This window comes from Solanum verrucosum, unplaced genomic scaffold (assembly GCF_900185275.1).
Source record: "Solanum verrucosum unplaced genomic scaffold, falcon-dt-bn FXZP01000056.1, whole genome shotgun sequence".
In the NCBI taxonomy this organism is placed as follows: domain Eukaryota; kingdom Viridiplantae; phylum Streptophyta; class Magnoliopsida; order Solanales; family Solanaceae; genus Solanum; species Solanum verrucosum.
In genome coordinates this window covers 1,269,308-1,341,396 of record NW_026020072.1, presented here as the reverse complement: position 1 = coordinate 1,341,396, position 72,089 = coordinate 1,269,308, and positions in this window count along the sequence as shown.

Sequence of the window (72,089 nt, the reverse complement as noted above, 5' to 3'; positions counted from 1 at the left end):
AATTGTGGTCATTTCTACCTTCCAGGTTGAACCACTAAGACCTGTTAGATTTTCATAAGCTTCTAGTTTATTTCTCAAAGTTTTAGCAATTTTCTAGGGTATGACCTGCAATTTCATCATTCTTAGTTAAGATTCACGTTTTATGTACAACAAGAAGACTAGATAAGATCACAAACATTTAAATAAAAATCGGTTATGTGTGTTATTCCCAATTTTAACTTGCGTCAAATAGTGTACAACATATTGGTGATTCCTAAATTATTTAACTTACGGAGTCGTCACTTAATTATTTTTAAGGTAAATTAGAATACCTAAATTATTAACTAAGTAATCCTAAAAAATTAACTTTAATTAATGGTCTACTTAACTTTTGTGATTCTATGTAAGGGTTCTAATTATCCTAAAGGGAAGGGATTAAGCATTCTTTAAGATTCGTAAAAATCATTACCGGTCAAACTTAGGTTAATTAAAGAGAAATATAAAATATACTATTGAAAAGCTCAAGAGAAAATTAATACTTATTAAAACTTCATATGATTAGTCTTGAGAAAGATAAAGTTAAAGTATAAAATTTTAAAAAATACCAACTTTACATATAAAGACCCAAATAGTGAAATCAAACCCCTATTACAACTTGGAAAGTATTAAATTAGTTTAAATTCGATTTTTTCTGAGTCAAAGAGCTTGAGGAAATGTGTATAAATATTTGAGTGTTGCTTTTGAAATACGTCTTTTTAAGGAAAATCTTTTCATAAAATTAGCTTAACAAAGAAATTTTAAAGCACAAGATGTCAAATTTTCAGCAGTATATATAATATGCATTTTTTCCCAAAAGAAGTGTTTGATCAACTTAAAAGCTATATTTAAATTTTAAATCTGCATGTTCAAAGTTTCCAAAAAGAGTTGCGTCTTAAACTTTAAACATATATTCATTTCATACTAGAATTTGCACTTAAAAGTACTCAAGTAAAGATGTGTTTTGCCCTCAAAATCTCCCCTTTCTTAATACTTTAAATGCTTCGCTTGAAAGTTCAAAAAATTATATTTTTTAACCCTAAAAAAAAGTCTGCTCTCATAAGTTAAAAAAAATATTGTATTTTAAAACTCTCAATTTATCAAAACAAGTTGAAAAATCGATACATGTTTATTAAAACAGCTTTCCTTCTTCGCAAAATTATACTTTGATAGTAAAAAAAGGAAAGCGAGTTAAGCAACAATTAGTAGAACTTAATTAAAAGGGGGAATCGTTCTAAGCCAAATAAATATACCAGACCCAATATCTAAACAATGGGAATGTGAGTGACTGTCTTACTAACATTCTTAGTTGATTTGCACAAATTTAAACATAAATTAAAACAAGCATAAATATAGGTGCAAAATAATGTGTAAAACGTTAGTAAAAAATAACAACATATATGTATGCATTTAGAACAATGTAAAGCTTTGACATAAGGAGGAAGTGCTGGATTTTCTTTTGGGATGAGTGGATCTCTAGACATGAGCAAAAAGAATGCATATAGTAATTGCTTCTTTGATTTGGACAGAGATGGAGTCATATCGCAGCTCCAAACGTGCTCTCAAGTGAAAATGTATAATTGAGAAAGAAAAGGATATTGGTACAGACATTTAACTTTAAATTATATTGAATAAGAATACATACAAACAAAGTCACCCCATGAAAACAAGGAACTTGAATACAAGGAACTTTAAAGCATGAATTTGTTAACATTGAATATGTATTAAGCAAAAGTACAATGAATACCAAACATAAAGAGCTGAATATTTATCATCACATCAAAATACCAAATGATACCAACTTGAAACTAAAACAGATTTTAGTATAAATCTAACTAAATAACTCGTTGTTAATAAAACCCATATGAATATAATAGCCTATTCTAAAAAATGAATCATTCTTTAATTCAAGAGGGCTAAAATGTGAAAGAAACATAAATTCATATTTCTGCGAACCTCAAACTAAGCCGAAATACATTACTTCATTAAAGCTAAACTACACAAGAATTACTCTTGACAAAAAAATAATCTCAGAACACACATTAGTATCATAAAAACAGTGGAAAAGAAAGGAAAAGGAAACGAGTATCACCTGTTGTGGGGCAGCGAACCGGAGTCCTCTTGATCACCGATCTAGACTCAAACTCGTACTACTTAAAACTCAACCATGCACAAGAATCCAAACACAACGAAGAGATGAAAAAGGTAGATATTTCAGAGAGTAAGAAAGGTTTTTTGGTCAATTCTTGGTTATGTATTGATAGGTAAAAATGGATTCCCCGAAAAACATGTCCTTTAGTGAATACCAAAGGCTGAAATTTATAGAAAATAAACAAAGGTTCAATAGATTTCTTTTGGGTGGGATTTCGGTTTCCAAATCGAGTCACAATACTCCTTTGAACTTCAGACAACATCCCATGGCAGAAAGCTTTACGAAAGAAATTGACTCTAATCACCAAAATAGCGAGTCTCGATTGAAGCGCAAGGATTTGATATATTTTTTAAATATGAAAGTAGAAGATCTTCTGCTACATGCCATGGGGAGATGGAATTTGCTCGAAAACGGTCGAACCAAATCTGAACTGTGAGGAGCAAGGGTCAAAGCTTTGTCAAAAATGGAGATAAAGCCAAAATGACTCTTCTTGCTGTGAGAGAGAGAGAGAGAGAGAGAGAGAGAGAGGGGGAGGGGGAGGGGGAGGGGGAGGGGGAGGGGGAGAGGGAGAGGGAGAGGGAGAGGGAGAGAGGCATCCGATGACACCAAAAAGGAAGTAAATAAATTATTTTGGGATCCTAGGGTTTATAATTTTAATTGACCAACCAATAAAGAGAGAGAAGTTGCAGGGTTTGTTGGGTTTTAAAAGGTGTGAATGAAAAATGAAGAGTTGCGACTTTTATGAAGAGTTGTGACTTTGATGAAAAGTTGCGACTTTTATGAAGAGTTGTGACTTTTATGAAAAGTTGCGACTTTTATGAAAAAGTTGTGCCTTTTATGAAAAGTTGTGACTTTTATGAAAGGTGGTGACCACCACCTTTCCGAAAGATTGTGACTTTTCCAAAGGTTTGTGACCATTCTAGTAAGGCACAATAAGAATCTTTCCACACTACCCTTTGTTTTCTATAAATTGAGGAATTTCCTCTCATTTTAAAAATAGAATTTTTCTGGACTTCTTCTACTGCTAAATAAATCTAGTATTCTAAGTGTACTTTACTGTCGTTGAGTGGCTCGCTGACACCAGCGTTTTAGGTATCAATACACTGGTGATTGAGATCATTCTATCCTGGGAGGACATATTCCAAATCAAACCTCGGATACTAGAGGGGAATAATATCCTTAAGGGGACACTGTGCATTCAGTGGGCTTGATCTTCTTTCTGTTTTTCCAGATTCTGGTATGTGTTACTGATTTTAGATTTGTGAATTAATTTATGTTCTTCTGTTCTTCACTGGTTCATTAAACTTTGGTAACTTCATGTTTCTGCAAAGTTTGTTGGAATCAGTAAGATTCTTTGAACACAGATTGACAACAATTCTTCTTTAAGAAAAAATATTTCGTATATTTTTTCTAATCTGTTTCTGATTCTAGTTTCTCTACTAGTTTTAATTTTCTAGTTGTTAAAATGTTCTTAAACTTTATTTTGTCTTACCCAGTTCTTCAAAGTTTTGTTCTAAGTATCTTATTATACAAGATGAATAACAATCTTACGGAAATTATTATACTGTTGGTATTTCTTGTATTCTACTGATTGAGAGAAACAGATCATGGAAGTAGAAGTTTAAGGCATTACTTCTCCATAATTTGGTGCTTTGTTTAGCAAGGTCGAAGTGAGAATGTACAAAAAAAATTGGTGCTATTCCGGTTAAAGATTACATCAGGTAACCTTCTTGTTATTTATCTAAGGAGGAAAATAGTTTCTAAGACTTAACAATTTTGATTTTTTATCATGTGTATCTTTGGAAAAAGATCTGCAAACCATTTGTTGTGGAATGAATTTTTCTTGGCAAATAGTATTGCCTTTAAAATTCTTTAGTTTGCAAAATGAGAGATGCACATTTTTGTTTGATAAAATAGTATGTCAAAATGTTATAGTTGGAAGACTATTTGGAAAGAAAAACATTTCTATGTGATAAAGAATATGTTTAATTCTGTTTGGAGACTGGATTTTTTTTTTTGTCGTTTTGTACTCCATGTGAAATTTGATTGTGTCTGATTTTTGTAGGCTAAAAACTTTTGTAGTTTATTACTCTGGATAAATCAGACTATGCAATTGGTTTGAAAAATTATGAAAACTTCAGATAATAAGTCAATGTTGTACTTTTGACTTTCTATAAACTTACTGTTATATATAAACAAATTGTACAAATTTTTTTGTCTTTATTGTTAGTATTCTAAATACTAAGTGGTATGTCTATTTGTGACAGATGGAAAAATACCAGTGACTTAGAGTTTGTGATTTTGTGCCTCTATGAATGAACTTTGACACTATGTAAATATTGTCAAAGAGAATTGAAGCAATATAATTCTTTTGTAGAATAATATTTCCAAAAGAGGTTTCATAGTGCCAATGACATTTTGATAGTCTGGGAAAATATGTGGAAAAACTATTTTCAAATACTTGAAAAATATTTTTGAGATCATAGTTAAAATGTGGAGGTTCTTTGCTTATGATAAAGATAAAATTAGACTTGATGTCTAATTTAATTTTGGAGCAAAAGATATGAAATTCAATGATACTTTTGTATTATGTTAGACCCACAAAATTCTTGGAGTATATTCGATATTGTGGTTGTTGAGTTTCTCTATTACTAGTATATGATGTGACTAGTATGAAACTACCAAATTATATATATACTTATTCAAAATAATTGTGTTCTTTTATGAAAAAGTCACTTAAAATGTTGTGATTTTTCATGAAAATATATGTCTATTATAATAAAAGTATTTGCATAGACATGAATATTGGTGAATAGTTATTCGTTATGTTTTGTAAAAGAAACATTTGGATTATATTGCCTTTATTGGACCTGATGAAACTTTGTTCACGGGTAGTTTTATAACAATCAAATTGAAAGTTATGGAAAGGTCCTGCTGAAAAGGACATTTGACAAGGTGATGACTTTAAACAATGTTTGTGTCATACAAAATTGTAAGAAATAGAAACAAATATCTGTGAGAAAAAGCTACCTCGCGGAGAGCTTTTCAAACTCAATATTGTTATGTGTTCTTACTTGCTTGAGTCAAACTGTTTGTGACATGAACACTTGGGATATGTCAATTACAAAACCTTGTAAGGAAAATTGATCAACTTAGAAGTTTTGTCTAACTTTGAGTGCAATAAATAAAAAAATGTCAAGTTTGTGTGAAATCTAAGTATGTTGAGCATTCTTATAAATCTGTTGAAAGGAATTCTAATCCCTTAGAATTGATTTACACTGACATTTGTGATATGAAGTTAACACCATCTCATGGTGGAAAAAAGTATTTCGTAACTTTCATTGACAATTGCATTAGAAATGACTATGTCTATTTACTGAATGGTAAGAATGAAGCAATAGAAACGTCTTGACAATATAATATTGAAGTTGTAAATCAGTTGGGAAAAAGATAAGAAGTAATAGGGATGGAGAGTATAAATCTCATTTTGCAGAAATATGTTTGAAAAGTGGAATTATCCATCAAACTGTTGTCCTATTCACGTCAATCTAATGGAAAAAAAAAACTGAACTTTGAAGGAAATGATCAATGCATTACTTATAAGTTTTGGTTTACCACAAAACTTGTGTGGAGGAACTATCCTTACTGCAAAAGGGAACAACAAAAAGTTTTGCCTTTTCATAAAGAAAGCACTTGAAAATATTTTTTCAGGACTGGGTGTCTAGCCAAAGTCCAAGTTTCTATTCCTAAAAGGATTAAAATAAGACCTAAGACAGTGGACTGTAATATTAGACTTGAGTAGTCTAGTGAAAGGTCTAAACGACCTTGGAAAGAATGAAAGGAAAATGTACTTAATAAAGATATTTTGAGGTGTAGTAAATGTCAAAGGACATCTACTTTCTTCGGATATGATTTTGTAACATTTTTTGTGTCTTTTGTAGACTCATCCTTTTGGATAGATGGTGTTAATAGTGAGATTGGTTCAATCTTGAGCAATCCTATTGGAAGTTGGTTCATATTCCCCCAGGAAATAAACTTTTGGGTTCAAAGTGAATCCTCAAAAGGAAAATGAAAGTCGATGGAACTGTTGACAGATATAAAGCAAGACAAAAACAAGGTCTTGATCTTTTCGACACATACTCGCCAATAACTAGAATTACATTCTTTTGGATGTTAGTTGTATTAGTTGTGGTATATGACCTCCAAATTCATCAAATGAATGTGAAAACAACTCTCTTAAATGGAGAATTGGAGGAAGAAACTTACATGGAACAACCGAGGGTTTTGTGGTTCCTGGTAAAGAAAAGAAAGTGTGCGAACTTGTTAAGTCACTTTATGGACTAAAACAAGCGCCCAAACAATGACATAAGATATTTGACCAAACTATGTTGGCAAATGGATTTAAGAATGATGGAAGTGAAAAATGTGTTTACATTAAAATCACTAGGTCATTGTTTGTTTGTATAATTGGTGATATGTTGATCATCAATAGAGACACTAAATGCTACTAAATGTATGCTAGAAAGCAAGTTTGGAATGAAAAATTTTGGAGTTGCTGATGCGATCTTAGGTATAAGAATCCTTAGAACTCCATAATATTTAGCATATTCGCGGTCTCATTGCATTGAAACAGTACTTGACTAGTTCAAATATTTGGATTTCAATATTGTCAAGTCTCCAATAAATGTGAGCTTTGCATTTCAAAAGAGTGAAGGCAAAAGTGACTCACAATTAATGGATTGTGCTAAAGTATTGAGAAGTATGATGTATATCACGAAGTGTGCACGATCAGATATAACATTTGCTATTAATAAACTAAGTCGGTTCACGAGTGATCCCAATCGAACTCATTATATGACAATGAAAAGAGTTTTGTAGTATTTAAGAAATAATTAAAACTATGTCCTGCATTTTAACAATATCCAACATTATTGAAAGGATATAGTAATGCGAATTGGATCACCGGACAAATGAAGTGAAATCCACGAGTGGATATGTATTTACTCTTGGTAGAGGAGCAGTCTCTTGGAAATATTTAAAAAGGAAAAAAAGAAAAAAAAAGAGACATGTATCTCTAGCTCTACAATGATCTCTGAGCTAGGTGCTCTAGATAAGGTCGGTGAATAAGTTGAAAGACTCCAGAATTTCTCGATAGATATTCTTTTTGGCCCAAACCTTTGGCATCAGTATGCATACACTTTGATAGTCAAGGTGCAATAGGTAGGGAATGGAGAATGATGTAACAGAAAGTCTAGTCACATAGGACATAGACAAGATACCATTAGAAAACTACTCTCTAGTGGAATTATCAGAATTGACTATGTAAAGTCAAAAGATAATGTGTCGGATCCACTTGCAAAAAGGCCTAACTAGAGAGAAAGTTTAAAGATCATCTAAGGGAATGGGTTTACGGCTTAGGACAAGTCATCATGGCGGTAACTCTATCTAGCAGACTGGAGATCCCAAGAGCTAGATTCAAGGAGAAAAACAAAGTTGTGATTGACGGTTCGACATTGTCAACAAACTTAATCCATTCTCATGATGAAGACAATGCTTAGGAACAAGGATACAACATTAAGGCTTGTTAATGAGTTACTAAAGCTTAATGTTTTTAATGATTTGCTAAGTTTGGCAGATTTGACCAAATAGTGTATCTACGCGATAACACGGTTAGAAATCACCTATGTGGGTGTGAAGTGTAAGCCGCTTCAAAGAGAATTATTGTCAAAAGCCTATTCTCTATACACTCATGAAACCAGGAGGTGTTCATGGTTGAAACGAACACAACCGTAAGAACCATAAACAGTAAAGGGTTTATTGTGTGACATATGGTTGTCTAGGTATACACCAAAGCTCGACGGTTCAAAGATAGCGCATCTACCGATTGACCGAGTATATCCGACATATGTTCACTACGGAAAGTCCAAGGGGAAACCTACTTATCCAGATGCAATTAATTCTTGCTTATAAAGTACACATATTTGTCCGTTTCTTTGTCTTGGAGTCATTCCCCATTCATGCGGGGGATTGTTGGATTTTAAAAGGTGTGAATGAAATATGAAGAGTTGTGACTTTTATGAAGAGTTGTGACTTTATGAAAAGTTTCGACTTTTATGAAAAAGTTGTGACTTTTATGAAAGGTGGTGACCTTTCCGAAAGATTGTGACTTTCCAAAGGTTTGTGACATTTCCGGTAAGGCACAATAAGAACCTTTTCACACTACCCTTTGTTTTCTATAAATTGAGGAATTTCCTCTCATTTTAAAAATAGAATTGTTCTGGACTTCTTCTACTACTAAATCTAGTATTCTAAGTGTACGTTACTGCCGTTGAGTGGCTCGCTGACACCAGCGTTTTGGGTATCAATACACTGGTGATTGAGATCATTCTATCCTGGGAGGACATATTCCAAATCAAACCTCGGATACTATAGGGGAATAATTTCCTTAAGGGGACACTATGCATTCAGTGGGCTTGATTTTCTTTTTGTTTTTCCAGATTCTGGTATGTGTTATTGATTTTAGATTTGTGAATTAATTTATGTTCTTCTGTTCTTCACTGGTTCATTAAACTTTGGTAACTTCGTGTTTCTGCAAAGTTTGTTGGAATCAGTAAGATTCTTTAAACACAGATTGACAACAATTCTTCTTTAAGAAAAAATATTTCGTATATTTTTCTAATCTGTTTCTGATTATAGTTTCTCTACTAGTTTTAATTTTCTAGTTGTGAAAATGTTCTTAAACTTTATTGTGTCTTGCCAAGTTCTTCAAAGTTTTGTTCTAAGTATCTTATTATACAAGACGAATAACAGGGTGTGCGTTGGTCATGGAAGACATGTGAGGAGAATGTGGTAGGTGTGTGCTTTGGAACATTGGCACCTTATGTGGCGCCAATGTGATTGCTTGTGTGGCGCTTATGTGGAGGAGGGAGTGTAAGAATGGCTTGATGAAATGGGCTTCTTCTTGGGCCATTGTTGGGTGAATTTTAAATTTGGCCGAAGATTTGTCATGTTTGAGCTGAATTTGTTTTGGTCTTTCCTTTTGTAAAAATGGCACAACACAACAACTTATTGATTTACTTGGCAATAAATATCCCAACTTTATTTGTTTGACATTAAATAGCCATATTTATTTTTCTTAAAATATATTTTTTTTTCTAATTTTCTCTCTCTATTTCTAGACATGTTAGTTTTTTTCACTCTCCTTGTTATTTGTATCATCAAATTCAAAACAGCTGAATAAAAATAGGAAACAATATTTTATATATAGAAAACATGTAGTTCCACCTCATTTTCTCTTTATTCCCTTTTTTTCTCCATCTTTCAAGATTTAGAATTTCTGTCTTCTTCTCTAAAATGTCTCTATTACAGAATCACTTAATACAATAACTCTTTACTACCTAACTCAAATAACACCAAATCTTTTTTGATATCTCTAGTACAGATCAGTTACAACAATAACTCTTTACTACCTAACTCAAATAACACCAAATCTTTTTTGATATTGATTGTCTGCGTATTTTTAGAAAAATAAATAAGGTTTTTACATTATTTATCTTCTAGTTGGATGCAAGATTTTTTTATGAACTTTTTGTGTTTTATATTATATTTTAATTAGTAAGAGTTGTTTGTTCTCAAAAGATAAATGTAGAAAGTGATGAAGATATGTAGAGAGTGATGACGATTTCGATGATAGTGTGAAATCCTTGGAGGAAATGGGTGAACTGAAAATGGAAGATGATTTTTGAAATCGTCAATTGTAGGTACTAATGCATAATAATTTCCATTTAAAAAAATTTCTACTCATAACATTGATTTCAACACATGCAAACTCACCTTGATATTCAAAGCGAAGAAGAATTTGATTCTTATTTAATGTGAAATACGAATTCATATACACTGAGGCAGAATTCTATAACTGTCTAATGTATACGTCTTCAAACTAAATGTTTACATAGTTGATATCATGTGTATGCAAATGAAATAATGTATACAAACCTAATTTTATTTATTGAAATATTTTATGAAAGGTAATATATCTATACATATCAATATCTACAAATTATACTTATGTATACTAATAATGTATACAATCAAAATGTAAGTAATGTATACATTATAGTGTGAATGTATACTAATTAAATATAAACTTAATCACATGTATTCAATTGAATACATACTTATTGTTAGTAGATTTCAATGTACAGTATTTAAAATATGAAAATAAATTATGTATATATTATAGTGCAAACATATATTTGATCAAATATATTTAACCGAATACACGAACAAATCTATAGTTATTTATACACTAAAAAGATGTATCTTATAGTTTATATATTTAATATAAATATAGCATGAGTTTCTTACTGTAATTTCTAGCAAAAAATTGAGAAAAATAATTTATTGATAGTAGTGACTCGTAAGAGCATCCTTTTAAATAAGAAGAATCAAAATTAAATACTTTCGCTAATTTTGGGAGATTTATACTTCAAAAAATAAACCTTTTATCATTTTTAAGAATAAATGGTTGGAAGTTAGAGGAGAGAGATGATAACAAATATTTTAAATATTTTTAATTAAAATAATTTATGGTTGGAAGTTAGAAGAGAGAGATGGGGTAGAAAATATTTTTAATATTTTTAATAAAAATAATTTGAAAAGGAAGATGAGTGTGAATAGAAATTTCTTTCCTATTTTTATGCAAAATAGACGTATGTGCTATTATATGCCAATTTTTTAAGGCTTTTATTTGCTAAATATTTATTTGGCTAAAACATGTCAATTTAATCTAAGAGTTGTATATATGTGTCAATTCCTAATACAATCTATTTATATATAATAGGAGAAGAAAAAATGCCTACGTGTTAGCACTACAAAATTAGTAGAAATATTAAATAATAAATAACAATTTAAAAAACAAAAATTTTAAAAAAAACATAAATTAGAAATCAATTTTAAAAATGTTTACGTTAAAACTGTTGTATTGATTTCTTTTTTTTAAATAAATTAAAAATGTTTGTTCCTAATAAAATGCTAACTGTCTAATTTTTTTAAAAATAAATTTTATAACAGTAGAAGTTATAGTTTATGAATTGTCAAAATTAATTAATTTAAAATTTAAAATTTAAAAATCTATAATAGGAGATGAAAAAACGCCTACGTGTCAGCACCATAAAAATCAAATTTTAAAATAATTAAATATAAATCATTTAAAAATAGTTTTGAAAATTAGTCCCATGTAACTGGAAAACTGTTTTTAATTTATTTTTAAAAAAAAATTATTACTTAAATACGTTAAAAAAATTTCCCACAAAGTTTGATGATATTTTAACTGTACATTTATTTTAATGAATATATATTAAATACGGTAAAAAAACTCCCACCAAGTTTGATGATCTTCTTTAATAAACGTTTAGTATATATATATATATAAATTGGAAATATAATAAAGTTGAAAATAAAAATATTGCAAAAATAGAATGAAAAACACGGTAAAAACATAAAAATAAAATTATAATAATTAAATAAAAATCTTATAAATATATATATTAAAAAATCAGAACATAGAAAAATTTTAAAATAAAATTACAAAAACAAAATGGAAAACACGGATAAAAAAAATGGAAAACACGGATAAAAAAAATGGAAAACACAGAAAAATTCAAATTAACCTACGTAGAAAAAAAAAGGGATAACATGACAAAGTGGTTATTTTTTTTATTTGAATTTGAAAGTGGTTACCTAAAACTACTCAACTGCTCATGTACACTTTATCTTTAAATGTTCATAAATAAATAAATCCAATTAAAAAGTTTTTTCAAAAAACTGGCATCTACATTCTACATACTAATCAAACTCACAATAAACTGCAAAATTGCAATGGTAAGGCAACACAAAGAAGTCACCAACATTCTTGCCCAGAGTAAGCAGTGTTTTGGGCATGCATATATGTGTCGCTCTACTCGTGTGAAGAGATCGTTTTTGATAAGTATGATTTAGTTACGGTCTCAATTGAGGACAATTCAGTTATGATCAGAAATTTTGTTAATTTTTTGTTAGATTTTAGATATATTGTATGAATATTTGAGGTCATTCTGTATGCAATATATATTGAAAATATACTGAGGATGGAGACTTGCTTAAATCACAATGCACTAGACGGCATAAAAATTTATCCAATAATGATAAAACACAAAACTTTAAACTTATAACTAAGTTTTCAGTGTTAAAGTTTATCATTTTCATCATTATCATAATACAATTACTTTCAAAATATAATAAATTGTGTTCTTCAATGTTAAATTTTTTTGAATATTTTTTGCATGATACAGTAGATATTCAGAATCAAGGATGAATTATTTTATGAGGAAAAGTAACTTAACAATTATGATTTTATGGTAATCTATCTAATACAAGTTTTTTTTTTTCTTTTTTTTTACTTCTTCATCTTTTAACTTTCTCTTTAAATCTCATATGAAGATGATAAAACACATCGATTGAGGAAATATTCACAAATATATTGAAGTTGTGATATTAAAAATAAAAATTAGAAATAAACTACTTACTTTCTCTCTCAAATATAATTCAATTTGTACTCTGGTATGAATTGTTTATTTATTACATCTTATTATCTATTTTTGTCTCATAATCATTTAAATATCTACTTTATTTGTTTATCTATATTTATATCTTATTTATAATGTATTTTATGTATAAGAAAATTAGATCAGAAAAAATTTACAAAATATGAGTGAAGATACTAAATTTTGAAGTTTGTTGCATTTTAGAGTATGGAGTTTAAAAAAAAAAAATTGACAACATTTGATGCTCCTTGGTGTAATTCAAAAAAGCTTCAAAAATATGATATTTATATATTGCACATTTTATTTTATTTTAATTCCAGAAATACTATAGAAATAGGTGAAAATACTTGCATAAAAAAAACAACAAAATTTATTATTTACACATATTTAAAGTGTCACTCTATTATTGAATAAAAATAATAACTATAAAAATACTTTTAAAGAGTAAAACTTTTATTTTGATCATCGATTTTCATTTTGAAATCCAATAAATAATATATATATATATATAGTCACGTGTTCCCGCTACAATTGTTCTTGAATTTTTAGTTTGAAAATCGTTTAATTAAATATTTAAAATGGATGAAAATTGTATGATTTTTTATTTTTATCTCTTATGATTATAAATTAATTAATTTATCTCCATTTGTTACTGCAATTGATTTTAAAGATTATTAAGGTAAATTTTAAATATGTGGGCAATCTCTTCTACTAAATCATAGGAGCACAATGATTCATTTATATTCGTTCCAAATAACAAACAATAGAAACTAATATTCTTTATTTAGTCTTAAATAAAATTATAAAAATGAAGATGGATATTCCTGTAAACTACATACTAAAGATAATGGAAAATGGAAAATAAATTAATTAATTAAAAGATTAAAAAAATCAAAAAAATCCTAATATAATCCACTAGAAAAATCACGAAAATATACAATAGGATTTAGTTTTGGTTCTTTATACTTATTTTTTAAAATATTAATACGATTTACAATAGTATTAAGTATTTTATTTAACATCATATTTTTAAATATAGTTACCACAATTAATTTAACTTTTTTTCATTTTTTAAAATCTAAATGATTATACATGTGGCTAACGTTTATGTTATTTTGAATTCTTATTTTTATCATAATTAGAATACTTATCTTTATTGATTGACATCTATTTCATTATTTTTAAAAAGTATATAATTATTTTTAAAAATAGGGTGATGTAAATGTAATGTAAAGAAAACAAAAAACTAATTTTTAACAATGACAGTTAAAAAAATTACAGGAGATTTGTGTTTTTTTTAATTTAAAATAACATATTTAATTAAAGAAAAATTAGTTATTAATATTTTAGGAGGAATAAATGTATAATCAAAATTTAGTCGATAATGTCATGATATTAAGTAGTTAATAATATAGTAATAAACGAAAGCAAGTATATTGTACAAGTTATCAAATGATCACGTGATTTCTTCTTCAATTTCATGGAGATTTAATTATATTGCGTTTAAGAAATAGATAACAAAAAACATTTTTGATTTAAAAAATGAGAAATGATATATTGAAATAGGTCATTATTATATATATGATTAATAATTCTTTATATTATCCGCGCAACGCGCGGGCACGTATACTAGTATATTATAAGATGACAGTTAAAAAATTAAAAAAAATGAAAATATCAATATTCTGACTTTACACTAATATAAAATGTAGATACAAAAATATCTAAATCAGTGTGAAACTTGAAATAAGGTGATCATCAATCCATTATTTAAGAAAAAGAGATAACAATAAAACATATAATTTTAAAAATTCATTTTGATATGATATTAATTTAGAAGCTCAAAAATAATGAATTAAATAAAAGGAGGGTAAAAATTTGGTGTCAACAGCTTGTCCCTCTTTGACCAGAGACGATGTAAGATTTTTTGGACAAAGAAAGTTGACGTAATAACTATTTTTTCCCGACCAACAAATGTGGCCTTGCAGGTGAGAAAAGACAAGGGCACTAGATAAATTATGAGGCGTAGAGGATTTTGAAATTAAGGTAGACGCGAGCTTACAAAGTTTTCTCTAATGTTGAATTATGATGTTATTGGGTATTATGAATGAGGAGAGTATTTGAGAGTGAAGTTCGAGGTAGACCCTTAATCTTTGTTGGTGAGTTTGATTATCCAACAAATTTCTCCAGTTCACTGCTTAGAAATAGTTCCAAGTTGTGCTAGAGCTCTTGTAGAACTCAAACTTGACAAAACAATTAGTAAATAATATTAAATATGAAGTAAGGTGCGATAAACACATGGAAATAACACCTCATGGGTGTGAGTTTACAAAAATGCGGCTTTGCAAATCGAAATGATTTAATGAGACAAAATCTTACAAAGTTTATGGAAAAAGGGTTTAAGGCTGATGATTCATGAGAATGGTGCTTTTGAACGATAATTAATGAAATATGAGCACTTAACAAAAATAATTTATGGATATGAGGCTCTTAGCCAAATGATTTATAAGAATGAGACTTTTCAAGCCTAGTGATTTATGAAAAGGAAGTCTTTGAAAGCAATGCATTCTTGCAAAACATGTGTGCGGTGTATAATGATTTTAAAGCATTTGTGCAAGGCATTATAAAGCAATTGAAAGCGATTGAAACCCATGTGGAATGCATTTTTATTATTTGAAAGCATTTTCTGTAGTGCATTTGAAAGAATTTGTGCAAAACATGGGAAATTATATATTCTGCGGTACATTTTAAAATATCTGAAAGCATTTTTCTGGTGTGTTTGAAACTATTTCAATGCATTTGTTCAGAGCTTTAAAGAACATTAATGTAGAGAAATATCATATGCAATGTGTTTAAAAAAATTTGTGCATCAATATATTTGAAACTTTTGTAAAGCTTCAGTTATAAGTTTCCCAAATCATAAATTTCTAAGTAATTCAAACAACTTCGACGTATAGGTCTAGCTCTTCATTCTTCTTTCTTGTAGCTTTGTTTGAACTCATAAACTCCGTCTATTCTAAATCTTGGTTAATAAATAGCAAAGAAATATTTTGATAAAAGATCATACTTAAAAAATAAGATGAAAATATATACATATATATATATAGAAAATAATGAATTTCTGTCAAACTTTAGATTGTGACATGTCATGAAACGAAGTGAACGTCCTTTATCTAAAGTCTTTCTTGTGCCGGATGAGTTGACTAGCCATATATTCTTCGAATCTCTTGATATTTTCTTGTAATGATGCCCTTAAAAATTTTCTCAGTTTTGGCGAAAGAGGTATGTTGTCATTCTTTCACGATGAGATCGAACCTTCTATAAGCTTCCTACTATGCAACCAAAAGAATCAAGCCAAGCAAAATACAATGGATACACTTAAAAATTGAAATAATGGGTCTAACCCTCCTCAGATTGTCTATGTATCCAAATGAAATCAGGCCATACATAGTTTGTTCCATAAAAGGAGAATTTAAAATTTTCTAATAATATGACTGAAGCCAATATAGGCCACCTATGTATCCCGCCACGTGTGTCAGGCCAAGCGTAGCTCATATTACATATAAAGAGAATTTAGAAAAAATCCTACTAAGAGACCACACCCGATGTGGATTTCCTACGAATCCTGCCAAGGGAATGATGTACCGTGAAAAAAATTCTACGAGTTGGATATTTCTGGCTTACCATGGAAACAAATTGCATTCTTTTAGTGAGAAAGTGTCATCAATGCCAGACTCATGGGGATTTTATTCGAGTTCCACCAAATGAGTTCAATGTGATGAGTTCTCCTTGGTCGTTTGCAACTTGGGGCATGGATATCATTGGTCCTATTGAGCCAATTACCACATCAAATGGACACAGGTTCATTCTGGTAGCTATTAATTACTTCACAAAATGGGTAGAAAATATCTTCATACAAGTTTGTGACAAAGAAGATAGTGGTAGATTTGTCCGTAATAACATTAGTTATCGATTTGGAATTCCTGAGTCAATTATTGTAGATAATGGAGCTAATCTCAATAGCGGCTTAATGCATGACATATGTGAGAAGTTCAAAATTATTCACCGAAACTCCACTCCTTATCGACCTCAAGTGAATGGATCAGTTGAGGAAGTCAACTAAAATATCAAGAGGATATTACAGAAGATGATTAATAACTACAAACATTGGCATGAGAATTTTTCATTTCCTCTTCTTAGCTACCGCACCACAATTAGTACTTCGACTGGGGCAACACCTCATCTTTTGGTTTATGGAATGGAAGAAGTGTTACAAATGAAAGTTGAGATAATGGACACAAATCGGTATGAACAGTTGGTGCTCATTGATGAAAAGAGAATTAAAGCAGTTTGTCATGGGAAACTTTATCAATACATGATGGTCAAAGTTTTCAACAAGAAAGTAAGATTGAGATAGTTTGAACCGGGACAATTGGTGTTGAAGCCAATATTCCTACACCAAGATGAATCCAAGGTAAAGTTTGCATCTAACTTGCAAGGACCTTACATAGTTCACCTACTACTGATTGGAGGAGCTTGATTCTAGTAGAAATGGATGACAAGATATGGTTGAACGCCATCAATGCATATGCGGTTAAGAGATACTACATCTAAAAGTTTATATTTCATTTTCATGTAATGTTCCTTGTCATGTATTGAACATTATCTTTTACATGATTCCCTAATACGCTCAAATTACACATCCCTAAAAAAGCATAACCGATCGTTATCAAGTAAAGAACCCAACTTATAGGTTAGGATCGATCCCACGAGAAAAATTGTTTAGACTTCACTTTAACCAACAATTATATTCGTTTCGTCAAATTATTTCCAGAAACAAGTAATTAAAGGGGGGTTTGTGAAACAAATTGTAAGAATTCAGTAAGTAATCAGTAAACAAAAGTCATTTTTAATTGTTATCAAGATGAGAGAATTAACTAGGGTATACGTGTTCCCCACAAGCTCATAACGCAGTAATCCTAGTAATAACAATCCTTTCCTAGTGTACTACATGTAAAGTGATAAGTTATGTATCTCTAAATCCTTGGTCTGACATCTAGAGAATTTCACCCCGGACCTTGGTCCAGCTACGTGTGTATAATTTACTAACCCTTACCTTTACCTCATATTAGACATCACATCGATGTTTGGCTTAGTTATTATTTCGCACCAATCGACACTAGACTATTAGATAGTGTCACACTAAATCTATGTTGATAATTCTTTTCTTGTTGATTGCCTCCTTGGTCCGGCAAGTAGCAACAAGGCGGGTTCTAACGCGTGACACGTTAAAAAGACTTCGAAACGAAAGAATTATCAATGCATGCAACAACACTATTCAAGAATTGTTTTGTTATTATTCATACTTTATTAATCGCTCATGGTACCCACAACCCTAGTTGTGGAGTTTAGTTACCCATAATCATATGAACACAATTCATTGTATTATGAACTTACGTAAGAAGTATAATAAACCTAGAAATTCAACTTGAATTGCAACACCAAAATCATCAAAACGAACTTAGGAAATTAAGCCCATACATTAAACAACTCTATCACCAATATAGGATTCATAGGATGCTCTTGCCTCTTTGAAATCCTTCCTTCTCTTTGGCAACCATCACAAGACTTGGCGAAATCATGAGCATCTCGGTGGATGGTAGACCAGTAGTACCCACACTGCATGATCTTATGCACAGTCCGAATACTACTTTGATGCCCACCAACAGGAGATGAATGGCATGCTTCAAGTACACTCAACATCTCAACCTCGGGCATATAGTAACGAATAATCCCATCAGCACAACTACGATACAAGTAAGGCTCATCCCAAAAGAATTTCTTCACATCATGTATAAACTTTCTCCTTTGGTGAAAAGACATGTCTGGGGGCACCAAATCGCTTGCCAAATATTTAGCAAAGTTTGTGAACCAAGGAATCAGATCACAAGAAGCAACCAATATTTGTTCATCTGGAAAAAGTAACATTAATTTCAGCCCTATCACCAAGCTTAAGCATAGCCTCTTCCTCTAATTTGGACAAGTGATCGGCAACTTGATTTTCGGTCCCCTTTCTATCTTTTACCACAAAATTAAACTCTTGCAACAACAATACCTATCTAATCAGCCTCAATTTTGCATCCTTCTTCGCCAACAAATACCTCACTGCAGAATGCTCAGTATGTACTCTGACCTTATTACCAAGCAGGTAGGATCAAAATATTTTGAATGCGAAAACCACCGCAAGAAACTCTTGTTCAGTCACAGTATAATTATTCTGGGCCACATTTAGAGCTTTGCTAGCATAGTAAATAGGATAAATAATTTTTTCTCGCCTATGTCCCAAAACTACACCAAGCGCCACTCCACTGGCATCGCACATTACCTCAAATGGTTTTCCCCAATCCGGTGAAATAATGATAGGTGCAGTAACCAACTTCTACTTCAACTCTCCAAATTCTCTAAGACAAGCATCATCAAAATCAAACTTATACTCCTTTTCAAGTAGTTTGCACAATGGATGTGCAATTTTAGAGAAATCTTTGATGAACCTCCTATAGAAACCTGCATGCCTAAGAAAACTTCCAACACCTTTGATAGAGATAGGTGGTGGAAGCTTTTCAATTACCTCTACCTTTGCTTTATCAACCTCAATGCCCTTTTCAGAAATCCGATTACGCAGAACTATCCCTTCTTTAACCATAAAGTGTAATTTCTCCCAATTTAGCACCAGATTGCAGTCTTCACATCTTTTAAGCACCTCAGCCAGATGATCCATACATCGATCAAAAGAGTCACCTACCACAGAGAAATCATCCATGAACACTTCAATAGTGTCCTCCATCATATCAGAAAATATCGACATCATACAACGCTGGAAGGTCGCTGGAGCATTGCACAGCCCAAAAGGTATCCATTTGAAGGTGAATGTCCCAGAAGGGAAAGTGAAGGTGGTCTTCTCCTGGTCCTCTAGAGCTATAGAAATCTGATTGTAGCCCGAATACCCATCAAGAAAATAATACCAACCCTTACCAGCAAGTCTATCCAACATCTGATCCATGAATGACATAGGGAAATGGTCATTTTCTGTCCAAGCATTTATCTTCTGGTAGTCCATGCAGACTCTCCATCCTATCACGGGCCGCATCGGAATAAGCTCATTTATCTTATTAGGAACCACCGTAATCCCACCTTTCTTAGGCACACATTGAACATGACATACCCAACTACTATCTGCAATTGGATAGATAACTCCAGCATCCAACCACTTGATGATCTCCCTTTTAATTACCTCTTACATAGGCAGATTTAATCTTCTTTGGTGCTCAATACTAGGTTTGTGATCTGGCATGAGTTGGATTTTTTGGGAATAAATACCGAGAGGAATCCCAATAATATCCGCAATAGTCCACCCAATAGCTCGCTTGAACCTCTTTAGCACAGTCACCAAGCACTCTACTTCTCTCGCATTTAAATATGCCGCAATGATGACCGACAAAGTATTATCTCTACCCAAGAATACATACCTCAAATGCGGTGGTAGAGCCTTAAGCTCCAATTTTGGTGTCTCCACAACAGATGGTCTCGCGGGTGGAGACTCGCGATTTTTCATGTCTAACTCATACTTCTTTGGTTTTGACTTATATTCGCACCTATCGAGTGTAGCTACCAACTTATCGTACTCTTCAATTACATCACTATTGAAATTCATCATAACTGCTGTTAGTGCCTCAACACCGAGTCGCTCTTCAATTTGCACTTTTGTTCCACTCTCAACTCTGTAAGTTATAGCAGATACCGTTTGGAGTTCATTACTCTGCTTCATGGACCTACATATATTGAAAGTTGCTTCTTCATTATTTAGTCTGAACTTCATCGGCCCCTTCTCCATGTCAACCAATGCAAGCCCTATGGCAAGGAATGGTCTCCCAAGAATGATGGAAACCTCAAAATCAACCTCACAGTCAAGAATAACAAAATCCGCCGGAAAGATGAACGACTCCACTTTCACTAGCACATCATGGAGTACACCAATGGGCCTTTTCACAGTTCGATCGGCCATAATTAACTTTATCGTAGTAGGCTTTGGATCCCCTAAACCCAACTTCTTATAAATAGAAAATGACATGAGGTTGATGCTAGCACCAAGGTCACACAATGCCTTAGCAAAGTGTAACAACCCTATAGTACATGGGATCGTGAAAGCACCAGGATCTTCCTTCTTCTGCACAAGAGACCTTGTAGCAATGCTGCAATCTATCATCATCTTCAAAACTCACATACCTTTTCTTTGTCACCATATCTTTCATAAACTTTGCGTACCCAGACATTTGCTCTAAAGCTTCTATCAAATGAACGTTGATGAAAAGTTGTTTCAACATAGTAATAAACCTGCAATATTTACCATTTTCAGTTTTCTTCACTAACCTCTGTGGAAAAGGTAGTGGAGGTCTAGGTATGGGGACCACTTTCTGAGATATCTCCGCTTCTTTCTCTGTCCATTCTCAGACTCTTTTCTAACTTCTACCACATCATCTTCTTTTCTAATCTCACCATCCACCACAGACGGCATAGGTGGATAAATGGTTTGCTTACCCCTCGAGTAGTAACTGCCATACAATGGCCATTATTCTTTGGATTCTGGATGGTGTTGTTAGGAAGAGTGTCAGGTTGATATGGGTTTACTGTAGTAGACAACTGAGTCATCTATTGATCTAGATGTTTTATTGGCACTACATGGGCATCAACCTTTTGACCAATACCAGACAAGTCGTTTCTCATCTCCTTCACATTCTCATTAGTTACATCAAACCTTCTCATCATCTTCTGCATCATATCTTCAATACGCTCCATATTGCGTCCAGCTTCCCTAGTACCAGATTCCCAATTTTGAGGGGGAACATAAGGTCCAACCCGATCCATTTTGTTGCCATAGTTATTTCGATTGTAGTTGTTGTCACGATTGAAGTTCCCATCCCAGACATATTGACCTTCTCAGTTGTAATTGCCATAGTTCCGACCTTGATTTCCTTGACCATGGCGCCAATTTTCCGTGTTGGATCCTTGCGCGTTTGGTCGGAAACCCCCCGTTTGCCCGACCCGACCCAGAGTTTCCCTATTTAAAAATCCCAAAGTTTAAAACATTTCCCCACCCTTTCCAAAACCCTCATCCGAACAAAATCCGCAAATTCACTCCCTCACACCACCCTTCATCAGATCTCCCACATAAATTCACCCCCAAAATCCACGCACTCACAACTTTCCTATCTTTTCCGCAAATTCCCATCTTCAAGAAAATTCGGTGTCTGAGTACGGTAGAACATTGGGTCAAATTCAGTTGAAGTCTAAGTCTTGACACGCAATCATACCATCCCTTGTCTCTTGTAAGGTAACTGACTTTCCCCTCACTTTGAATTACAATTCATAGCTTGAATAGGGTAAGTCGGGTGTGGGTCTTGACCTTGGGTAGCTAATCATCATTTAATGTCTGTTAAATATGAAATTTAAATGCCCTTGGGATGATGGTTAGTGATTGTAGATAATTCTAACTTAAAACCAGTTGAAATACGAGTCTAAATGTAAGTTTCGACTTAGGGTTCCATAAATTGTATGAATGATATGCTTAACTGAATTATCAGACCCCCGAGAATGACAAACTAGCATGTGGAGTGTTGAAAGACATGATTAGACTTGCTTAGTGCTATTGTTGATCCTCTAGTATGTCTAATCGATAAAGCACTGATGCATAAAATTGGCCCAGACTCATCCACGAAACCCCATCCATGGATCGTCGTTCAGTCAACAGACCGTTGATCAGGTCTGTGGCAGGGGTACTTGGGAAATTTCCCAATTGTGACACGATGGAGGTGGACTATGGTCCATGGAATGGCCCACGGGCCGTTCTGCATCTCCGTCATTTCTATCTGTGACTATACCCTGGTTACTTATGACGTACGGAGCAGGCCCACGGACCGTTGGTTCCCTCCGTCAATTACCACTGTAGCTTATTGTAATTTTTTTCCTTTTTTTCATTATTACTCATGTTGGGTACTAACATCTCCTCCACAGGTACCATGATACCAAACAAAAAAGTCGTCATCAACAAGGGCCGGTTAAAATTAATGGCGCCGACATTATGACTTATTAATGAGGATACCGACAGGCAACAGAATCCAGATTACTCACCCACACCTGCCCAGACCACTAGGAACCAGTCCAAGAAGATGCCCCCCGACGTAGTCACTACCTTCCAGTCTGATGAGGAGGATACTCTGATCGGGTCACCAACTAGGTCTGGGTCCGATTCTGCGCCAACTCTGCTGCCGAGTCTGGGTCCAGGTCTGACACTGGTTCAAGTGCACATGAAGTGTCTGCCTCGTCTGATGAGGCATCTGGCTCTGACGGGATTTACATCCCTCAAGATGATCAACCGGATCCTGTAGATGGAGAGCCTAAGAGGTGGTGTGTCGAGGGGTAGTGGCTGATTTACCGTGACGCCAGGATGAAGAATACTAAGGAAACGATGGCCCGTACAATTATGGAGGAGCACAGAGTTCTCACCAGGAGCCTCCACACTATGCAAGATATCCACCAGCTTTTCCAACGGCGCAACTGTGAGTGGATGGCTTGTGATCCGGGAACTTATAGCAAGGAGATTGTGCGGGAGTTTTACGCTTCCTATGTTGCCACTCTCCGAGGGTGAATTCTTAAGAACGCCAAGCCCGCAACACAAGACCCTTTCACGTCCACCATGGTCCGAGGTGTCTCGGTGAACTTTTCCCACACCACCATCAGTCGGTTTCTTTATGGACCTAACCCTCACCACACATGGGCGGACTCCACCGCTGAATTTAACTATCGGTGGGAGATTGTGCGGATAGGAGCCTTTGGTCGAAATGTAGATCAAAGGGAGGCGGTTATATCATGGCTTCTTTGGCATCTGGCTTTGGATGGAGAGAGAGCAGAATGGGTTGTTGCGCCCCGATTAGGTATTCGGAAGGCCACCCTCCCTTTGGCAGCCAAATTCTTTTGGCTATTGGTCCAAAATAGATTGTCACTAACAATAGCCAATAATATAGTCACTTGGAATTGAGCGGTCATGGTGGATGCTCTAGTTGCCGGATTGGATATAAATTTCCCCCGCCTGCTACTGGGAGAATTGAATGAGAGGGCTTTCAAGACCACCAACACCTACCCTTTCCCCTATATGATCTTTCAGCTTTGCAGGGATGCAGGAGTGCCTATTTGGCACTGTGATAAATTTGTACATGCGACTGGGACCCTTGACATTGGGTTGATTCAGGATGACGCAAATATTGCAGCACGAGGCAGAGGGCCTCAAGTCGATGTACCTATGGGTGAGGAACTGATACACACAGTGGGGCAGATGCAAGGAGATAGGCCCTCCACTACAGCTCTGCCTGAAGAGCACCCAGTTTCCTCTTCTCAGATAGCTAGCCAGACCTCGAAATCATCTCAAGCCACCCAACTCTTCAGAATGACTATGATACCTTTGGCTTGAGTCCAGAAGTTGGATGGTCAGATGATCACCTTGTTGCACCATATTAACCCCTGGATGCGAAAGTTGATTGCTGAGTCCGAAGAGAGAGTAGAAAAAAGGATGGAGGTGAAAATGAACCAAAAGGTCCAAGCAGTTCATAGGCGGCTCTATGCCTTCAAGTTAAGAGTTTTAGAGAGGCCAGCTCCGACTACTAATATGTCCTATTTTCGGATCGAGCTAGCTAGTCTCCAGGCCGATGTTGACGCCATCCTAGCCACTCCAACTGTCGAGCCACAGGCTGCACCCTCTGCATTAGGTGATGATACCGTCCTGAATGCACTATTCATTGGAGATGATGAGGAGCAGCAACCAGAGCCTGCACATGCCTAGGGTAATAGGCACCGATCTAGTCATAAAACTGAGCACACGAAGGAGGAAAAGACTAACTAAAGGTAGCGCAGGCAGGAGAAGAAGACGCGAAAAGCCTCTGTAATAGATGAGCAGCTGAGGCAACAGAGGACCCATGAGATGATTGCTGGGGCGTCAAGTTTTATGCCCGAGCAGATTGATTTGAGCACCACTGAGGGTGTAGTTAGAGTGACAGATATCACTGGTGATGGTGCTTTCTTGGTTGATGCGGGAACTACTGAGGGTGACCCGAGTGTTGATTCAGCGGGCTCTGGGAAACTGGACCCACCCGCTTATTGTTGGTTCGTCGGCGTTATACGCCACAGGTTTGCTTCACCCATATCCATTCCTATTTCTTATTTTTTTGTGCATTGGGGGCAAGTGCACCTATTTTTTTGAGGGTGGGGTAAATGGATTGTGAGTGATAGGGTGAAGTCTGGGTAACCCAACTCATAATCCTCTCTTGGGGTTTTCTTGCCTATGTTCATTTCCCCCAAGAGACTGTTTAATTTCTATTGAATCGGAATGTGTTAGAATCATATGTGTAGAAGCTAATAAAAAATAAATAGGAATAAAGCATGATGGCTTATGAAAAATGATACTTGTAAAAAAAAATGGTGATATGTGCTAGAATTTGTAGGCTAGATAAGTTGAATGTGTCGGCTCTGAGTATGACATTATAATAAACCAACTTAATGGCATGACTTAAGCTAAAACTTGAACTGCGTAATCTAATAATCTGATGATGAAACTATGTGCCAAGAGTTTGTGAGAATAGTTGATTGTTCAAATAGTTTTGTGCCAATCTAGAACTTGCCCGGTTAGTCCTGCTAAGACAATTTACTCTAGAGGCTAGGAAGTGACCATAGGCCCTTGTTCTGTTAAGTCCACAAATTGCTTAAAAGAAGAATCCAACCAAATAAAATAAATGTTCCCTTTGATCCAAATGATTTGAGCCTAAATTAGACCATTTATTTCTAAACCCCTAACTCACCTTCCCATAATCTACTATGTTGGCCCCAGTCCCTCCTTGGATATGTGCACCTCGATTAGGCCAAAAGCCTAAGTTGAGGGTGGCTAATGTAAAGAGAAACCTCAATCTTGGCCCTGATCCGACATCGGTTATTGTGCACCTCAACCAATGGAAAATCCATAAGTTAAGGGTGGCTATGAAAGAGGAAACCAAAAGAAAAATGGGTATGAAAAGAGTTTGATGTTGAAAAAGAGAAAAATAAAAGAGAAGAAAGGATGTGACTTGTTGAAAGCTTAAAAAAAAAGTGAAAAATAAAGAGCTACAAAGTCTAAAGTCACATCCATGGTTGAAGAATAGCAAGGGAAAGAAGGTAAAACTGTAAGATGTCAAAAATAGGGAAAATGAGGTTGAAAGCCAAGTGTACTAATGTCCAGGAGGGCAAAAAGTCACTAAGAAGTACCAAAATGTACCACACCTGACCCTGAGCCTATGTTACAAGCCAAGAAAGTCCTATAGTGATCCTAGAATCTAGTTTGGAGAGTCAAAGCAGTGAAAATAAGGGCAAGCCTATGGTATTGAGCACTAACTGTACTTGAAGTTCCTTCTGAGCGTGAGTGTTGAATGAATCCTTGTACTAAAATTCATATTCATTGTGTGAAAAGAGGGATTTCGTTTGAAGCAAGGGCACAGTTATATTGTCGGAAAATTGGTACCTTGGTGATAGTAAAATAGTGTATGTTATGTGTTGGTTGGTTGATCTTTGTCATGTTTTGATCTGCACAAGTTAGCTTGTTGAGTCTAAGAGAACAAAGTCGCACTCAAAGTAAGAGTCGGGATGAAGAGCCATATGATTGCTTGGGCTGAAATTGTACAAGTGTCGTTTAGAGTCATAATGTGTTGCTTGAGGACAAACAACGATTTTAAGTTGAGGGTGTTGATGTACCGTGAGTTTTTGGTACTATTGATACATTTCACTTAGGATTTGTGAATGTCTAGGGCAATTTTGTGTTAGTTTTATGTGGTTTTTTGTTGTAATTTCAGGAAATAAACTCAGGAGTGAAAAGATGAAAATGTAGCTGAGGCAAGTGTTGAAAAGAGCCACCTACGGACCGTAGGATGCGTGACGGCCGGTAGATAAGGGTCGTGAGACTACCAGGCATGGAAAGAGTGAAGCGCATGGAAATCTGACCAAGTGTGGAACCACGGTGGGAACTGACGAACCCTCGAATAACTTACGATCCATCCTGCAGCTCCATAAAAGTGATCAAAGGAGTGGTTCCAGTACTTGAGTTGAAATAATCTAAGTGTAGAGCGATGGAGGTGACTGACGGTCCGTCGTCTCACTAACGGACCATGCTGCTGGTTCGTGGAAGCTGACTGAGAGAGGTGGATTTGTAAAGATTTCAAATAGGATAAGTATGGAGCCACGGAGGAGACCTACGGACCGTCATTTAACTTATGAACCGCAGGTCAGCCTCGTGGAATGGAGACACGTCTTGCAACTTTATTTCCTTATTTTGTTTCCCTTTTATTTTAGGAGTTGTTTTTTATAAATAGGGATGTAAACCTCATTTTTAGGGGTTAGACTTTATTACTTTTATTCTAGTTATTGACTTGGGAGATTAACTTGCAACTTTAGCAATTCTTAATTTCCTAAGTTCGTTTTGAAGATTTTGGTGTTGCAATTCAAGTTGAATTTTTGGGTTTATTATTCTTTTTACGTAAGTTCATAATTCTTTCATCTGAAACAATGAATTGTGTTCATATGATTATGGGTAACTAAACTCCACAACTAGGATTATGGGAACCATTACGATTAACAAAGTATGAATAGTAATTAAGAAATTCTTGAATAGTGTTGTTGCATTCATTGATAATTCTTTCATTTAGAAGTCTTTTTAACGAGTGCACGTGTTAGAACCCTCCTTGTTACACCATGCCGGACCAAGGAGGTAATCAACAAGAAAAGAATTATCAACATAGATTTAGTGTGACACTATCTAATAGTCTAGTGTCGATTGATGCGAAGTAATAGCTAAGCCAAACATTGATGTGATGTCTAATATGAGGTAAAGGTAAGGGTTAGTAAATTATACACAGGTAGCCGAACCAGGGTGCGGGGTGAAATTCTCTAGATGCGGGACCAAGGATTTAGAGATACCTAACTTATCACTTTGCATGTAGTACACTAGGAACGGATTGCTATTACTAGGATTACTGCGTTATGAGCTTGTGGGGAACACGTATACCCTAGTTAATTCTCTCATCTTGATAACAATCAAAAGTGACTTTTGCTTACTGATTACTGATTGAATTCTTACAATTTGTTTCACAAACCCCCCCCCCCCCTTTAATTACTTGTTTCTGGAAGTAATTTGACTAAACAAATATAATTGTTGGTTAAAGTGAAGTCTAAACCATTTTCCTCGTGGGATCGACCCCAACCTACAAGTTAGGTTCTTTACTTGATAACGATCGTTTATGCTTCTTCAGGGAGGTGTGATTTGAGAGTATTAGGGAATCAAGTAAAAGATAATTTTCAATAGATGATAAGAAACATTACATGAAAATGAAATAGAAACTTTTAGATGTAGTATCTTTTAACCGTATCTACATTGATGGCGTTCGACCATATCTTATCATCCATTTCTGCTAGAATCAAAGCTCCTCCAATCAGTACTAGGTGAACCATGTAAGGTCCTTGAAAGTTAGATGCAAACTTTACCTTGGATTCGTCTTGGTGTAGGAATATTGGCTTCAACACCAATTTTCCCGGTTCAAACTATCTCAATCTTACTTTCTTGTTGAAAGCTTTGACCATCATGTATTGATAAAGTTGCCCATCACAAACTACTTTAATTCTCTTTTCATCAATGAGCACCAACTGTTCATACCGATTTGTGTCCATTATCTCAACTTTCATTGGTAACACTTCTTCCATTCCACAAATCAAAAGATGAGGTGTTACCCCAGTCGAAGTACTAATAGTGGTGTGGTAGCCAAGAAGGGAAAATGGAAAATTCTCATGCCAATGTTTGTAGTTATTAATCATCTTATGTAATATCCTCTTGATAATTTAATTGACTGCCTCAATTGATCCATTCACTTGAGGTCGATAAGGAATGGAGTTTCAGTGAATAATATTGAACTTCTCACATATGTCATGCATTAAACCACTATTGAGATTAGCTCTATTTTCTGTAATAATTGACTCAGGAATTCCAAATCGACAACTGATGTTATTACGGACAAATCTTCCACCACCTTCTTTTTCACAAACTTGTATGAAGATATTTTCTACCCATTTTGTGAATTAATTAATAGCTACTAGAATGAACATATGTCCATTTGATGCGGTTGGCTGAATAGGACCAATGACATCCATGCCCCAAGCTGCAAACGACCAAGGAGAACTCATCACATTGAACTCATTTGGTGGAACCCAAATCAAATCCCCATGAGTCTCACATTGATGACACTTTCTCACAAAAAGAATGCAATTTGTTTCCATGCTCAGCCAGAAATATCCGACTCATAGAATCTTTTATGCCAAAGTAAAACCATTTATGTGCGGCCCACATGTAACCCCATGTATTTCTTTGAGCAACTTGATCGACTCTTGAGAGTTAACAAATATTAATAATCCCAAATCTGGATTAATCCTATAAAGGATCTCTCCACTTAGGAAAAAGTGATTTGCGAGTCTTCAAAGTGTCCTCTTTTGAATATTTCTTACGCCTTCCGAATAGTCTCCTTCTCTGAGATACCTCTTAATGTCATAGTACCAAGGCTCTCCGTCCTTTTATTCATCTACATAAATATAATAGTCTGGTTGATCCTGAACATTAACCTTTATTGGATCTACGCAATTTTTGTCTTGATATTGAATCATAGAAGCCAGGGTTGCCAAAGCATCTGCAAACTCGTTTTGAGCTTGAGGAATCTGCTTGAATTCTACCTTTACAAATTTTTTACACAAATCTTTTACGCTCAATCGATATGGGAGTATCTTCACATTCTTAGTGCTCCATTATCTTTGAACCTGATGAATCACTATGTCAGAATCACCTATAACCAACAATTCTTGTATGTTCATATCAACAGCCATTCTGAGTCCAAGAACACAAGCCACGAACTTTGCCATATTAGTGGTGCATAGGAATCTGAACTTCGTTGAGATAGAATAATGTTGACCTGATTCTGAAATCAACACCAACTCCTTTGGAGTTCATAGCACCATCACAACACGTTCTCCACACGGGATATTCTTCTTAAATATCCTCTACAATAAACAAAAACCTCTTCATTAAGGAAATAAGTTTTAAGAGGCTTTTACTCTTCATCCACAAGGTTTTTTGCGAGGTGATCGAATAGCGCTTGTCCTTTGATGGCCTTTTGAGTGACATAAACAATATCGTGTTCACATAGCAAAATTTGCGACTTCGCCAACCTCCCAGTAGGCATAGGCTTCTAAAATATATACTTGAGCGGATCTATCCTTAAGATGAGAAAAGTGGTATACGCACATAAGTAATTTCTTAACTTTTGTGCAACCCAAGTCAAAGCACAACAAGTGCGCTTTAATAAAGTATACCAAGCTTCATAAGGGGTGAACTTTTTGCTCAAGTAATATATTTCTTGCTCCTTTTTTCCAGTTACATCATGTTGCCCCAACACACATCCAAATGCACTGTCACACAACATCAAATACAATAACAACTGTCTTTTAGATTCTAGGGGCTGTAAGACCAGTAAACTAGATAACTACTCCTTGATTCTGTCAAAATCTTGATGACAATCCTCTGTCCATTTGGCAGCAGCATCTTTCTTCAGCAACTTGAAGATTGACTCACAAATTATAGTTGATTGTGCAATAAATCAACTGATGTTAATTGAGACGACCAAGAAAACTCATTACATTATTTCGACTCTTTGGAGGAGGCAAGTATTGAATAGCTTTTATCTTAGAAGGATCTAATTCTATCCTTTTTCGGCTCACAATGAAACCCAACAACTTTCTGGCATGAACACCAAATGCACACTTTGCAAAATTCAATTTCAGATTATATCACCTTAATATGTCAAGGAACTTCCTCAAATTTGTAAAATGATCTGAGCTCTTACGTTACTTGAAAATGACATCATCCATATAAACTTCAATATCCTTATGGATCATGTCATGAAATATTGTAGGCATAGATCTCATGTCAGTTGCCCCTATAATCTTCAGTCCAAAATGAAGTACCAGATAAGAATATACTTCTCAAGGTGTGATGAATGTTGCTTTCAATCTGTATTCTTCATCCATCAAAATTTGATAATATCCTGCAAAGCAATCAACAAATGACTACAACTCATGTTTTGCACAATTATCAAAATGTATGTGAATGTTTGGAAAGTGGGAAATCATCCTTTTGGCTAGCCTTGTTGAGATCTCGATAATCCACGATACTCTGATTTTCACATCTTTCTTTGGCACGGTTACTATGTTGGCCAACCATGTGGGATACTTGGTGACTCGAATGATGTTGGCCTCAAATTTCGTGGATACTTCTTCCTTTACTTTTTATGCTCAAATCAAGGTTGATCTTTCTTGGCTTTTTCTTTAATGGAGGGCATGACGGATCAATTGGCAACCTATGTGAAACTTTTACACCTCGGTATTTGAAAGAGTTAAATTTAGAAAGAACTAATTTGGAAAGAGACAAATCTGAAATTTTACAAGTTATGCTTAAGTTGTGAGTTTTGGGTCAACTTCAAATGACCCTAACTTTCTGTACAGGATGAGTTAGGTGGCCCATAACATATCAAATAAATTTCTTGGAATCCTCTTTCCAACATTGCCGAGTTTGCTAATTCTCGAGCTCGTATGAGGGAGATATGACCGTTTGAAGTCAGACAATCCGACGAAGGAAAGTTACCCGAAAATGTGAGGGGTATTTTGGTTTTTTCCTTACCCAATCAGATTAAAACACTTTTTAGTATTATTTTGGGGTCAAATTTGATTTGGGTCAGTTTTACAAATCCCAATTACGCTTTGGGGTTTAGAAGAGAGTTCAAGAACAGAAAAGAGGAGAAAGGAGGAAAGGATTCAAGGCGTTCATCAAGTTTTCTTGCGATCAAAGGATTGTTTCACCAACGATTTGATCCCTAAGAGGTATGTGAGTTCTCATAGTGTTGGGTTCGTTCACCCACATGCCAATCATGCTATTTTGATGAAAATTCGTTCTCAAAGTTGAAGGATTTGAGTTCTTGATGAGTCTTCTTGAAATTCGTTACAACTTGATTGTTAGGATATTGATGAGTTCTTGAGATAATCGTATTGAGTTTAAGAGTTTTTTTTAAAATTGGATTCTTATGTACTTGTATTGGGTAATTGAATCTAAGGAAAAATTGAGTAAATCAATCGATTAAAATTGATTTAGGATAAAATAATGATAGATAAAATTCATCGGAAATTGCCTGGGGAGGGGTTGGGCCGACTCTAGGGTCGCCTACCCTAACCCTTTTTTCCGTCATTTTACCCATCTAAGATCTCTTAATGTGTAACTTCACTCCCTATTGATTCTAACTACTCTAAACTACTTCTAAACATCTAGAAACCATTCATAATGTGAATCATAACCTTGAATCCATAATTTAAATTCAAGGTAGAGTTGAGAGTTAAGTCTTGAGAGTTCTTTGAGTCACTTTAAGTCTTTTACAAATTGTTTTAAAAATTGTTTTAAAGACTTGAGCACTGAGTTGAGGAACATTAGAGTTAAGTTTATTTTCTTTAAAAATATATATGGGAACTAAGTATTTCCAAGAGTAAATATTTTGACATTAAAGATGAGATGAAACACCGATTTCCAAACGGGTTTATGAGCTGTTCTGAGTACTATCTCTTTTAAGAGAAATATTTTGAGTAATAATCTCAAAGTTGAGGAAGAGGAAATGTTTTCTTTAAAACATATGAGCTAAGTTATATTTTGGGAGTAGTATTGACCATCGATATGGGGGAGAGTTCTAAGAACTCAAAGCCCCCATAAACCATATAGCAAACATGGGTAGAAAAGGTCATACATTTTAGATGATTTCTTATTGCTTTTAAGCATAGATTAGTGGATCCAGTTAGTTGAGGCCGGCCAGGTATAGGACAGTTCTGGCAGCGTGGTCAAGACGATGTATCATTACATAGCTCATAGTGATGGTTGTTGGTTAGAGAATCTCCCAAACAGAGTTTACTTTGTATTTTTGCATATAAATAGATTTTATATTGTATTTTCCAATACATTGAGTTGTTATGTACTATTTTAAAAGCTCTTCTTTATATTGAATTATTGTTATTTCTTTATATTGAATTAAGTTGAGGTTGAGTTGAGTTGAGTTGATACGAGGTAAGCTATTTCTTCAGTTCCAGTTCAATCATATGTCATATTTAGATTTCCCCTCGCATGCTCGTACATTCCATGTACTGACTTCATTTATCCTGCATCTTTCATGACGCAAATACAGGTAACTAGGATCATCAACATGCTCTTTGTTGATCCAGTTGAGTTCCAATATTTTTTGGTGTGCCTCTTTGCTTTCGGAGGATCCCTTATTTATCTTCAGTTATTTCAAATTATTAAAATGATCGGGGGTCTTGTCCCGACATCCCTCATACTATTAGAGGATTCATAGATAGATAGAAAGTAGTTCATGAGTTTTTTTATTTTTAAATGTTAATGTTCCACACTTGAGTTTTCTATTCTGGCTAGTTGAATATTCTATTATATTCTGAGTTTATTACATGAGTTCATGTTTTGAGATTATTCTATGTTAAGTAAGTCTTTCGCTTAGAGTTGAGCCATGCCAAAGGGTTCGCTTGGGGCTAGAAATAATTCTTGAGTGACAGTAGTGTCTATGGTGTAGGATCGGGCGTGACAAAAACAATGTCCGTGCTTAGGCCTGGCATATGATCATAAGACCATGCGAACACATCCATATAATATTTCAAAATATCAATAAGTTGTTTTCTTTGGGATGCAGTCAAATAGACACTAATTCTTGTTTTTCTCACTAATTCTGAATCTTCCAAATTTATCATCACAGTTCCATCCAAATTTGGCTATTCTTTATTCTCAAAATGTTAAAAATCCTTAGTGAACTCTTCGAACTGCACATGTTCATTATATTCTGCAAAAGTTTGTTCACTATTAAGGATTTGTTCATTTCTTCACTACACGTCATATTCCTAGGATTGGCAGATTTATTGGTTTTCTTGCTGAAAGAGAAAAGAAAAAAATAAAATAAAATAAATAATTAAGGACAAATTTTGAAATTAAAGCAGCAAAATATAATTTAGATTTCGCCTTTACGCTTTCAAAAGATGGAGGCAACACATATCAAATTTATAAACACGATTTAGTCCTCAATCTTAATCTTGTTGTTCTATTAATTCTAATACAATCAACTACCAAAATTACTGGAGAACTACGGATGGGTTACAAGTCCAGTTTTTCAAAGCATCTCCAGGCATAACATTCCATATAGTCGGGGCCTCTGTGCAATCCTCTAAAATTATATTGCATTCAACTTTTTCAATGAATAGGTTTTTGAGTCCTTCCACGAGGTTATCTTCAGCAGCTTCCTCTGATTCTTTTGCAATGAATGTGTAACACCTCGGTATTTGAAAGATCTAAATTTATAAAGAAGTAATTTGGAAATAGCAAAAATTTGAAAGTTTGCAAGTTATGCTTAAGTTTTGAGATTTGTTCAACTTAAAATGACCTTAACTTTCAGTACAAAATGAGTTAGGTGACCCATAAGATATTAAATGAAAGTTCTTTTAATCCTCTTTCCAACGCCACTGAGTTTGCTAAATTTCAATCTCCGTATGAGGGATATATTCCTGTTCGAAGTTACGATGTCTTGTCAAGGAAAGTTTCCCCAATTTGTGAGGGGTATTTTGGTTTTTTCCTTTCCCCATCAGCTTTAAACGAAACTAGTAACATTTTGGGGTCCAATCTGATTGGGGTCAGTTTTCGTTATCCCAAAATAATCTTAGGGTTTTAGAAGAAAGTTCACAAAGAAAAAGGAGAAGAAAGGAGGAAAGGATTCAGGGCTTTCATCGAGATTTCTTGCTAATCGAGGGTTGTTTCGCCAAGGGTTTGATCCCAACGAGGTATGTGAGTTCTCATAGTTTTGGTTCATTCACCCACATGCCAATCATAATACTTTAATTCAAATTCGTTCTCAAAGTTGAAGGATTTGAGTTCTTGATGAGTTTTCTGGAAATTCCTTTCGTAATCTTGATTGTTGGGATTTTGATGAGTTCTTGAGATAATCATATTAAGTTTAGAAGTTTTTTTGGGTATATTCTCGTGTACTTGTATTGGGTAATTAATTCTGAGGAAAATTTGAGAAAAGAAATTGATTCTAAACGAATTAGGGTCAGAAAATGAGAAAGAAGATTTACCGGGAAGTTTTGGGGAAGGACTGGGGCAGCGCGTCCCAGATGCGCCAGAAGACCTGGTACAGCGCCCCAGCACTGCGCCGTGAAGGAGTCTCTAATGTTTTGGGGTTGGCGCTCCATGCCAGCGGTGCGCCAGGTTCGCTTGCCCCCACAATTTTTTCATTATTTTACCCGTCTAAGTTCTCTTAAATGGCCTTCCTTAGAACCAGTAGTCACTGGCCAGCAAACCACGACCCACTTGACTGACTGTGGTCCTTTTGACGGTCCATCATAGGGTCCATGGAAGGCCCCCGTCAGATTTTATGTTGGGATCGTGTTGGTCTTTTCCCCTATGTGTTGGACAACTAAACTACATCAGAAGATAACCAAAACCAATATTCTCCAAAATTCACCAGAACTTAGAGAGAAAAAGAGGAGGAAGAATCGACCAACCCCTCAAGAATACGTAGCAGGTTTTCTTCAGTTCCAACCCCGAAATAAGAGGATTTTTCTATAGACTTCCTTACTAGGTATGTGGGAATGCATTAGTGGGTTCCTTTCATTCACTAGGTCCCTAGAATTCAGTCAAATTCTTGATTCCTTATATCTTGCTTAGACTAGGGTTTCTAAAAGCTTAGATATTGGTTGTGATTTAGCAGTTATAGTATTCTAGATTATCATGTTTTTGTGAAATCGTTGCTTAATTCCTTGCATGAAACTGAGAACCCTAGTTGTGTAGATTCTCTTAGTTCATGAATTACACTTGCTAGATCACTTAAACAGATATACATGCTCCAGTTTCGAATGTTTCATTGTTAGTACCTAAATATTGCATTCTCAGATTTGCATGTTAGAATATTGATCTATCGAGTATTTCAGTTATGTTGTGCCATACACATATCCAGTTGGGAGTAGGCTTAGCATCGAGTTGGACTAGAGTTCAGCGTACCCTTATAGTCCCAGAACTACGTGCCCTCATAGGTTTATAAGTCCTCTCTGTTAGGCATGCAATTTAGTGATCATGCTAGCCATGCATTTATACCCCTAGCAAGGTATATTGGGTCCTCACGATGGGGTGTATACATCGGACTCCATGTTTTGCTCACATGGTTTTATGTCGGTTAATAGTAGCCCCCACAATTAGAATCTAGTGCATTTGACCTGATTTTCAGTTATACTTTAGTATTCAGTCTCAACATGTTAATTTCATGATTAGTACTTGGTCATTGCATTTAGATCAGTTTTTAGTTATGTTTCAGTATTTATGTTTCTGTTCAGATTATGTCATTGTTCAGTTATGTTTTTCAGCTTTTAGACTTTGTTCATCTATTATATATATCCTGCATGCTTAGTACATTCCAAGTATTGACGCATACTCTACGCTACATCCTTTCATGATGTATGTTTAGGTGTTCAGCATCCAGATCACGCATAGATCGGTTCCTAATCTGTATTTAGTTGTTTTAGTGGTGAGTCCACATACTCCAAGGACAATACACATGTCTTTCATATTCAATCTTTTATTTTGGTTTTCAATTTTACTAGAGTTAGCTGAGGGCATGTCCCAGCAACTCTAGTCAGTAGAGGCTTTTCAGACATAGTATTATATTCAGCTTTAGATTTGATGGAATGTTCTATCATTAAACTCTTAGTAGTTTTATATATTTTCAGATCAGTATTGGGTATTCCCCGTCTTTCAGTTATATCTTGTTTTAGCTTCTGCATAGTATCTCTTTATTCAATTGTTTTAGTATACTTATGATATGCCAGCTTCAAGGTTAGCTTGGGGTCACTAGTGATCCTAGGTCTCGTTCTTACGTCAAGGAGATAGCCTCGGGGCATGCCATATCCTATTGAGCTTGAAAAATGGATTAGAAGTGAGACATTATAGAGTTAAATTCTATTGCATGACTTTAGAGTAATGAAAGAAGTGGAGTTTCCTAACATCTTGAAGCCTTTCATTCATAAATGTGGCGTGTTTCACACTAATGAACAAGACTCTACTAGACGTGACTTATGAGACTTCCTAGAACTTTTCTAAACCTTGTGCTCAGATTACCAAGTTTGTCACGAATCAAGGTAGCCCCGTATAAGACCCCGAGAGGCCCCACACAAGCCACTTGGCGTTCATCATACAGGATAATAGAATAAAATTATTTAAAAGACAATTTCAATATGTAAAAGTTTTACAGAGTGAAGCATAAGTATAAGCATCATCTCAAAACCATCTAGTAAATATGTTTGATCGGGACGTAGCATGTACATCAAGATCAAAATCTAAAAGTTAAGACAAAAGGGAAACCAAAGCTCGGTCCTCAAACTATGAGGACTCACCAATATTCAATCTTCTATATGAAATCCCTAGCCACAAAAGTGTGAATCTTTAAAGTTGAATACTACATTTGGGGAAATGTAGGCAAGATTATGTGTTAGTACAAACATGTACCAAGTATGATAGGCATGCATAAAACATTTGAAAACATGATTTAAAGGAGATATCTTCATGTGATGCAATTACCAAGACAAAACATGATATATATAAAGGGCTTTAGAAGACATAAGTCATAAAACATGGTCAATGCAAATAAACGTCAACTTAAAGACCTGTGACATACTTCTTAAAGTACCCATGATTAATAATGAGGGAGAATTACTTTTAACTAACATATAAGACCATGTGAGCTATTAACATGGAATTCGGTGTCTCCCACACCCAAAAGTGGTGTCCTATTTTCCAAGGCAAGACAATGAACTTCTAGATTACGTGGATCCACTAGCTAATGTCGATTTACACAGTCCTATGTTGGCACATAGTTTAATGGATAATCGCCACTTGTCCACTCGATGCTAAGCATAAATCCCAGAGAATATTTATTATTCTTATTAATCTTTTCTTTAAGGGATTTGGGTAATCGCCTCTTGTCCTTACAACACGTGACATGGGTAATCGCCTCTTGTCTTTCATTAGAGGTCATGGGTAATCACCGCTTGCCTTTTTTTAGAATATTTCCTTAACCTTAATTAATTTTAGGTGAGAAAATCTTTCAACCTTAGAATTCTTTTATATGAGAAAAACCTTCACATTCATGTATGAGGTAGTTATATAAGCAATCCTTTCATATCAATCAAGCACAACAACAACATATATACTTTTACTCTTAAAGCAATTACATCATATCTCATAAATTCCATAAGAACATGCGTAATTCCATAATTAACCTTTCTTGGTTCAAAACTCACTTTCAATCATCAATATCTAGAAAACATAGGGTAGACATGGGTTCATTGGGATTCATCATAAAATCATGTAATTATCTCAATTCATGCTTGATAGATCATAAAATAATTAAATAAATCAGTATTTAAAGGAACCCATGCCATGGAAGAAAGCCCTAACTCAATTGGGGAATTCTAACTTTGTAAATTGGATGATTTGGGAACTCCATGGAGGAAAGGGCTCCATGGATGAAAAATATCATACCTCAATGCTAAGAGCTTACCTTCAATGGTGGAACTGAAGGTTTCACTTTAAACCCTAGGTTCACTCCTTCTTCTTCAATCCTTCTAGAAAGAGAATAATTTGGAGAGAAATACTTGTTCTTCATTCAGGAAATTGAGAGACTTATTTCAATTGGGGAAATTTGGGGTTAAAACACTGATATAGGACTTTTAGGTAAGGGTTAAATGACATAGTGTTAGGATAGAATAATTAGGAAAAGACCCAAAAGGCCCTAGCTTAAAGCTGACGCAACCACCGGACGATGGCCTTCATGAGTAGTCAAGGATCTCATGAGCCGTTGTGGCATCTGTGGTCCTTGACCAGTGGCCTAGGCAGAGACCCCTTTGGCCTTGCCTATTCACGACCACCTTAATGGGTTATTTTCTTCTTCAGGACCCGTCTAGGGGGTCACAGGAGGAGGCTAACTTTAGGATAGGTTTTGCCTCCCCCACACGGGCGTCATTACGACACATCCGCCTCCCCACAAACTTTTAAGGCTCTCGTTGTAAAGGTCCTTTCTCAGTATGTCCTGGGGGACTTTTCACGGGCCACTACATGGACATGGTCCCCTTCATAGCCCGTCTAGGGCTCCGTGGAGGGTCCATGATCCAGTTATTGGTATGTGAGTTCTTCCCCATTACCCTTTGTAGGCCTTTCTCGAATCCAATGGTTTACATAGCATCATAGTTTTATTTTGTTGTACAGTGATTATGAAACTTCGAGCGACAATTATTAGCAGTGTGATTAATCTGTTACATAGTTGAAATCAAGTAACACCGTTTGGATTTGAAATGGAATGTTACTATGGTAGAGTGCTTGGACCTGAATTATAGCGTCATTGATGAGAGTTGTTTGTCTATCTATGATTGTTGTGATTATTGCTGTTGAATTTTGTGGGAGTAGCAAATGCAACAGTGATGGTACTAGGAAGTTTATTAGTATCCTCATGTTGAAGGAAGATCTCATAGTCTAGTAGCGTTTCAAATAGTTCCTCATAGGAGATAGTTGTATCGCGTGCAGGAATGGAAGTAAAGATCTCACAAAATTCTGAACTAGACCACTGAGTATTTTGACGATGAGTTTAGGATTGGACACATGAGCACTAACAGTGTCTAAATCATCCGAAAGGGACCGAACAGAGTGAAGATATTTAGTGATGAAACGAGAGTCCTTAGTGACATGGCTAGCTGATCACCTAAACAGATCGCATGAGTGGTATGCAAAGCATTCCAAGAGATTTAGCTGTGTTAGCGCCAACAACAATATAAGCAATAGTGGGTTTGAAAAAATCCATGAGAGCATTCTGGATGAGTTACTCCTGCCAAAACAAGTTAGTACGGAAAAATTAGGAGATATATTTGTGCCAAGGGTAATCATTCGACTGGGGACCGGAGTGGTTCCATCGAGATGGCCAAAGAGGTTGTTGACATATATAATCATGGAAAATTAGGCTTTCCAGGTTGCGAAATTGTTACTACCTCTTAGTTTGATAGGTAATTGGGACGGAGGATTGAATTGAATGATAATGTTGGTACTCGTCGTGTTATTAGCATTGACAACTCTGGGATTGTTGCCAATGTTGTTTCCATTATGATTAGTCATTGTTGTTGATCTGCGTGAGGAGGAGAAAAAAATGGATCATACTTCTAAGAGAGTGAAGAGCCCTAATACCGCATAAAGACTGAATATGTGCTCAAACAGTATATTTTATTAATGAAGGCATCAAGATATTAAATAGAGTAACAAGGAAATGAATAAGACTCTTAAACGAACTGAACTAAAGTAATATATGTGAATGCTAATTGTTGAACTAACTAATACAGTATCCTAATACGACTAAACTACTACTGATGTTTGAACTAACTCGTGACGTTCTAATACAATTATGGATATTTACTTTGCTCTACTGACATTTCAAGAGTTGAAGTTGTTTGGGTATTGAGGCTGCTTCCAACAACTGATATTAATTGTATTTTAAATTTGACTGCATAGGACGATAAAAAATTATAATTAATTTCTGAAAGAACCTTCGATATATGTGTATACTAACAAAAAATGAGAGGAAACCAGCTTTATTTCTCAAATTGTTTCCATCGATGATGAAGATTCTTTATGTTATTTTCTACCTAGAGATCAAAGATATGAGTCATATGACTAATGCAGTTAGTTTAACTTATGCTGCGAAAAACTGTAAACTAAAAAGAGCAAGTTTAGAGATCCCTTGAGAATGTGTTGGCTGACTAGCCAAACTTAGAAGGCCAACATAAATGGCTTAAGAAGTGCATTATATGGTACTGTCATCATTTTAGTTGACAGCCTATGCTAAATGCAAGTAGTTGTCCAAAGGGTTATGCATATGTCTTTAAAGGCCATTCCCAACAGGTAGTTGTCCACGAACTCATGTTGCTTCTCTTCTTCTATCTTTATTTTTCTCTAGTTATTAGAAAGGTTCTTTAGAAACAATTGAGCAGCGAGCAAATTCGATTATGTCGAAAAGTTTAAACAAAAACTTGAATAAATGTAGCCTTATTCTTGTGCTAATGCAAAATCCTCCAGTCAAATAATTGAAAGAGTTAAGACCCTATATTGTTACAAAATCAGTTTTGTCTTAAGTTAATACATCTCTATTCAATTTCGAAATCACATTCCTCTATTCAAACAAGCCCCAATACTTTGTACTCTTATTTTCTATAGATAACGTATATTGCACTCTATTGTACGGAATCCAACAACTTAAAGATTCAGCCCTATGATTAAAGGGTAATCCTCTACCATTGAGTTTGTGGAAGAAATGGGGTCCTTAATTAGGTCATGTTAGGTCCTTATTTCTAGGAATTTTTATGAGGTTGGCAAAGAACATCAAAACTACAAAACTATCAGACAAAAATAAAAGAATACTATATTAATATGGAATAAAAACACAAGTACAAAAATTGAAATGCGCAGACATTTGGGAACTTCGAGAATTCCAATTTCATAATTAAGTCTTAAACTATTAAAATTACATGAAAGACTAATACTAACCAAAAGACTATGATAGTATGGTGTTTCTAGTCCTAAATTCTTAAACCTTTCCACTAAGAGCCAACCTGAGAAAGCAATTTGAACACTATATTAAAAAGATCTAGGATCCCAATAAAGCGGAATTTCATCACCATCGCCCAATCCGCAATCATTGAACAATTCGATACACAAAAGAGAAAAGTCATCATTGTACAACTTCCTTATGCAAACACTTCCACCTTTATACTTCTTAGGAAAATTGTTGCCCAAGTCTTTTAATGGTGTTTTTCTTGTGTTTTTTTGAATGGACTATTTTAGCCCATTTACGAGCTCAGATTGTGCCTATTTTCAAGGCACAAGTTCTCTGGGTTATTTAGAACCTTTTGACGGATTCAATTTTAGAATTTCCATTGTGTGTCCCACCTTTCCATTTTGACTCCATTTTGGGTCCATTTCCAATAATTGCAATTTTAGTGTCAAAACATCTGTAATGTCATTGTGATCGATAGTTTGATAGTTTGGCGGTGTTCAGAGGCATTTTGGATGTGGATAGCTCATGTGTGATGGATTCAGAGAGCGCGTGTTCTTCTTTGAGGCAGGCTTTAGTCTACTTTCTTGATTGAGCTTCTTAGATAATGCCTAGTATAGATTTTATGTAATTACAGATGGTATTTTCCAAGTTTTTAGGTTTTCGGTTGTTCCATCCTTTCTTCGTTCCGTAGTTTCCTTGGGCTTATTATAGGTGTTAGTGATGGTTCTACTGCTCACCCTACATTCAAATGCATTGCCTATCACCAGTACAATTGTTTGTTGTTTGTACCCTTCAGTTTATGAGGGCCTCTTGGGTTATGTTTTTTGTTTGTACCTTCTAGGCTTATGAGGTCCAGTTGGGTTATTGTTTTACTATATTATGTTCTCTGCTATTGTCTTATTGTTACCTGGTAGGTTTTAACTTTAGAATTGTAGTTGTGGGTCCTCCTCACACGGGGTAGTTGACTTGGCATCTTAGTTGCTTGCGATTAGGTTGTTGTCTTGTGATCCAGGTGTGTTCTTGACCCGACTTCTTACCCCTTGTTTCCTATTTCTATTCCTTATTTTCTTGCTTCTTTAGTATCTCTTGTTTAGTTAGTTGTGTTATGATTTCCTTATTACTTGTTATTTATGCTATCTTTCAGCTCAGTCTGTCATTGCTTCTTGAGTCTTGTCGAGTATCATTTTTGGTACTCATACTACACTTATGTCCCCTGCAAATTACAATTGAGTTATCGCTATTGTTTTGGAGTTGTGTAGATCAACTTGTGATTTCGGAGAGTAGGGTAAGCTTTTGGCGTGTGGAGCTACCAGTTTCCATCTGTTTTGGCTAGGCTTAGTCAATATTATATTTAGAGAGAACATGTACTTGCCTTCTATTTGCGAAAGCCTTTTACTCTTATTTTGGATTAGATGCTCAACTACTTACTAATGACAGGTCTTGGGATGGTTCATGTATTGTTTTCTATTGATTATCATTACTTCACTTGATATAAGATTTTTGCTTTTTATTGTTGACTTCCGCTTGGTAACTCGTTGTTTATGGCTATAGGCTAAGGGCTAGGCCTAACTGCTGGTGGGATATAGTAGGTGTCATCATGACTTGAGAAATTGGGTCATGACACTATTGTGTTTTGCAAATCGTAAAAAAAAATAAAGATCTTCTATTGGTAATGAAATTATGTTTCCATTCTCCTTTTATAGAAAATGAAGAGATGAATTAATAAATTTATTGAATTCGATCTGAAGCATCCATTTTCCTTTCATAGAAAAATTCAATTGTCAAAACCAATAAAAAAGCGGCAAAAATAAAAAATACTCAATCAAAATTAGGGTTGGAAATGACGTTAAGTTTTTGGGTTTTTATTTCATTACTAATATTATTGAACTATAAATATTTTTTACTAAAAAGCGGCAAAAATGAAAATGACTCAAGAAATTAAAATTAAAATTATAACGTAGAAACAAAGTAAGATTAAAGAATATCAGGAAAGAAAGAGAAGGAACTAAGAATAAGAGGAATGAATATTGGTGACGTCTTTAAGCAATTCAATAATTTCGAGGAATTATCTTATAATAGAACAAAGAATTTATAAACTCAAAAAATTATATTTGTTTATAATATTATATTGAATACATAATTTACCGGGGTAGTTATAGATTTTAATTGCTCATCCACATAACCAATTGTTATTTTAATTTTTTTTATCTTAGCTAGCCTTCTTGTTGTACATAAAACGTTAATATTGATTAAGAATGACGAAATTGCATGCCTGAATAAGCTAGAAGCTTACTTCTTACAAGTTCGAGTGGTTCAACTTGGAAGGTAGAATTGACCACAATAGGCGATACGTTATTCCTCAAAAATGGGTGGAAATAATTTTAGGACGCCCATTTCTTTGAGGAAAATGACTTGCTCATATTTTTGTACATTGGTGCCTTAAGGTTTGATATTTCACTATCAAACATTTATGTTCAATTCCATCATCTGGTGCTTAACTACTGCTTAACTACTCTTAGTTTCAGGTTTGGCATTTTACTGTAAGATAACGAAACTTGAATACATTTGATCAGAAAAGGAACACACATCAATGTTATGGAGAGGCACTTAAAATTAGATTATCAAACATTTGACTAGTTGGACATATGCCTTCAGTAGCTTAGATGTTTTGTCGTAGGCATTGTCTGAGCACACTCTTGTTTAGACTTTGTGTTAGTATAAATATTGCGCGAAAAGCTTCTCATTTTCTCCATGTTATAGATTTCTCTTTGTAAATAAGTCATGTGTTTTAGTTTAGTTGTCCTGAAACATCAGTTGTTGGTCTGTATATATAAAAGCAGTAATTAGAACATCTTCTAGAATGAGAAATTAAAGTTTCACTCTGCTAGATCACGCCTTATTTTTAGTATAGTAGACAAATAAAAGTAGATAGAAGAAATATGATTTTCTATAATTAAATATAACATTTAACTTTCAAAAGTTTCCTTTATGGAAAAAATTTATTTATAAAAGCGTAATGACCTGGTAGGCCCTTGTACTTGGTTTCCTTTGTAAGTTGTACCTTTATACTTACAACTTTGCCAACCGAACTCCTAAATCCAACGAAACACAATATTTTAAATACATTTGACCATTGACTGAACACGTGTGGCACCAATATTGCTGACATGAAATAATGCATGATTCCACGCATTTTAAAGCGAATGCAGGGGCGACTTTATAGTGTAAAAAAAAGACATATGCCTTAGGCCCCTAATTTTGTGGGGTCTCAAATTTTTACCAATAATAAATTATATGTAGATTTTTTATAGAAAAAAATAATTATTTATGATAATAAAATTATATATATATATATATATATATATATATATATATATATATTATTTTATTCTCTTTAACCGCATTCAAATAGAAGAAATCAAGAAAATATTGTTTACCTTCTTACATTTTCTATGTTAACATTCACATTAATTTATTCTTTATACAACAAGCATATTAAGGTGGGAATCAAGTTATCAACTTTTTGAATTAGATTCTATGGTTCTAACTCTTATTTTTATATTGAATTTGCTGCTTATTATTTATAGAATTGTGTTAATAATTCATATAATGATTATATTAGTGAAAAATGTTTTTCAACGTTAAATTGATGAAATCTTTACGTTAAATTAATAATTGAAAAATAAATATTTGAAGAAATCATTGATAAAGAAAACATTAAGTAAATAATTTGCATCTAAAAATTGTAAGAAAAGTCAATTTTAAATAAATAAATATGAGGTTTGTTTAGATTTTGAAGGCATGTTAAGATTTTGGGTCTTTAATGAAAATTTCGTTTTAGGGCTCCACATATGTTGAGCCGCCCCTGAGTGAGTGAGTATAATATTTTATATTAAAAATATTAAAAATATAAAAAAAATGCCAAAAATGATGAAGTCCTCTTCTTTAAAGCTTCAGCACCCCCCCCCCCTCCCCCACGTAATCCAACCAATCTTCTTCTTCCCACTCCACTCCTTTCCTTTTTCTTTGGATGCACCCACCATTTTCATCCCCTTCTTCTTCTTAATGCTCCATCCCCAAATATCTTAGCTAGTCTTCTTGTTGTACATAAAATGTGCATCTTAACAAGGAATGATGAAATTACAGGTCATACCCCAGAAAATTGCTTAATGTTTTAGGAATAAGCTAGAGGCATATGTTAGCCTTACACGTCCAAGTGGTTCAACTTGGAAGTTAAAATTGACCTCAATTGGCGATACATTATTCCTCAAAATGGGTGGAAGAAGCCCATTCCATTGAGGAAAATGACTTACTCGTCTTTAAGTACATTGGATCATCAAGGTATGATATTTCAAGTGTTCGATAGTCAAAGCTCATGCGAGAAAGAAAGTTCATTTTACATCAAAAGATGTGAGCACACTGATGTTTCTAGTGGAAGAAGGACAAAGAGGCCTATAGTAGTAAGCAATGATACAACTAATGGTGTTTCTAAGGGTTGATTTGCTAAAGGGAGTGGCAATGCCAACTCTTTGTTCTGATTTTTAATTTGTTTTGATTTGTAATTAGTACAGTCATCAATGACGAATAGAGAATTTTCCACTATTGCTCTATTCATTATTTATGACATTACTAAATACAAAATATCAGAACAAAGAATTGGCATTCAAACTTTCTTCAGCAACTCAAGCCTTAGACACACCATTAGTTGTATCGTTGCTTAATGTTATAGGCTTCTTTGTCCAGCTTCCATTTACAACGTCAGCATGCTCACAATTTTTTTTAATGTAGAATGAACCTTTTTTTCACATGAGCTTTGACAATCGAATACGGAAACATCAAACCTTAAGGCTCTAATGTACTTGAACACTACTAGTAAGTCGTTTTCCTCAAGGGAATGGGCGTCCAATAATTCTTTCCACCCATTTTTGAGGAATAGTGTATCAACAATTAAGTTTCTAGTTTATTCCTCAAACTTTTAATAATTTTCTGGGGTATGACCTACAATTTTATCATTCCTAGTTAAGATTCACAATTTATGCACAACAAGAAGACTAGCTAAGATCACAAAAATTCAAATAACAATCAGTTATGGGGACGAAAAATTTGACTCTATAACTACCCTTAATATATTTATTTTTTACCCTTAAATTAGTGCAAGTAATATAATATCAAATTACAAGATTTGATGACTAAATATGTTGGATTGTTGTAGTGCATAGTTTTGATGTCTTTAATGTGATACTATATTTGTTGGATTACTTTTTAGTTCAAGTAGTTGTCTTATCTTAATCTGTCCGTGCCAATGCTATATATTGACAGAAAAAGTACTCAAACATGATTCAGAGCAACCATTTTGGCTAATCTAGGAGTTGTTTTTGCCTTAGTATGCAAAATAGTCCTTGACTTTTTGTCTTCACCTCTTTGATACACTATATAAATACCAAGAATTTCATGTCACCAATTTCTCAAATGTGTCCCCCATATCTTGTTGTCATAGAATGAAAACTATTATTTTTTGAACAAATATGACTTAGAAGAAGTGAAAGGACATTAGTTTTTCCACATTGCACAAACAACATGTATGAGGTAACTCCGTCCATCAAGGCTAGGACATATGAGAAGTATCACCTAGTTTTTTTTGTCTCCATTGAGTTAGAAACCTGAGAACTTAGGATTCTCAACCACTTCATTGACCACTAGATCTCACCCTTGGGTGTAGTGGTATTCGAATTTTTAAAAGCCACAGTTTGTTGTTTGTTGGCCTCAATACTTGGTAAGCTTTCCATTATTTAAAATCAACATTCAATAGGAAGAAACCTTCGATCACGCCATCAATTCAACATTCTATTATTTTTGATAATCAACTTTAAAACAATGTAGTTAAATAGAATAGAACTCTAAACCTGTTCTAAGTTAAGACTCAATAAATATGAATTATATAAAGAATTCATGACAAAAGGTGACATAAGAACAATACCAGCTAACATTCCATTGAGAGAGAAAATCACCAAATACGATCAAAATTGTCACTTTCAGTTACATCAAGAAATGTTAAGGACAAACAAGCTACACAAAAAAGAAGGAATGATTAAAAAAACAAGTAAATTCATTTCAGGCTATAAAAACAAATGAACGGTAGAGAAAAATTTGTCGGACAACCAACTTCATATTTTTCAACATTTTCCAAATTGGTTTTCAGAGATAAAACTCAATTCTAACCTCTCAAACACTTCTAGAGTTGTTGTTGGAAGAGTTATCTTCATTAAATAAAACACAAGGTACATAATGAAAGAATTACATATTCAACAAGTTGTATTCACTTTTATTAGAGTTGTTCTAAAATAAATAAGAGTCGATTTTATCAATGCTCTGTGTGTGTCATGTTCAGTCCTACATACAACAACAATAACAAATCCAATGAAATTCCATAAAGTGGGGTCTGGAGAGGCTAGAGTGCAGTCCGGCCTTATCACTACCTCTCCAAGATAGAGAAGTTGTTTTCGAAAGACTATCGACTCAAGCAATTCAAGTAGTAATTAAAAAAGAAAAATGTGACAGCTAATAGTAAAGAAATGCACATCATTTATGCAAGGATCTGTAATAATAACAAGGTGTGGAGTGTTGTGATATAAGCATAACTCCTCCCTTCCATGTATAGAGCGATGTTATAAATGAATATAAAAGTGATACATATTTTGAAAATATGGAGTATAAATAGCAGTATAAAAATATCATACAAAAATGAATACATTAGAACAGCCCATTCCAAAAGAAATTCCTATTTAAGGACTCAAATTTGAGAAATCAAAGAAATTAAGTGCTCCTTTTAATGGAATAGCATATTTCTGAAAATCAAATTATTCCCAACACAGAGGAAAGTAGCATAAACACATATGCACAATAAGTAGATTTAACAAATGTTGATGAATAACAAGAAAAAAACGTACAAAGGGGTACCGCCGATGAAAACTCCATGACAACTACTATTTTTTGTAATTGCGATCTTAGCTAGTCTTCTTGTTCTACATAAATGTATCGCAACCAGGAATGATAAAATTGCATGTCGTACCTTAGAAAACTGCTAAGAGTTTGAGGAATAAGCTAGAAGCCTATGTTTGTCTTACAGTCCTAATGGTTCCACTTGGAAGTAGAATTGACCGCAATTGACGTTACGTTATTCCTCAAAAATGGGTGGAAAAAATTTGTGGACTCCCATTTCCTTGAGGAAAATGACTTACTCATCTTTAAGTTCATTGGAGCCTCAAGGTTTGATGTTTCAATGTTCGATAGTCAAAGCTCGTGGGAGAAAGAAAGATCATTTTACATCGAACGATACAACAGTTGGTGTGTCTGAGGCTTGATTTGCTGAAGCAATAAAAAAATCAAAACAAAGAGTTGGCATTACCACTTTCTTCAGCAACTCAAGCCTCAGACACACCATTAGTTGTATCATTGCTTTATGTTATAGGCTTCTTTGTCCTACTTCCACTTGCAACATCAGCGTGCTAACAGTTTTTTGATGTAAAATGAACCTCTTTTTCTAGCACGAGCTTTGACTATCGAATACGGAAACATCAAACCTTGAGTCTCCAATGTACTTGAACACTACTAAGACATTTTCCTCAAGGGAATGGGCATCCACAAATTCTTTCCACCCATTTTTGAGGAATAATGTATCACCAATTGTGGTCATTTTTACCTTCCAGGTCTAACTACTAAGACATGTTAGACTTACATAAGCTTCTAGTTTATTTCTCAAACTTTTAACAATTTTCTGGGGTATGACCTGCAATTTCATCATTCTTAGTTAAGATTCACATTTTATGTACAACAAGAAGACTAGCTAAGATCACAAAAATTCAAATAACAATCGGTTATGTGTGTTATACCCAATTTTAACTTGCGTCAAATAGTGTACACCATATTGGTGATTCCTAAATTATGTAACTTAAGGAGTTGTCACTTAATTATTTTTAAGGTAAATTAGGATACCTAAATTATTAACTAAGTAATACTAAAAAATTAACTCTAATTAATGGTCTACTTAACTTTTGTGATTCTAGGTAGGGGTTCTAATTATCTTAAAGGGAAGGGATTAAGCATTCTTTAAGATTCGTAAAAATGATTACCGGTCAAACGTATGTTAATTAAAGAGAAATATAAAATATACTATTGAAAAGCTTAAGAGAAAATTAATACTTATTAAAACTTAATATGATTAGTCTTGAGAAATAATAAGTTAAAGTATAAAATTTTAAAAAATACCAACTTTACCTATAAAGACCCAAAAAGTGAAATACAAAATCTCTTACAACTTTGAAAGTATTAAATTAGTTAAAACTCGATTTTTTCTGAGTCAAAGAGCTTGAGGAAATGCGTATTAATAGTTGAGTCTTGCTTTTGAAATACGTCTTTTTAAGGAAAATCTTTTCATAAAATTAGCTTAACAAAAAAATTTTAAAGCACAAGATGTCAAATTTTCAGCAGTACATAAAATATGCATTTTTTCCCAAAAGAAGTGTTTGATCAACTTAAAAGCTATGTTTAAATTTTAAATCTGCATGTTCAAAGTTACCAAAAAGAGTTGCGTCTTAAACTTTAAACATATATTCATTTCATACTAGAATTTGCACTTAAAAGTACTTAAGTAAGGAAAGCGAGTTAAGCAACAAGTAGAACTTAATTAAAAGGGGGCATCATTCTAAGCCAAATAAATATACCAACTCAATATCTAAACGATGGGAATGTGAGCGACTATGTTTTACTAACATTCTTAGTTGATTTGCATAAATTTAAACACAAATTAAAACAGGCATAAATATAGGTGCAAAATAATGTGTAAAACATTAGTAAAAAAAACAACATATATGTATGCATATAGAACAATGTAAACCTTTGAGATAAGGAGGAAGTGCTGGATTTTCTTTTAGGATGAGTGGATCTCTCTAGACATCAGCAAAAAAAATGCATATATTGATTGCTTTTGGTACATATATAATTTTTCTTCCATTAATTGTTCCAATAGTTTTATATCTTCCATAGATCCTGTGCAATATTGTAAATATTCGTAGTTCATTTTAGTCTGAATTTATTTCTAAATCGTACCATTCTATTCTTTCGAGGTCTAAATAATGTAGGTCTATTTCATACCATTCTTGATTTAATATATCTTCTGATTCGTAATCATTAAATATTTTTTCCCATATTATTCTTCTTAATTTAATTATTTCTATATTTTTAAGTACATATAAGATTAAAGTTTCGTAGTTTTTTATCATTTCATCGTGCATGTATGTAGTCATGTTCTTTATTATGCAGGTTTTTTATTTCAAATTATTCCTTCCTATCATATTCATAATTGATTAAATTCATATTAGATCATTATGAACTAGATTATCTTTATCATGTTTTCCTGTCACTACTAGCATCGTACTTTAGCGGATACTTCCTTCTTATCAGCGCCTCAACTTTGTTTACTCCCCTAAACGGCTTTCCTCGCCTACCGGTTTCAACATTAGGATGGCATAGTATAGAAGTTTTCTCCCTGTTTTACAGTGTGCTAATAAACTAGAAATCATGATTCAAATAATTCTAATACATAATAACTAACATAAATTTATTCAATCATATATATGATATTCAGGAATATATGAAATTAGTTCCGCATATTTTTGAACAACTTCAAACGCGCTCCCGAGTGTAAATGTATAACACAGAAAGAAAAGGAGATTGGTAAAGCCATGTAACTTTAAATTATATTGAATAAGAATACATACAAACAAAGTCACCCCATGAAAACAACGAACTTGAATACAAAAGAAAAATAATATAGCAGCCCACCAGGTAATCCAATATAGCAGGCCATCAAGAAGGAAATTTAAACTTGCATTTTTTTTTGTATGAATTTAAAGCATGAATCTGTTAACATTGTACTACAACCATGATTTTCATTTTTTTGTTCAAAAACGACATAAAATATGTATTAAGCAAAAGTACAATGAATATATTGTTCAAACATAAAGAGCTGAACATTTATCATCACATCAAAATACCAAATGATACCAACTTGTAACAAAAACAGATTTTAGTATAAATCTAACTAAATAACCCGTTGTTAAAAAATCCCATATGAATAGCCTATTCTAAAAAATAAATCATTCTTTAATTCAAGAGGGCAAAAACATATTACTTTTTCTAATTTTCTTTCTCTATTTCTAGACACGTTAGTTTTTTTTCACTCTCCTAGTTATTTGTATCATCAAATTCAAAATAGTTGAATAAATAATAGGGAACAATATTTTATATATAAAAAAACATGTAGTTCCACCTCTTTTTCTCTGTATTCCCTTTTTTTTCTCCCTCTTTCAAGATTTAGAATTTCTATGTTCTTCTCTAAATATCTCTATTAGAGATCACTTACAACAATAACTCTTTACTACCTAACTCAAATAACACCAAATCTTTTTTGTTATTGATTGTTTGCGTATTTTTAGAAAAATAAATAAGGTTTTTTACATTTGTTATCTTCTAGTTGGATGCAAGATTTATTTTATGAACTTTTTGTGTTTTATGTTATATTTTAATTAGTAAGAGTTGTTTGTTCTTAAAAGAGAAATATAGAAAGTGATGAAGATATGTAGAGAGTGATGACGATTTCGAAGACAGTGTGAAATCCTTGGAGGAAATGGGTGAACTGAAAATGGAAGATGAGTTTTGAAATCGTCAATTGTAGGTACTAATGAATAATCATTTCCACTTTAAAAATTTCTACTCACAATATTGATTTCAACACATGCAAACTCATATTGATATTCAAAGCGAAGAAGCCTTTGATTCTTATTTAATGTGAAATAAGAATTCGTATACACTGAGGCAGAATTCTATAACTGTCTAATGTATACGTCTCCAAACTAAATGTATACACAATTGATATTATGTGTATGCAGATGAAAGTATGTATACAAACCTAATTTTATTTATTGAAATATTTTATGACAGGTAATATATATCTATACACATCAATATCTACAAATTATACTTATGTATAGTAATAATGTATACAATCAAAATGTATGTAATGTATACATTATAGTGTGAATGTATACTAAGTAAATATAAACTTAATCACATGTATTCTATTGAATACATACTTATTTTTAGTAGATTTCAATGTTCACCACATACAAGATGTATATATAAATATATCTTGGGCGTGTAATACTAAGTATAGATTATGCGAGTGGATACACAACAAAATATGAAAATAAATTATGTATATATTATAGTGCAAACATATATTTGATCAAATATATTTAACCAAATACACGAACGAATCTATAGTTATTTATACACTAAAAAGATGTATATTATAGTTTATATATTTAATATAAATATAGCTTGAGATTCTTACCATAATTTTAGAAAACTATTGAGAAAAATAATTTATTGATAGTAGAGACTCGTAAGAACATCCCTTTAAAGAAGAATAATTAAAATTAATTACTTTTGCTAATTTTAGGATATTTATAATTCTAAATAAACCTTTTATCAGTTTTAAGGAGAAATGGTTGGAAGTTGGAGGAGAAAGATGATACAAATATTTTTAATACTTTAAATAAAAGTAATTTATGGTTGGAAGTTAGAAGAGAGAGATGGGGTAGAAAATATTTTTTATATTTTAAATAAAAATAATTTGAAGACGAAGATGAGTGTGAATAGAAATTTCTTTCCTATTTTTATGCAAAATAGACGTCTGTGTGTAACGACCTCATTCCATCTTTAGGTAAAAGCCAATGGGGAAAAAATTGGGCCAGAAAACTTTTTGGTAGTAACTTGGAATTTCCTAACCTAGTCCAGTTTGGACGAAATCAGAGTCAGTAAGGTCTAGGGAAATTTGGTAACAAATCAGAGATCTAATTATGAAATTGATTACATGAGTAGATACCTAAGGAGTTAAGGAACCCGCACGACTTTACAGAATCAAATTCGGCCAAGTAGAACTCCTGAAACTGATATTAGCGTGAACATATATTTTCTGAGTGTTATGGGTTGAAGGTGTGTTATGAAATGGGGGATTAAACACTGAATTTAACTCTTTGTTTTTGTGTAAGCCGCTAGGGCGGGGCCGCTGTAGCGGGATTGGGCAGCCACAACGGGACAGTCGCGAATTAAGTTGGTATTAACACCCAAAAATGTTATTATTCTGCACCTTTCGACTTTGAGAGCTATGGAATGACCACAGGTGTTTTCTTGAAGGTTTTCCATGACTTTTGGTGCTAAAGGTAAGGATTTTACTCCCCGGATCTATTTTACGATTAGTAGAACGTAGTTTCTTGGGTACTTATCGATGGGGGAGGGTTTTGATTTGGGATTTATGGTGGAAAAAGCCCTAAGTTGGGTATGGGGATCAAGGGTTTGTCTAGGGTTGATGATTTCGATTATAATCTGGGTAATTAGGCCTCATTTATTGAACCTTGTGTCAATTGTTGTTTTAGACCACGAACAAGCGGAAAGAATTCAAAAAGGGACGATTCAAGTGCCTTAGGGGATTCAAGCTTGGATTCAAGATAAGTGATGGTTGTGATTCTATGATTGTGTGATATATGTTGGTTCTTGCTTCATTATGATGCATGTATGTATGAGAATGTTGCATTATTGATCACACTAATTGTAAATAAGTATGAACAAATAACTCTATGCCATGAATTACTCTTGATTGTAAGATTATTGAGAATGTACATTGTGATTTTGATTGTGGTTATTGATGGGATCGAATGCCATGACCGGCATACTAACTAGGATCGGTTGCCACGTATCGATATACTAATTGGGATCGGTTGCCACGTTTCGTCATAAAAATGGGATCAGTAGCCATGTTTCGGCATAACATTGGATTGGGTACCACGTTCCGGTATACTAACTGTTTGGGTTTGGATTCCATGAGAGGACCACTAAATTGGGTTTCGTAAGAGGACCATTGAATTGGGTTTCGTGAGAGGACCATTGACTTGTCATATATACTTGTTATTGAGAACGTGTAATTGTATGTTGCTCGTAAATGATAATTGATATTGTATATGTTCGGTGTATGCATGTTTATGATGTTGTAATTACTTATATACTGAATGGGATAGCCGCGTGATCCTACCAGTACACTGTGGTTGTGTACGGATACTGCACTTGCTCTTTCTTTGTTGAGTACAGGGCTTCTTCAGATGGCTATTGGTAGAACTCAGCTAGGTGACTATTGAGCAGGACCAGATTAAAGGGTGAGCCAATCTTTCAGGCTTCCATGGATCTTTCTTGTTTAAGTCCACTCTTTTCGGACTCAGACTATTTGTTTAAGGTTTTTGTTTAGTTTCGGGGTTGTACCACTTGTTCTTAGACTTGTTGTCAGTAGAGTTTTGGTACAATGACTTTCAGGTTCTAGGGGTATTTTCGCATTTTTTATTAGTTGTTAGTTGAACTTTTGGAGTTTATGAGAACTCCGTATTAATTATATTGTCATTTAAACCTGCTTCTGTATCTTTAAATACTTAGTTTTTCGTTAAGTTTCTTAGTTGGGTTGTAGTAATGGTTCTCCCATCAGAGGGTTAGTGTAGGTGTCACTCACGATGGTCTAGGTCGTGACAAAGTTGGTATCAAAGCCATAGGTTCGCTGATCTCATTGTACCAAAACGAGTCTAGTAGAGTCTTGTGAAATGGTACGATGACGTCCGTACTTTTCTTCGAAAGGCTATAGGACTTTAGGAAAAACTCACTTATTTCTACTCCTTCGTGCTATAACTTTAATCCAATTGATATCTGGGTGATACATATTGGTATCTTTCCTCCTTCACTCTATGGTACAAACTAGAGCAGCAAAAGTCGTAGCACCATCACTAGCAAGAGGGAATATGTATAGATTAGTGACAGTTGAATAGGGTTACTATTCGGAAAAAGTATCCATTCCCTCGAATAGATGACCTTTTTGACCAATTGCAAGGTGCATTAGTTTCTCTAAGATTGATTTAAGGTCTAGTTAAGTGTACATACAATAATAATTATTACTTGAGTATTGTGATGACTTCATTGAGGCATCGTATGGAAGGATGTGTAGGTATTCAATTGAATGGTTTGGGGACGGTGTTTATATCATGAAGTGAGATTCTGTTTTGTAAAACAAGACCTTTTGTATGAGGAAGAACCAGTTGAAATTCATAATCGCGATGTCCGGAAGCTAAGGACATGCGAGACAAGTATCCTCAGTTGTTCAACTATTCAGGTACTACTCTACCCTGACTTTAGCCAGCCTTTCCTAGTTGATCACTCAGGGACGAGTGATGGGTAAATTGATATCTATTGTAACGACCTGATTTCGTCGTTAGGTAAAAGCCAATGGGGAAAGAATTGGGCCAGAAAACGTTTTGGTAGTAGCTTGGAATTTCCTAACCTAGTCCAGATTTGGACGAAATCGGAGTCAGTAAGGTCTAGGGAAATCTGGTAATGAATCAGAGATATAATTATGAATTTGATTACATGAGTGGATAGCTAAGACGTTAAGAAACCCGTACAACTTTACATAATCGAATTCGGGCGACTAGAAATCCCGAAACTGATCTTTGCCTGAACGGGTATTTTTTGAGTGTCATGGGTTGAAGGTGTGTTGTGAAATGAGGGAATAAAACTCTGAATTGAACTCTCTGTTTCCGTGCAAGCCCCTAGGGTGGGAATAATCGCGCCAGGGCGGGGCCGCTGTAGAGGCACTAGGCCGCCACAGCGGGACAGTGGTGAATTAAGTCGGTATTAAAACCCAAAAATGTTATTATTCTACACTTTTCGACTTTGAGAGCTTAGGAACGACCCCAACTATTTTCTTGAATGTTTTCCATGACTTTTGGTGCTAAAGGTAAGGATTTTACTCGCCAAATCTATTTATCCATTCATAGACGTAGTTTCTTGGGTAGTTATCGATGGGGGAGGGTTTTGTTCTGGGATTTATGGTGGAAAAAGCCCTAAGTTTGGTATGGGGATCAAGGGTTAGGCCTAGGGTTGATGATTTCGATTATAATCTGGGTAATTAGGCCTTGTTTATTGATCCTTGTGTTAATTGTTGTTTTAGACCACGAACAAGCGAATATAATTCGGAAAGGGAAGATTCAAGTGCCTTAGGGGATTCACGCTTGAATTCCAGGTAGGTGATGGTTGTGATTCAATGATTGTGTGATATATATTGGTTCTTGCTTCATTATGATGCATGTATGTATGCGAATGTTGCATTATTCATAACACTAATTGTAAATAAGTATGAACGAATAACTATATGCCATGAATCACTCTTGATTGTATGATTATTGAGAATGTACATTGTGATTGTGATTGTGGTTGTTGATGGGATCGAATGCCACGTACCGACATACTAACTTGGATCGGTTGCCACGTACCGGCATACTAATTGGGATCGGTTGTAGCATACCGGCATAAAAATGGGATTAGTTTCCACGTTCGGGCATAACATTGGATCGGGTACCACGTTCTGGTATGCTAACTGTTTGGGTTTGGGTTCCATGTGAGGACCATTGAATTGGGTTCCGTGAGAGGACCATTGACTTGTCGTATATACTTGTTATTGAGAATGTGAAATTGTACGTTGCTCGTAAATGATAATTGATATTGTATATGTTCGGTGTATGTATGTTTATGATGTTGTAAGGACTTATATACGTTTCACTTAATGGGATAGCCGCGTGATCCTACCATTACACTGTGGTTGTGTACTAATACTGCACTTGCTCTTTCTTTTGTTGAGTACATGGCATCTTCAAATGGCTATTGATAGACTTGGTCAGCTAGGTAACTATTGAGTGCGACCAGATTCAAGAGTGAGCTAGTTCTTTCAGGCTTCCATGGATCTCTCTTGTTTAAGTCCACTCTTTTCGTAGTCACACCATTTAGGGGCTGGAGTCCCGCGCCAGCGGTGCACCAGGGTCGCCTGCCCCCACCATTTTTCCATCGTTTTACCTATCTAAGTTCTCTTAAATGGCATTCCCTAGAACCAGTAGTCACTGGCCAGTAGACCACGACCCACTTGACTGACCGTAGTCCCTTTGACGGTCCGTCATAGGGTCCATGGAAGGCCCCCGTCAGATTTTTAGTTGGGGTCATGTTGGTCTTTTCACCTATGCGTTGGACACCTAAACTATGTCGTTTTACTCAATTGAAGCATAATAACCTAGTCAAAAGATAACCAAAACCATTATTCTCCAAAATTCACCAGAACATAAAGCGAAAAAGAAGAGGAAGAGTCGACCAATCCCTCAAGAACACACAACAAGTTTTCTTCAGTTCCCGCCCCGAAATCAATGGAATTCTCCGTAGACTTCCTTACCAGGTATGTGGGATTTCATTAGTGGGTTCCTTTCATCCACTAGGTCCCTAGAATTCAGTCTGATTCTTGATTCGTTATATCTTGCTTATACTAGGGTTTCTAAAAGCTTAGATATTGGTTGTGATTTAGCAGTTATATTATTCTTAATCAGATTATCATGTATTCGTGAAATCATTGCTTAGTTCCTTGCATGAAACTTAGAACCCTAATTGTGTAGATTCTCTTAGTTCATGAATTACACTTGCTAGGTCAGTTAGACAGATATATATGCTCCAGTTTTGAATGTTTCATTGTCAGTACCTAAATGTTGCATTCTCAGATTTGCATGTCATAATATTGAGCTATCCAATATTTCAGTTATGTTGTGTCATACTCATTTCAAGGTTGGAGTAGGCTTAGCACCGAATTGGACTGTAATTCAACGTACCCTCATAGTCCCAGAACTACGTGCCCCCGTAGGTTTATAAGTCTCATCTGTTGGGCATGAAATTTAGTTATCACAGCAGTCATGCCTTTATAACCCTGACAAGGTATATTTGGTCCTCATGATGGGGCCTCTACATCGGACTACACGTTTAGCTCACGTGGTTTTATGTCTGTTAATAGTAGCTCCCACAGTCAGAATCTAGTGCATTTGACAGGATTTTGAGTTATACTTCAGTATTCAGTCTCAGCATGTTAATTTCATGATTAGTACTTGGTCATTGCATTTAGATCACTTTTCAGTTATTTCAGTATCTATGTTTCTGTTCAGATTATGTCATTGCTCAGTTATGTTTTTCCGCTTTTATACTTTGTTCAACTATTATCTATATCATGCATGCTCAGTACATTCCAAGTACTGACACATACACTACGCTACATCTTTTCATGATGTATGTTTAGGTGTTCAGCATCCAGATCACAGATAGATCGGTTCCTGATCCGTATTCAGTTGTTTTAGTGGTGAGTCCTCATACTCCGAGGACAATAGACATGTCTTTCATATGCAATCCTTTTTTTCAGTTTTCAATTTTGCTAGAGGTAGCTGGGGGCATGTCCTAACAACTCTAGTCAGTAGAGGCTTTTCAGACATAGTATTAGATTCAGCTTTAGATTTGAGGGAATGTTCTATATCGTTGAACTCTTAGTAGTTTTATATATATTCAGATCAGTATTGGGTATTCCTCATCTTTCTGCTAACTTTTATTTTAGTTTCCGCATAGTATCTGTTTATTCAGTTGTTTTAATATGCTTATGATATGCCAGCTTCAGGGTTAGCTTGGGGTCACTCGTGATCCTAGGTCCTGTGTTTACGTCAAAGGGGTAGCCTCGAGGTGTGCCATATCCTGTTGAGCATCAGATAAGGATTAGGAGAGAGACATTATAGAGTTAAATTATATCACACGACTTTAGAGTAATGAAAGAAGTGGAGTTCCCTAACATCTTGTAGCCACTTATTCATAAATCTGGAGTGCTTCAGACTCATGAACAAGACTCTACTCGACGTAGCTTATGAGACTTCCTAGGACCTTTCTAAATCTTGGGCTCAGATTAACAAGTTTGTCACGACCCAAGATAGCCCCTAACATAACATAGTGTATAAGACCCCGAACGGCCCCATACAAGCCACTTAACATTCATCATACAAGATAATAGAATAAAATGATTTAAAAGACAATTTTAATATGTAAAAGTTTAATCGGGTAAAGCATAAGTATAAGCATCATCTCAAAGACATCTAGTACATATGATTGATCGGGACGTAGCGTGTACATCAAGATTGAAATCTAAAAGTTAAGACAAAAGGGAAACCAAAGCTCGGTCCTCAGACTATGAGGACCCACCAATTTTCTATATGAGATCCCTAGCCACAAAAGTGTGAATCTTTAAGGTCGGACACTACATTTGGGGAAATGTAGGCAAGAGTATGTGTTAGTACAAACATGTACCAAGTATGATAGTCATGCATAAAACAGTTGAAAACTTGCTTAAAAAGAGATGTCTTCATTTGATGCAATTACCAAGCTAAAACATGATATATATATATATATATATATATATATATATATATATAAAGGGGTTTAGAAGACATAAGTCAAAAAACATGGCCAATGCAAATAAACGTCATCTTAAGGACCTGTGACATACTTCTTGAAGTAACCATGATTCATTAATGTGGGAGAATTACCTTTAACTGACATGTAAGACCATGTGAGCTATTAACATGGAATCCGTTGTCTCCCACACCCAAAAGTGGTGTCCTACTTGCCAAGGTAAGACAATGAACTTTCTAGATTACATGGATCCACTAGCTAATGTCTATCTACACAATCCTATGTTAGCACATAGTTTATGGGAAATGGGTAATTGCCACTTGTCCCCTTGGTGCTAAGCCTAACTCCCACATAATATTTATTATTCTTATTCATCTTTTCTTTAAAGGATTTGGGTAATCGCCTATTGTCCTTATATCATGTGACATGGGTAATCACCTCTTGTCTTTCATTAGAGGTCATGGGTAATCTCTGCTTGCCTTTTTCTTAGAATAGTTCCTTAACCTTAATTAATTTTAGGTGAGAAGATCTTTCAACCTTAGAATTCTTTTATGTGAGATAACCCTTCACATTCATGTACGAGGTAGTTATATGAGCAATCCTTTCACAACAACCAACCACAACAACAACATATATGCTTTTAATCTTAAAGCAATTACATCATATCTCATAAATTCCATAAGAACATGCGTAATTCCATAATTAACCTTTCGTGGTTCAAAACTCACTTTCAATTATCAATATCTAGAAAACATAGGTTAGACATGGGTTCATGGGGATTCATCATAAAATCTTGTAATTATCTCAATTCATGCTTGGTGGATCATAAAATAATCAAATAAATCAATATTTAAAGGAACTCATGCCATGGAAGAAACCCTAACTCAATTGGGGAATTCTAACTTTGTAAATTGGACGATTTGGGAAATCCATGGAGGAAAGGGCTCCATGGAAGAAAATTATTATACCTCAATGCTAAGAGCTTACCTTCAACGGTGGAATTGAAGGCTTGACTTGAAACCCTAGGTTGACTCCTTTTTCTTCAAGCCTTCTAGAGAGAAATAATTTGGAGAGAAAGAATTGTTCTTCTTTTAGGAAATTGAGAAAATTATTTCAATTGGGGATATTTGGGGTTAAAACACTTATATAGGACTTCTAGGTAGGGAAAAATTACATAGTGTTAGGATAGAATAATTAGGAAAAGACCTAAAAGCCCCTGACTTAAAGGTGATGCAACCACCGGACGATGACCTTCACGAGTCAGCAAGGAACTCATGAGACATTGTGGTAGCCGTGGTCCTTAATTAGTGGCCTAGGGAGAGACCCCATGCTGCCTTTCCCCTTCACAACCACCTTAACAGGTTGTTTGCCTCTTCAAGATTCATCTAGGGGGTCGGGGGAGGAGGCTAACTTTAAGGTAGGTTCTGCCTCTCCCACTTGGGCATCATTATGACCGGTCTGCCTCCCCACGAGCCTTTAAGGATCTCGTTGGAAGGGTCTTTTTTCAGCATGTCCTGGGGACTTGTCATTGGCCACCACACGGACTGTGATCCCCTTCACATCCTATCTAGGGCTCCGTGGAGAGTCCATGGTCCAGATGTTGGTATGTGAATTCTTCCCCATTACCCCTTTTAGGCCTTTCTCAAATCCAAGGTGTTACATAACGACATAGTTTGCATTGGCTCTAACGTGATTATGAGACTTCGAGCGACAAGCATTGGCAGTGTGACCAATCTGTTACATAGTTTACATCGAGCAACACCGTTTGGATTTGAAATGGAATGTTACTATTGTGGAGTGACCTTACATGAATTATAGTTCCATTAATGAGAATTGTTGGTCTGTCTACAATTGTTGGGATTATTGAAGTTGAATTTGGTGGGAGTAGCAAACGCAATAGGGATGGTACTAGGAAGTTTATTAGCATCCCCATGGCGAAGGAAGAGCTCATAGTCTAGTAGCTTTTCAAATAGTTCCTCATAGGAAATAGTTGCATCGCATGCAGGAATGGAAGAAGAGATCTCAAGAAATTCAAAATTAGACGATGAAGTATTTTGACGATGAGTTCAGGATTGGACACAAGAGCACTAACAGTGTCTAAATCATCAGAAAAGGACCGAACAGAGTGAAGATATTTAGTGATGTAATGAGAATCCATAGCAACATGGCAAGCTGATCACTCAAATGGAAGAATCAGGTTTGAGTTCTGTTCGCATAAGTGGTATGAGTTAGTCTTGCCGAAAAAAAGTTAGTAAGGTAGAATTTGGAGATATATTCGTGCCGAGGGTAATCATTCGACTGGGGGCTAGAGTGGTTCCATCGAGATGGCCAAAGAGGTTGTTGACATACATAATCTTGGATAATTAGGCTTTCCAGGTTGCGAAATTGTTACTACCACTTAGTTTGATGGGTAATTGGGACAGAGGATTGAATTGAATGATAATGTTGGTACCCGTCGTGTTATCAGCATTGACAACTCTGGGATTGTTGGCATTGTTATTTCCATTTTGATTAGTCATTGTTGTTGATCTGCGTGAGGAGGAGAGAAAATGGATCATACTTCTAAGAGAGTGAAGATCCCTAATACTGCATAAAGACAGAATATTTGCTCAAAGAGTATATTTTATTAATGAAGGCAGCAAGGTATTAGATAGAGTAACAAGGAATATAATAAGACTCTTAAACGAACTGAACTAAAGTAATATATGTAAATGTTAACTACTGAACTAACTAATGCAATATCCTAATACGACAAAACTACTATTGATGTCTGCACTAACTCATGATGTTCTAATACTATTATGGATATTTATTTTGCTCTACGGACACTTCAAGTGTTGAAGTTGTCTGGGTATTGAGACTGCTTCCAACTTCTGTTATTAATTGTATTTTATATTTGACTATATAGGACGATAAAAAACTATAATAAATTTCTGAAAGAACCTTCTATATATGTGTATACTAACAAAAGATGAGAGGAAACCATATTTATTTCTTAAATTGTTTCCTTCGATGATGAAGATGCTTTATGTTCATTTCTACATAGAGATCAAAGATATGAGTCATATGACTACTGCAGTTAGTTTAACTTATGTTGCGAAAAATTGTAGACTAAAGAGAGCAAGTATAGAGTTCCCCTTGAGAATGTGTTGGCTGAACTAGCCAAACTTAGAAGGCCAACATAAATGGCTCAACAAGTGCATTATATGGTACTGTCATCATTTTAGTTGACAGCCTATACTAAATGCAGGTAGTCGTCCAAAGGGTTATGCATGTCTTTAAAGGCCATTTCCAACAGGTAGTTGTCCACGAACTCATGTTGCCTCTCTTCTTCTACCTTTATTTTTCTCTAGTTATTAGATAGGATCTTCAAAAACAGTTGAGCAGCGAGCAACTTCGATTATGTTGAAAAATTGAAACAAAAACTTGAATAAATGTAGCCTTATTCTTGTGCTAATGCAAAAGCTTCCAGTTAGATGATTGAAAGAGTTTAGAACCTATATTATTATGAAATCAGTTTTGTCTTAAGTTAATACATCTCTGTTCAATTTAGATATCACATTCCTCTATTCAAATTTCAAACATGCCCCAATACTTTATACTCTTATTTTCTATAGATATCTTATATTGCACTCTATTGTACGGAACCCATCAACTTAAAGATTCAGCCCAATGATTAAAGGGTAATCCTCTACCATTGAGTTTGTGGAAGAAATGGGGTCCTTAATTAGGTCATGTTAGGTCCTTATTTCTAGGAATTTTCTGTGAGGTTGGCAAAGAACATCAAAACTACTAAACTATCACACGGACATAAAAGAACACTTTAATAATATGGAATAAAAACACAAGTAAATAAATGGAATTGAGCAGACTAATTTGGGTCCTTCGAGAATTCCAATTTCATAATTAAGTCTTAAACTATTAAAATTACATGAAAGAGTAATACTAAACAAAAGACTATGATAGTATGGTGTTTCTAGTCCTAAATTCTTAGACCTTTCCACTAAGAGCCAACCTGAGAAAGCAATTTGAACACTATAGTTACAAGATCTAGACTTCCAATAAAGCCGAATTTCATCACCATTTCCCAATCCACGATCATTGAAAAATTCAATCCACACAAGAGAAAAGTCATCATTATACAACTTCCTTATGCAAATACTTCCACCTTCATACTTCTTTGGAAAATTGATGCATAAGTCCTTTAATGATGTTTTTCTTGTGTTTTTTTGCATGGACTGTTTTAGCCCATTCACGAACTTAGATTGTGCCTGTTTTCAAGGCACAAGTTCCCTGGGTTATTTAGAACCTTTTGACGGATTCAATTTCAGAATTCCCATTGCATGTCCCACATTTCCATTTTGACTCCATTTTGGGTCCATTTCCAATTATTGTAATTTTAGTGTCAAAATGTATGTAATGAAGAATCGATAGTTTGGTGGTGTTTAGAGGCATTTCGGATGTGGATAACTCATGTGTGATGGATTCGGAAAGCTCGTGTTCCGCTTTGAGGCAGGGTTTGGTCTACTTTCTTGATTGAGCTTGTTAGATAATGCCTAGTATAGATTTTATGTAATTACTGATGGTATTTTCCAGGCTTTTAGCTTTTCTCTTGTTCCATCCTTTCTTGGTTCCATAGTAGCCTTGGGCTTACTGTAGGTGTTAGGGCCCTTAGTTTACGTTTTGCCTTATCTTTTGGTGTAGATGATCTTGCTTATCCTTATAAGGATTTATTCATGGTGGCTATAAACTAGGATAGACATTAGATTCTTTAAGTTTTCTTTTATTTCCTTGTAGTTATAATTTCTCCCTTTGGGGCTTGTTTCATGTCATTATCCTTGCGATGATGTGTGTGACCTTGTTGTCCCATCATAGTCATGGTTGGTCCTAGTTGTGCTCAATCTAGTACTGGAGTGGTGTGATTGAGGTAGGGGGTCGTGCCTTGTATTTTCTCCCCCTTTACTTATTTGAAATCTCTTCTTGATCCCTTTGCTTTTTGATTAGCGGTGGGAATGTTATATCCTTATTGAGCTTATGATTATACTGTTGAGCCCGAGATCCTAGGTGAGGACCAGTTGGATCCCCGATTAGTACTCTTTGCTTTGGTAGTGTGGTTTCATTGGTTGTATAATAATTTGATTTTGAGTGTCTTATTTGAATGTTGGTGATGGCATGCATTGCATTGTTTGTTCATTCTCACGGATTTTGTGGTACCATCGCAGACCATGCATTGAAATATTTATCATTTATGATGAGATACTATTTCCCTCGGTTTTTATTCTAAACTGGTTTTAATGGGAATTGCACAAAAGATGTACTCCATTTTATACTTGAGATATTAGAGTCATCTGGGATGTGCTCAATTTTTACTTGACTAATCGGTGCCTCAATTCCCTTCTATACATGCTTTTGGTCTTGTTAGCGCCCCTGGGAGTTTACTAACTGAGTAGGTGGATCGATTATATGTTATTCACGATTCGAGGCCGAATCTTCCGGTTGGAGGTCGATGCTCATGGTTCAAGGCCATTATTTGCAGTCTGAGGTTGATGTTGATGGTTCGAGGCCTTTATTCCTAGTCTGAGGCTAATTTTTTCAGTTTGAGTTTGTTACCTGTGGTAAGAGGTTAGGATGGTTAGTGAATGGTTCTGCTGCTCACCTAGCATTCATATGCATTGCCTATCACCAGTACAATTGTTTGTTGTTTGTACCCTCCAGTTTATGGGGGCGGCTTGGGTTATGTTTGTTCTTTGTACCTTCCAGGCTTATGGGGTCCGATTAGGTTATTGTTTGACTATATTATGTTCTGTGCTATTGTCTTATTGTTACATGGTAGGTTTTAACTTTAGAATTATAGTTGTGGGTCCTCTTCAAACGGGGTAGTTGACTTGGTATCTTAGTCGCTTGTGATTAGGTTGTTGGCTTGTGATCTGGGTGCATTCTTGACCTGACTTCTTACCCCTTGTTTCCTATTTTTATTCCTTATTTCCTGGCTTCTTTAGTATCTCTTGTTTAGTTACTTGTGCTATGGTTTCCTTATTATTTGTTATTTATGCTATCTTTCAGCTCAGTCGGTCGTTGCTTGCTGAGTACCAAAATGGTACTCATACTACACTTTTGTACCCTGCAGAGTACAATTGAGTTATCGATGTTGTTTTGGAGTTGTGTAGATCAGCTTGTGCTTTCGGAGATTAGGTTAAGCTTTTGGCGTCTGGAGCTACCAGTTTCCATCTGTTTTGGATAGCCTTAGTCTTTATATTATAATTAGAGACAACATGTACTTGCCTTCTATTTGTGAAAGCCTTTTACTCCTATTTTGAATTAGATGCTGAACTACTTACTGATGCCAGGTCTTGGGATGGTTTATGTATATCTGTTGATTATCATTACTTCGCTTGATATAAGATTTTTGATTTTTATTGTTAGCTTCCGCTTGGTAACTCGTTGCTTATGGCTTTGGGCTAAGGGTTAGGCTTAATAGCTAGTGGGATATAGTAGGTGTCATCATGACTTGAGAAATTGGGTGATGACACTATTGTGTTGTGCAAATCGTAAAAAAAATTAAAGATCTTCTATTGGTAATGAAATTATGTTTCCATTCTTCTTTTACAGAAAATGAAGAGATGAATTAATAAATTTATTGAATTCAATCTGAAGCACCCATTTTCTTTTCATAGAAAAATTCAATTGTCAAAACAAATAAAAAAAAAGCGGCAAAAACAAAAAATTACTTAGTCAAGTTTAGGGTTGAAAATGAGGTTTAGTTTTTGGGTTTTTATTTCATTACTAATATTATTGAATTATAAATATTTTATTACTGAAAAACAGCAAAACTGGAAATGACTCAAGAAATTTAAATTTAAATTAACGTATAAACAAAGCAAGATTAAAGAATATCGGGAAAGAAAGAGAAGGAACTAAGAATAAGAGGAATGAATAGTGGTTATGTTTTTAAGCAATTCAATAATTTCGAGGAAACATCTTATAATCGAACAAAGAATTTAAAAACTCAAAAAATTAAATTTGTTTAGAATTTTATTTTTGAATATTTAATTTTCCGGGGTAGTTATAGATTTAATTGGCCGTCCACATAACCGATTATTATTTGATTTTTTTTATCTTAGCTAGTCTTCTTGTTGTACATAAAACGTTAATCTTAATTAAGAATGACGAAATTGAATACTTGAATAAGCTAGAAGCTTACTTCTTACAAGTTTAAGTGGTTCAACTTGAAAGGTAGAATTGACCACAATTGGCGATACGTTATTCCTCAAAAATGGGTGGAAAGAATCTTTGGACGCCATTTCTTTGAGCAAAACGACTTGCTCATATTTTAGTACATTGGTGCCTTAAGATTTGATGTTTCACTATCAAACATTTATGTTCAATTCTATCATCTGGTGCCTAACTACTCTTAGTTTCAGGTTTGGCGTTTTGCTGCAAGATAACGACACTTGAATAAATTTGATCAGAAAAGGAACACACATCAATGTTATGGAGAGGCACTTAAAATTAGATTATCAAACATTTGACTAGGTTGGACATATGCCTTCAGTAGCTTAGATGTTTTGGGGCATTGTCTGAGCACACTCTTGTCCAGACTATGTATTGCGCGAAAAGCTTCTCATTTTCTCCATATTATAGATTTCTCATTGTAAATAAGTCATGTGTTTTAGTTCAATTGTCCTGAAACATCTATTCTTGGTCTGTACATATATAAACAGTAATTAGAACATCTTCTAGAATGAGAAATTAAAGCTTCATTCTACTGGATCACGCCTTATTTTTAGTATAGTAGACAAAAAAAAGTAGATAGAAGGAATATGATATTCTATAGTTAAATATAACTTTTAACTTTAAAAAGTTTCCTTTCTAGAAAAAAATTATTTATAAAGGTGTAATGACCTGGTAGGCCCTTGTACTTGGTTCTCTTTGTAAATTGGACCCTTTTACTTACGACTTTGTCAACTAAACTCTTAATTTCACCGAAACACAATATTTTAAATACCTCTGACCATTGACTGAACACGTGTGGCACCAATATTGTTGACGTGAAATAATGCGTGATTCCACGCATTTTAAAGCGAGTGAGTATAATACTTTATATTAAAAATATTAAATCTAAATTATAAAAAAAAAAAACGCCAAAAAAGAAGAAGTCATCTTCTTTAAAGCTTGAGCAACCCCCCTCCCCTTCCCCACGTAATCTAGCCAATCTTCTTCTTCCCATTCCACTCCTTTCCGTTTTCTTCGGATGCACCCACCATTTTCATCCCCTTCTTCTTCTTAATACTCCATCCCCAAATATCTTAGCTAGTCTTCTTGTTGTACATAAAATGTGCATCTTAACAAGGAATGATGAAATTGCAGGTCATACCCCAGAAAATTGCTAAAAGTTTTAGGAATAAGCTAGAGGTGTATGTTAGTCTTACACGTCCAAGTGGTTCAACTTGGAAGTTAGAATTGACCTCAATTCGCGATACGTTATTCCTCAAAATGGGTGGAAAGAATTTGTGGATGCCCATTCCCTTGAGGAAAATGACTTACTTGTCTTTAAGTACATTGGATCCTCAAGATTTGATGTTTCAAGTGTTCGATAGTCAAAGCTCGTGCGGGAAAGAAAGTTCATTTTACATCAAAGGATGTGAGCACACTGATGTTTCTAGTGGAAGGACAAAGAGGCCTATAGCAGTAAGCAATGATACAACTAATGGTGTGGCTAAGCCTTGATTTGCTAAAGAAAGTGGCAATGCCAATTCTTTGTTCTGATTTTTGTTTTGATTTATATTTAGTAATGTCATCAATGACGAATAGAACATTTTCCACTCTTTCTCTATTCATCATTTATGACATTACTAAATACAAAAAATCAAAACAAAGAATTGGCATTCCAACTTTCTTCAGCAACTCAAGCCTTAGACAGACCATTAGTTGTATCATTGCTTACTACTATAGGCTTCTTTGTCCAGCTTCCATTTGCAACATCAGCATGCTCACATATTTTTTTAATGCAGAATGAACCTTTTCTCTCGCACAAGCTTTGACAATCGTATACGGAAACATCAAACCTTGAGGCTCCAACGTACTTGAACACTAGTAAATCATTTTTCTCAAGGGAATGGGCGTCCAAAAATTCTTTCCACAAATTTTTGAGGAATAACGTATCGACAATTGCGGTCATTCTACCTTCCAAGTTAAACCACTTAGACCTGTAAGACTTACATAAGCTTCTAGTTTACTCCTCAAACTTTTAATAATTTTCTGGGGTATGACTGCAATTTCATAATTCCTAGTTAAGACTCACATTTTATGAATAACAAGAAGACTAGCTAAGATCACAAAAATTCAAATAACAATCGGTTATGTGGACGAGCAATTAGATTCTATAACTATTCTTAATATTTTTATTTTTTACCCTTAAATTAGTGCAAGTAATATAATATCAAATTACAAGATTTGATGACTGAATATGTTGGATTGTTGTATAGCGGATAGTTTTGATGTCTTTAATGTGATACTAGATTTATTGGATTACTTTTTAGTTCAGCTAGTTGTCTTATCTTAATCTGTCCTTGCCAATGCTATATATTGACAGAAAAAGTACTCAAACATGATTTACAGAAACCATTTTGGCTAATCCAAGAGTTGTTTTTGCCTTCGTATGTAAAATAGTCCTTGACTCTTTGTCTTCACCTCTTTGTTAGACTATATAAATACCAAGCATTTCATGCACCAATTTCTCAAATGTGTCCCCCATATCTTGTTGTCATAGAATGACAACAATTATTTTTTGAACACATATGACTTAGAAGTGGTGAAAGGACATTAGTTTTGCCACCTCCCACCAACAATAGGTATAAGGTAACTCTATCCATCAAGGCTAGGACATATAAGAAGTAGCACCTAGTTTTTTTGTCTCCACTGAGTTAGAAACCTTAGACCTTAGGGTTCTCAACCACTTCATTGACCACTAGATCTCACCCTTGGGTGTAGCGGTATTCGAATTTTTAAAAGCCACAATTTGTTGTTTGTTGGCCTCAATATTTGGTAAGCTTTCCATTATTTAAAATCAACATTCAAAAGGAAGAAACCTTCAATCATGCCATCAATGTCAACTTTCTATTATTTTGGAAAATCAACTTTAAAACAATGTAGTTAAACAGAATAGAACCGTAAACCTCTTTTAAGTTGAGACTCAATAAATATGAATTATAAAGAATTCATGACAAAAGTAGACATAAGAGCAATACCAGCTATCACAATGATAGGGAAAAAGGAAACATCACATTGAGAGAGAAAATCACCAAATATGATCAAAACTGTCACTTTCAATTACATCAAGAAATGTTAAGGACAAACAAGCTACACAAAAAAGAAGGAATGATTTAAAAAAGAAGTAAAATACATTTCAGGCTATAAAAACAAATGAACGATAGAGAAAAATTTGCCGGACAACCAACTTCATATTTGTCAACATTTTCCGTATTGATTTTCAGAGATAAAACTCAATTCTAACCTCTCAAACAGTTCAAGAGTTGTTGTTTGAAGAGCTATGTTCATTAAATAAAACGCAAGGTACATAATGAAAGGATGACATATTCAACAATTTTTATTCACCTTTATTAGAGTTGTTCTAAACTAAATAAGAGCAGATTTTATCAATGCTCTGTGTGTGTCATGTTCTGACCTACATACAACAACAATAACAAATCCAATGAAATTCCATAAAGTGGGGTCTGAAGAGGCTAGAGTGAAGGCCACCCTTACCACTGCCTTTCCGAGATAGAGAAGTTGTTTTCGAAAGACTATCGACTCAAGCAAATCAAGTAGTAATTAAAAAAGAAAAATGTGATAGCTAATAGCAAAGAAATACAAATCATATATGCAAGGATCTGTAACAACAACAATGTACCGAGTGTTGTGATATTGGCATAACTCATCCCTTCCATGTATAGAGCAGTGTTATAAATGAATATAAAAGTGATACATATTTTGAAAACATGGAGTATAAATAGCAGTAAAAAAATATCATACATAAATGAATACATTAGAACAACCCATTCCAAAAAGAAATTCCTATTTAAGGACTCAAATTTGAGAAATCAAAGAAATTAAGTGCTTCTTTTAATGGAGTAGCATATTTCTCAAAATCGAAATATTCCCAAACAGAGGAAAGTAGCTTAAATCCATATGCTCACATATGCACAATAAGGAGATTTAACAAATGTTGATGAATAACAAGAAAAAACGTACAAAGGGGTACCGCCGATGAAAACTCCATGACAACTACTATTTTTGTAATTGCGATCTTAGCTAATCTTCTTGTTCTACATAAAATGTTTCTCAACCATGAATGAAATATATCTCAACTTCTGTCTTAGTCAACCTACTTACTAGGTTCTTGATCGTAGCTTAACAATTCTAACTCATAGAAGAATCCATGAATACTACCCCAAGAATTCCGACTAACCACTCACGACATACCCTTGCTTCCTTTACATCACAACTCAACCCTTGACCCATAATACATTGTATCAAGGTTTACTAACAGTTAATTACTAACCTTTTTCCCAAGATAGGTTCTACCTAGTTAGTTACATCACAAACACTACCCCCACTATTCAACTTTTAAGGATGCAGACAGCCCTCTACCTAATCAATAACAACTCTTGGACCCCACTTACCGTATCACATTCCGATTTGGCTCAACTCTTCCAGAATCATTCAACAACGATGACATACACCAGTTCCCTCAACATAGTAAAATAATCATATATAGGTCATCATAATCATTTATCAATTTAGGAGCAAGTATCATTCTACATCATCAATAATATGCAACAAATAACAAGTCAATGGTCCTCTCATGGGACCCATACTCAAACAGTTAGTGTGTCGGATCGTGACACCCGATCCAATGTATGCATGTATGCCGGTACATGGCATCCGATCCAATATATGTATGTATGTCGGTACTGGCATCCGATCCAATGTATGTATGTATTCCGATACGTGGCATCCGATCCAATGCATGTTAGTATGTCATTACATGGCATCTGATCGAATATATGTATATATGCTGGTACATTGCATCCGATCCCATGTATG